Source organism: Barbus barbus, assembly GCF_936440315.1.
Source record: "Barbus barbus genome assembly, chromosome: 8".
Taxonomy (NCBI): domain Eukaryota; kingdom Metazoa; phylum Chordata; class Actinopteri; order Cypriniformes; family Cyprinidae; genus Barbus; species Barbus barbus.
In genome coordinates this window covers 11,192,331-11,251,894 of record NC_136736.1, presented here as the reverse complement: position 1 = coordinate 11,251,894, position 59,564 = coordinate 11,192,331, and the positions used below count along the sequence as shown (strand labels likewise).

At 37.2% G+C, this 59,564-nt stretch overlaps 3 protein-coding genes across 6 annotated transcripts; 2 read left to right on the top strand and 1 right to left on the bottom strand.

Annotated features, from left to right (window-relative positions):
• Window positions 1-6,882: 6,882 nt before the first annotated feature.
• On the top strand, window positions 6,883-27,109 carry LOC306874223 (WD repeat-containing protein 17-like; the record flags this gene model as incomplete). Its single annotated transcript, XM_079424107.1, has 29 exons — window positions 6,883-7,005; window positions 7,372-7,555; window positions 7,734-7,964; window positions 8,591-8,842; window positions 9,059-9,181; window positions 9,748-9,935; window positions 12,654-12,822; window positions 12,941-13,032; window positions 13,242-13,324; window positions 13,433-13,519; window positions 13,643-13,807; window positions 14,704-14,906; window positions 15,572-15,721; window positions 15,805-15,935; window positions 16,014-16,139; window positions 16,284-16,439; window positions 19,013-19,077; window positions 19,153-19,285; window positions 19,406-19,497; window positions 19,576-19,675; window positions 20,325-20,464; window positions 20,679-20,699; window positions 21,713-21,824; window positions 22,007-22,148; window positions 24,171-24,273; window positions 24,380-24,481; window positions 24,586-24,681; window positions 25,029-25,212; window positions 25,292-27,109. 29 exons carry the CDS (start codon window positions 6,883-6,885, stop codon window positions 25,409-25,411), a joined length of 3,873 nt encoding a protein of 1,290 aa, XP_079280233.1. The 3' UTR covers window positions 25,412-27,109.
• Window positions 27,110-27,248: 139 nt separating this feature from the next.
• LOC306874222 (ankyrin repeat and SOCS box protein 5-like) lies at window positions 27,249-40,045 on the bottom strand. Of its 4 annotated transcripts, none has more exons than XM_079424105.1 (8): window positions 36,360-36,565; window positions 33,641-33,720; window positions 33,412-33,519; window positions 31,627-31,777; window positions 28,791-28,925; window positions 28,411-28,602; window positions 27,872-27,989; window positions 27,249-27,416 (listed from the first exon to the last, which is right to left on the bottom strand). In XM_079424105.1, exons 1-8 carry the CDS (start codon window positions 36,481-36,483, stop codon window positions 27,404-27,406), a joined length of 921 nt encoding a protein of 306 aa, XP_079280231.1. In that variant the 5' UTR covers window positions 36,484-36,565; the 3' UTR covers window positions 27,249-27,403. The 4 variants fall into 4 exon arrangements, with proteins under 4 accessions (XP_079280231.1, XP_079280229.1, XP_079280230.1 ...); XM_079424103.1 differs by lacking the exon at window positions 36,360-36,565 and adding an exon at window positions 39,798-40,027 and having other exon boundaries at window positions 27,257-27,416; XM_079424104.1 differs by lacking the exons at window positions 27,249-27,416; window positions 36,360-36,565 and adding an exon at window positions 39,798-40,045 and having other exon boundaries at window positions 27,446-27,989.
• Window positions 40,046-41,416: 1,371 nt separating this feature from the next.
• Window positions 41,417-48,796, top strand: LOC306874221 (signal peptidase complex subunit 3). Its single transcript, XM_079424102.1, has 5 exons — window positions 41,417-41,666; window positions 42,115-42,190; window positions 42,594-42,668; window positions 42,851-42,966; window positions 48,588-48,796. The coding sequence occupies exons 1-5, from the start codon at window positions 41,524-41,526 to the stop codon at window positions 48,718-48,720; spliced, it is 543 nt and encodes a 180-aa protein (XP_079280228.1). The 5' UTR covers window positions 41,417-41,523; the 3' UTR covers window positions 48,721-48,796.
• Window positions 48,797-59,564: the final 10,768 nt, after the last annotated feature.

Here is a 59,564-nt window from a genome sequence, read left to right as displayed (position 1 = left end):
TTTTGAGCATCTGAGCAGACAGTGCTGGGCAGATTAGACACAGTGAGAAATGTCTGATACATAATCAGCTTTCTCTTGCCAAGATGAATAAGCAGAACTAATGGCCAACGCTTCTTGAGACAGGTCAAATTGGACAGGCAGCCATGCAGATCATCACAGATATCCACTTGACATGTTGGCTTGTGGAACAAGTTATGAGACCTCATGCACGATTCATGTTAGAATAGTTAGCATGTCTATTTACGTTTTTTTTTTTTTTTGGCATTGGCTTTGTAAATGGGTAGTTCTGTTGAGTCACTTTATTTTAAGGTAGGAAAGTGTGCCATCTTTTTATATCATAGGAGAACTGCTTGATGCAATCACAGTCAGATTCAGCAGAGTGTTTATACTGTCCCTGGGGAATCTTATATCCTAGTCTGGATAGGGTGTTTAGCGGAAAAGATTTACAGATTAAGTAATTGAAGACATGGCACATGTAGTTAAATGAGTATTAGAGATGCAGAATGCCCAATGTTTCTTTCGTTGTCAATCTTTTTTATCCTCTTTAGGCCCCATGTAGAGAGACTATGATTGTGTGCCAGTTCTTAATGTAGTAAGTTTCTCATAGCAATAGCATGACACTGGTTCAGTTTTGCTTTGTTAAATCCAGTAAAACAGAAATTATGATATAATATTGTGAGTACTGTAAAATGGTTAGGGTCAATACAGTACATAATTTTTATAAATAAAATCTCTTTTAATGCCATGTTTTTGTAGTTATAAAAAAAGAAAAAGTAAATCAATTGTAATAATGGTCAGTATACAGCTGCAAAACAGTAACATTTGCATAATCATTTTTTTTTGCAAATAAAACAAAGATTATTGGAGTGTTTTACAAGGAAATGCTTTTTAGTCTTTGTATTTTGAAAATTTCACATTAAATTTAATGTTACCTAGCATTTCTTTGTAATTATTTGCAAAATTTACTTTCTGAGAGGAGTTTCTGAGTGAAGATTGTTTCACTACCAAAATGTGCATTCATTTAAACAAAACGTAATGTAATGTGATCACTTTCTTCATGCAGTATGCATTTATTGATTTATTTACCTTCTAAATGTAAGCATTTTCCTTTCTATAAAGTTTACTCAAGTCAGAAATGAGCTTCAGCTGTATTCATCACTGTTTTATGAAAAGCTTTGGTGCTTTTGTTTTGGTGCTGCAGACAATGAGAGACGTGGCTGCTATTCTCTTCTATCTTTTTCATGATAGGGTAGCAGGGCTATAGGGCCTTTTGATGTCATTTTCTGCTAAAACACTCAATAGCAAAAAAACCCACCTGTTTGGTGCTATGTCTGATCTATGAGAACATTGCTGGTAAGGTAACGTTTTAAAGATAGTAGTAAATAAATATGCAATTAATCGCCTTAAAGTGAAAATCTCAAGTCTCCAAATATATGCAACAATTTCAGGGACTTATTAGCTACATAAATCTGCAACCTTTTGAATGCTTTTTGAACTACTAGAACATACACTGATAATTAAAAAAAAAAAAGTTTTATGTAGGCTAGCTAATGCACTTGAAGCTATGACAGCTATGAAATTTTCACTTTGTTAAAGGTGATTGTTGCACATTTATTTTAGTAACAGACAAATACTTCCAAGAACAATATTTGAGGTAAAATAAAAAAAAAACATATTGTTGGAGCCCCAAGATGTAGCCAAGATATAACAAATATTTTATGCTAAATATTTTAAATAATTTGTTCAATCTATTAAATACATTTTGGGACCTTTTTGTATATTTTTTTCATCATATCATATACTTTATAACTTAGTATGCATCATTAAATTTCCATGTATGAAGTATTTTGTCATATGTAGAAAGCTAAATAAAAATATTTGAAACCTTTCATTCTAACAAATGGATCTGTAGCTGGGGCGATAGTGACAATCTCTAACCTGCAGTCATGGTTTTTGAGTTCTTTGTTTTACTATCACACAATAATAGCTTTGACATTGTGGTCTATTCATAGATTTATATGGAGGGTAGGATAATGGATGTATCTGTGTCAGACTTGCATTGAATTAACGGCCATTTGTGGCATGCAATGTGATATCTGTGGTCACAGTATTGTCCCAATATCAAAGAAAGCTAATTCTTCAGAGAATAGGCTCCAGTGCTTTATTTAAGAAAACAAAAAAAAACAATGTTTGCTTCATTTATGCAGTAGTCTGTTTGTTCAGTTCCAGTTCTTGCATGTGCCCTGATCTCTTTGGATTTGTGCTCAGGTAGAAGTAAGCAAAGATAAGCATGTAGGTATTCCTACGTTCGTGATGAAAGAGATGAAAGGGTACTTACTGAGCGATCTAAATTATGCAAATGTTATTACAGATCTCATTTCAGTGCTATTTGTATGGAAATACACTGTCTGGGAAAGAAATTGCCATGAGGCAATTTTCTCAAGTACTTTACTTTTGTGTGATATGATGTCAGAAATTTAATCTAGAAGATTCTTTTTTGTATTTTTTTAAAATGCTTGTAATGTTTTAAATGTTTTTCAGTGTAGATGAATGGGCCATGTGTGACTCACAAAAGTTACTCACGGAAGCGTGCGAGTCGACGCGACAAGCTTATGTAGGTGGTGTGGGAACAAACGTAGGGGTGCATGTGTTGCCCAGGTGTAGGATGTTTGATTCTGGCCGGCACTCTCGCCCTCTCCAGCAGAGCTCCTGCCACTTCATCTCAACCGCCTCTTGGAGTTAAAGTCTTCATCACCAAGGAAACGTATTCATGATTGGCCTATCTCTAGCTCTCCCTCTGTGTTTTGCTCTGTCTGAATTTCACTCACGCTCTCCCCCGCAGCCCAGCCGAAGGGGTAGGAGGTGTTGAGGGGTTGACATCACTAACAGAACTTAACTTCTGCTGATCACGATCTCTGTGGCATTTAGAGGCCTGAGGTCAGAGTCATAGATGAACACACAAACACATTTCTCAAAGATCACCCATTATTTAATCTCCCGTCTCTCAGACATCTCATCATTGCTGCCTTAACATGCTATCTGAATTATCATAGTTTCCGAGTCAGAAATTGGACATGAATGGCCTCTAAAGTCATATTTATGACTGGGAAACTTGGAGAACTTTGGCAGTCTATAAACTTGGCAGAGTGAAGAACGATTGCTGTTGTGACTGGTATTTGTAATTATTTTTTACCACAACAGCTACGTTTCCTTGTCTTGACCTTAAAGTGATAGTTCACCCAAAAATGAAAATTACCCACTGATCTATTTTTATACACCCCTGAACAAAATCTTAAGACCGGGGGAAATATTACAAGTATTCACATTTCGCGCTGGTGGATCGTAACCAGGTTGTAAGTACTGCTTCAAAATGCCAAAAGAAGAAACAGGAGCAAGAGACAAAAAATAGAGAATAGGCAATTTATTGAAACCTGCATTTAAACTCAAACAGGCTGTTCATCAGCTGATCAATAGTCTAAGACCATAGCCTTAAAAAGTTAAAATCTGCACAAAAATATGGCATTCATGTCATTGTCCTTCATGCAGTCACACTGTCATGACCTCCTGATGTCAAAGGCAAAAGGGCTTTCTGTCTTTGAACGTGGCAGGATTGTTGAGCTGCACAAGCAAGAATGAGCATAACGTGCCATCGCTGACGAGGTTGGAAGCAGCAAGACCGCCATTTTACATTTCTTAAAAGATCCTGAGAGTTATGGGACAAAAAATAATGTCAAGTGGTTGACCCAAAAAAATGCTCCTGAACTGAGCTGGAGCATCTGACGTGCTGTCTGTGAGGACATGATGAGGACTGATGCTGACTGCAGCCCAATAACCATAAGACGGCATCTGCGAGACAAGGGCTTAAAGAAAAAAAGCCGTATTCAAAGGCCATGTCTCCTCCCACACCACAAACTTGCCTGTTTGGGATTTGCAAGGGAGCACCAAACATGGGACATTGAAAGGTGGAAGAAAGTTTTATTCTCTGATGAGAAAAAATTTACCTGGACGGTGCTGATGGCTTCCAATGTTACTGGCATGACAAGGTGATTGCCTATGCTCTATTTTTTGTCTCTTGCTCCTGTTTCTTCCTTTTGGCATTTTGAAGCAGTACTTACAACCTGGTTACGATCCACCAGCGCGAAAAGTGAATACTTGTAATGTTTCCCCCGGTCTTAAGATTTTGTTCAGGGGTGTATATATATCTATTATAGATCAGTGAAATTACCCCATGATTTACTCATCTTCAGTCCATCCTAGGTGTATATGACTTTGTTCTTTCAGATGAAAACAATCGGAGTTATATTAATACATTTTCCAAGCTTTATAATGGCAGTTAATGGTGGTAGAGATTTTGAAGCCCAAAAAAAGGCATCCATCCATCATAAAAAGTGCTCCACACAGTTCCTAGGGGTTAATAAATGCCTTCTGATGCATTTGTGTAAGAAAAATATCCATATGTACAACTTTATAAACCGTAATCTCTAGCTTCCGCTAGCTGTCGTACACGTGTTCACAAAAGAATGACATTCCAGTGGATGACGAAGGATGTAGACATAGCGTAAGCTCCGCTGAAAATATTCTAGTTTCGTGAGAACCAAGTTTTGTGTACAGCAAAGGAAAACCAGTCTCCTCATGGCTTATATCGAAATCCTCCAACATTTTTTTACAAATCCTGGATTTGTACTACTAATTCGTGACCGGTGTTTTGTTTTGCTCTCTCCCCTGCACTTCCGCATTCGTCACTTTTTTAATATACTTTTTTAACATAACTCTAATTGTATTTGTCTAAAAGAAGAAAGCCATATACACCTAGGATAGCTTAATGGGGAAAGTAATTAATGGTGTTATTTTCAGTTTTGGGTTAGGAATATGGTTAGGGTTAGGGTTGAACTATCCCTTTAAAGGCTTGCATATTTACACATAAAAAATAACCAATACATACATATTGTTTTAAACACAGCATAAATAACATGTATTTGATTCCAGAATCAACAGCAAGCTGCCTATCTAGATAGCTCAGTGAAAGTATAGAGCGGCTTATGTATGTTTGACCACAGACAGGAAGCTATTCATTTATGACAAAGCACTTGAGCTTGTAATTACGACTTCAGAAGTGGGAAGCAGGAAATTTCCTATAACACATGAAGGCAAAATATGTCTGCCTGTTAAAACAAGCCACTTAGGAGATGCCATTTTGACATTTGCATTTTGGTGTAAATGGAAGCCTGTTAAAATAGTTTAAATTGGGCTTATTTTTTATGTCATTTGGAACAAAATGCCCTGCTGTGTGTGCAGTGTGGGTTGTGTAAGTTTGTGCATGTGTTACATTTACGTGTCATGCTGGACAGTTTAGAGGAGCGTGTTAATCATGATGAGCAAAAGAATAAACACCTTCAAGAAGGCTGCGCAGGGGTGAGATGAGGTTCGTGGCTGCGCGTATGTTGGGGAGGGGGTAAGTGAGGGAGTTTAAATGAAGGGATCTTGCTGTTGCCTGGCTACCGTCACTCTCGTCTCCAGCCACCTCTCTCACACGAGCAGCCTGCACCAGTCAATGAGCATGTTCTCTTTCTCTCTTCCTCTTCCCCCATTTCTCCTCACACATGCACTCACGCAGTGGGCAACAGTCGCACACAGACTCTTTTTCTTGTAGTCGCTAACGCAGAGTCCCATTCAGCTTTGCTTCTGTGAAGGCGAGAGGATAGCAGACATGGAAAACCTGTGCTGGTTCAGCAGATATCACAATGAACCAAAGGTAGGAGCTGTGTGACGGTCTATTAGCCATCTGGCATAGCTTTATCCCTTCAAATGTAAAGAAGAGCGAGGAAGATGACACAGAGACAGTGATGAGGGTTTTTTTCACCAGTGTCACCCTAAGCGGCCGCTCTCACAAGATGTGCACTTGTGTACAAAAACAGCTAGACGCAGCTCAAGAGGAATGGAACAGAATGCAGGTGTCTTGAGACATGCATGTGAAAGTTGAACAAGAATGGGCCCAAATTGAGCTCAGGAGCAACAGAGTGAGGTCTGGTATTATTAGGTCTGTTGATTTCACACAATTACAAATCATTTTGTTGTTGTTGTTTTTTTCAGTCTCAAAATGTAGCTTACTGTGAGCTGCTATTTAAATAAAACAGTCAGATTCATGTTAAAGTTGCTATAATGGTAGTAGTTACAGATCTTTTCCTCCTGCTTATGATACAATCTGAGTGAAATGGATTATCCAAACAGAAAAGAAAATGTAGGGTGGGGACTTGGTTCTATTGATTGGTTGTTGATTGATTGGATGGAGGTTGTAGTCAATTGGTTGTAATCGAAGGCCTAAATGACTGTAGAAGTCCAGCATGCATCACCAGAAGATCGAGTTATTTGACCATAGGGATGTATTCTTTGCTAAATTAATCTCATTATAACGGCCAGGTGATGGTGTTAAATGCCCAGATTAATTGCTTTAATATATAACATCAGTGAAACTATAAAGCTTGCACAGAGGCGTACATAATTACAATGCAAAGTAGGATAAAAGTATGTGAGAATGTTGTTGCTACAGCTCCAGCTCCGGCTCTCTAATACCTCAGTGTGGAAATTCCTCGCTTCATTTTGTTCACTCTTTGCTGATGTGCACTCAATTGTCATACACTGAGTGATTTCAGACAGAGCAACAGAGTCAAAAACAAGGGTTGATTCCTGTGCTGGAGTCGACCCTGACCCTGACTCTAGGGCTATTCAGAATCGGGGAATCGACTATTTTGGAGTCACTAACTTTAAGTTAAAAGTTGTCTGTTTTCGCAACCCTCCACTTGTGTTTTTTATTTGATTGCTGAGACCAATGGACATGTCACAGATCTTCATTGTTGTTACTGGCATCCCTTCATCCAGGTAAAGATGTCTCAGGTGAAGCAGGTTGGCTTGTTGGCCGCTGGATGCCAGCCCTGGAACAAAGACGTGTGTGCTGCCAGTGGGGACAGGTTTGCGTATTGTGCCACACTTGCCATATATGTGTACCAAGTAAGTGCAAATGAATGTGAACTGAGGTAAACCATAGACTGTTAATGAAGAAAATTGCTCTTTCTTCACCCAAAAATTTTAATTCTGTCTTCATTTACTCACCCTCATGTCGTTCCAAACCCATAAGACTTTTATTCATCATCAAAACTAAGCTAAGGCTTTAAGAACATTTCAATTTCTTTGTTGAATGGATTTTTAATGGAGGGACAGAAATCTTTAGTTTCATTAAAAATATTCATATTTGAATTTTCCTTTTTGGGTGAACCCTTTAACAACCTAGAAATGTAGTCTAATGTGACTTAAATTTTGAATTCAGGTTAAATTTTTTTTTTCTTTTTTTGCACTGATTGGAGTTTGTCTTTCTAGCTTGATCACAGATATAATGAGTTTAAGCTGCGAGCAATCATGTCTGAACACAAGAAGACAATCACAGCTATATCGTGGTGTCCACGCAACCCTGAGGTGTTTGCTAGTGCTAGCATGGATAACCTGCTCATCATCTGGAACGTAGCTGAGCAAAAGGCAGTTACACGGCTTGATAACACCAAAGGTACCCGTTCCAACACACCCATTACCCGTTACAGTAGTATCTAAAGAAATGCACACCACCTCAAGACACATATTCCACCTGACAGCATGTGTCCTCCAAGACATCGCTTGAAATGACTGTTTCTGTTTGTGATTGATTTATGTGAGGTCTTAAACTTGCGTAAACGGGTGATTTTCAGATATTCCAGCTTCTCTAAGCTGGTGCTGGAATGCAGGTGACAGCGTTGCGTTTGTATCCCACCGGGGTCCTTTGTATATATGGACCATCTCTGGGCCAGACTCAGGAGTCACAGTGCACAAGGAGGCTCACAGCTTCCTCTCGGATATCTGCCTATTCCGCTGGCATCCACTGAAGAAGGGAAAAGTAGTATTTGGACACACTGATGGCAGTCTGTCCATCTTTCAGCCAGGTAACATGACTACTCATGTTGGTTAATTGTTTTTGTTAATACTTAAAACCTTTAATCTATTTATCCCTTTATCCATTTCTTTCTTCTACGGAACACAAACAAAGATATTTAGAGGAATGTTAGCCAAACAATTTTGACAAAACACTGACCCTGTGTCTGAACATGCCTGCTTCAGCTATATAGAATAGACAATGAAAAATAGTATATGAGGAAAATAGTATGTTTCGAATTCATAGAGATTCAAAAATGTGCATCCACTGGACACTTTACTATACCACGAGGACACGACAGAGGATTTGTGAATGGCAGTGAAATGACACGCCGTAGGTCACATGACAGTGACAGCACATTATATATAGTATTACATTTATTTTATATAGGACATACTTTTTTTTGTAGTCAAAAAGTAAGTTTTAAACTATGCAATTTCGGAGGGAGCCACAGTGATTGAAAGAAAGTCATACAAGTTTGGACTAACATGAGGATGAGTAAATGGACAGAATTTTAATTTTTGGCTGAATCTGTCTAAAACAAAATACTAAAATCTAACATGACATCAACATACTGCAGAATGCCCAAGACTAACATGCAAAATAACTTGCAATTCTTTAATTATAATACTTTAGGCTCAAAGAATCAGAAGCATGTACTGCGTCCCGAGTCGTTAGAAGGCACAGATGAAGAGGACCCTGTCACAGCTGTAGAGTGGGACCCTCTCAGCACAGACTACCTGCTGGTGGCCAACATGCACAATGGCATCAGACTGCTGGACTCTGAATCTCTATCCTGCATCACAACCTTTAGTTTCCCCAGTGCCGCTGCCTCTGTGCAATGCCTGGCCTGGGTGCCCAGTGCCCCTGGCATGTTTATCACAGGGGGTAAGATAAATATGCACAGAAGGGCCATTGGGAAATAGTAGTTTTAGCTTAATAAGCCAGCTTTGATCTGATTTTAGAACTCTCGTTTAATTATTTATTACATTTACATTTTAACATAAAACAGAAGGGGAGTAGTTTGAAATTAAACACTTAATACTATATTTGCATAGTTGTATCACTACAAAAATTGTTATTTTATTATATTGAATTCTCAAGATTCTCAAGTTGGCGTACTGAGAGTATGGAATGTATCAAGAGCGACACCTCTGGATAACTTCAAACTGAAGAAAACCGGCTTCCATGCACTTCATGTTTTAAATTCCCCACCAGCGAAGAAATGTACGTGTTTTCATGTTTACCATTTATCACTTCTGTATACTGTGTTTGCGTACCTTATCACAATATCTATGTTTACATGCACCTTCTTAATGAATTATAATGAGATTAAAAACAATACTTCGATCAAATTTATGCAAGTACGCTCATAATCACAGTAACCATAATCATAGTAACATAATCTGTGGTTCATACAGATTTAAATCCACTTTGACCAAAGAGCACGTTCTTGTACACGGATGGTGTGTGTTGTTCACACAACTCCATAAATGAAGTTTGAGAAGTTTACACTGGTATTGCCATTGCTATCAAATTTAATATTCATCACGATGCCAAATAACCATTCAATACATCCATATACATTTACATTTGACTTATCAAAATATCAAAATAACCACAGTTCTTAGCAAATAATCAGAATAATGAAAATTGCATGTAAACGGGAGTGAAGAGGTTTGCTTATGTCATTTAAAGTCCTTAATACGATTAAGTCCTTACTCTGATTATTTGAAATAAGAAGATTATTGGTGCACATGTAAACATAGTCAGTGTTGTCATCTCTCTTTTAGCCTTTTGCACGAATTCCCCTTCCAAGAATCACTACACCTCCTCCACTAGTGAGGCTGTGCCTCCACCTACTCTTTCACAGAACCAGGCCTTCTCCCTCCCACCCGGCCATGCTGTCTGCTGTTTCATGGATGGGGGGGTTGGATTGTATGATATGGGCACCAAAAAGTGGGACTTCCTGCGGGATCTGGTAGGAAAAGTGACATGTTTTTACCTGTCGGTTAACATACAGTGCTGCCTGAAAGTTTGTGAACCCTTTAGAATTTTATATATTTCTGCAGAAATATGACCCAAAACATCATCAGATTGTCATATAATTCCTGAAAGTAGACAAAGACAACCGAATCAAACAAGTGAGATAAAAATATTTTCTCTGTCATTTATTTATTGAGAAGAATTATCCAGTGTTACATATCTGTGCATTGCAAAAGTATGTGAATCTTTGCTTTCAGTATCTGGTGTGACCCCATTTTGCTGCAGTAACTGAAGATAAAGTTTCTTGTAAATGCTGATCAGTCCTGCACAATAACATGTAGGAGTTTTAGCCCATTCCTTTAGCCCAACTCTGTGATGTTGGTGGGTTTCCTCCTATGAACTGCTTGCTTGGGTCCTTCCACAACATTTTAATTGAATTAAGGTCTGGACTTTGACTCAGCCATTCCAAGACATTAACTTTGTTCTTCTTTAATCATTCTTTGGTAGAATGACTTGTGTGCTTGGGGTTGTTGTCTTGCTGCATGACCCATGTTCTCTTGAGACTCTGTTCTTAAACAGATGTCCGGACGTTTTCCTTTAGAATTTGCTGATATAATTCAGAATTCATTGTTCCATCAATGATGGCAGGCTGTCTTGGCCAAGATGCAGCAAAACAGGCCCAAGCCATGATACTACCACCATCATGTTTCACAGATGGGATAAGATTCTTAAGCTGGAATGCAGTGTGTTCTTTTCTCCGAACATAATAGCTTCTCATTTTAACCGATAAGTTCTATTTGGGTTTCATCCATCCATTAAACCTTTCTCCAATAGTCCTCTGGCTTGTCCACATGATCTTTAGCAAGCAATTTTCTTTTTGGAGAACAGTGGCTTTCTCCTTGCAACTCTGCCACGCACACCATGGTTGCTCAGTGTTCTCCTGATGGTGGGCTCATGAACATTAACATTAGCCAATGTGAGAAAGGCCTTTAATTTCTTAGAAGTTATCCTGGGAACTTTGGAGTGATCTTTGTTGGTCGACCACTTCTCGGGAAGGTAACAGTGCTCTTTAATTTCCTCCATTTGCACACAATCTGTCTGACTGTGGATTTGTGGAGTCCAAACTCTTTAGAGATGGTTTTGTAACCTTTTCTAGCATGATGAGCAACATCAACTCTTTTTCAGAGGTCCTCAGTGATCTCCTTTGTTCATGACATTATTCACTTCCACAAACACGATCAGACTTTGATAGATCCCTGTTCTTTGAATAAAACTGGTCAGATACTGACATTTGATAGTCACTGCACTGACTGAAAACACCTCTGCACAGATGAACTCTAATTTCACCTTTAAATGAACTGCTTATCCAAGAGATTCACATACTTTTGCCACTCACAGATATTGGATCATTTCCCTGAATAAATAAATGACAAATCTAATATTTTTGTCTCATTTGTTTGATTGGGTTCTCTTTGTCTACTTTCAGGACTTGTGCGAAAATCTGATTATGTTTTGGATCATATTTATGCAGAAATACAGAAAATTATAAAGGGCTCACAAGCTTTCAAGCAGCACTGTATATTGAAAAACTTTGAAATTACTATTACAATTTTTACATTTAATATCATGAAACTACCCCACACCTAAAAAACTGGGATTTTTTTGTTACAATGTAATTAAACACTGAATGCATTGATGCAAGCACCTAAAGCTTAAAATTATGTTTTTATATTAGTCATCTTGCTGTTGAAGAGGTATCCTTCAGTCCTAGTGATTTTAAAGGCCACCTGATCAATTCAGCAAGTATACATGTTATTTTCTCAACAAACAGCTCTTTTAGTTGCCTTGATTGATAATAATGACAAAGAAAATGCAACAAAACCTTTTCACCCCATGATTAAGTAAGGAATAATTCACCACTGAATTGTCATAAATTAATGCACACCTGAGGTGATAATGCGCCCACAACACAAAGCAAAATGTGAGCATTAATTTTCTGAAGTGGTCCTGCATTCATTTTCAAATAGTCATCAGTCTGAACTCAATTGTTTTGTTTATAGCACTAATACCACATTTACTGATGGATATTTCAGGACATGTGCAGAACTACTTCCTTGCACCACTGATTAAGCATCCTGTGTCTGATTACATTTTAACAGTCACATACATGACCACATATTTTTACTGTATTTCAATTCAGTTTCAAGTTTGTCAGTGAATCAGAGTAATAATCAGAATCAGAAGTGTTAATTTAGCATTATTTATATCCTATTATATTCTATTTTTTGTTTTATTTGATCAATTAGCTTTTATTTTTATATTTTCAGCTTTGATTTTAATTTTAGTTTAAATTTTTGGTAATTTTGTTATTTTGTGTTTTTGTGATTTTATATATATTTTTTTTTTTTGTTATATTTCCATTTAGCTTTCATTTATTGTTATTTCAGTTTTAGTTTTAGAAATTTTACTTCAACTTAAATTAATTTTATTTCAGTTAGTTTCCAATGCAACATTTCTAATTTTCAACATTTCAAGTTTTTCATGTTATATTTATATTTTATTTCAGCTTTATTTCAGGTAATGGACACAATTTCTAAAGAGTTTAGTTTTAGCTAACAAAAATAACACTGTCAAGAATTCCATCATAATGATTATACAATTATAATACAAACATGTAAGGTTTTATGATTAAATTACATTCTTTTTCTCACAGGGTCATGTTGAAACTATCTTCGACTGCAAATTCAAGCCAGATGATCCAAACCTTCTAGCTACAGCTTCATTTGATGGAACGATAAAAGTCTGGGATATAAACACATTAACTGCCGTGTACACGTCTCCGGGCAATGAGGGAGTGGTTTATTCTCTATCATGGGCCCCTGGTAAGAATGATACACAATATTACTGACCATGTTATCACTGAAGTTTCAGACAGGTTTTGTTTTTGTGGTTATTCATGCAACATTTTTCTTCATTTCTGATTTTCACTGTAACCTGAAGGAGATTTGAACTGCATAGCAGGAGCCACATCAAGGAATGGTGCCTTCATTTGGGATGTGAAAAAGGGAAAAATGATTACAAGATTTAATGAGGCAAGCACTGAAAATTTTTATTGATTTTGATTTATCCAGAATTCTCACAGTTACTAATTATTCAGAATGGGTAACTCTAAATGAGATGTTATGAGATTTTAAATAAATTTAGATTTTATTTAAATTTCTATTGTTTTAATTTTGATTGCACAATGCCTAAATCTTAAAAGTTAGCATGGGTCTTTATTTTGACTGCAATTGTGTTGCAGCATGGGAAGAATGGTATTTTTTGTGTTGCTTGGAGCCATAAAGATTCCAAAAGGATAGCCACATGCAGTGGAGATGGATTTTGGTGAATCTGTTTTTCTGTAATTTTCACAAATTTCCACTTAGTCAATAAATGCTATGAAGTCATATAATCCTCACTGACATGATATTCTGAATTTTTATTTGATTTCAGCATAATTCGAACCCTTGATGGCAAAGTGTTGCACAAATATAAACATCCAGCAGCAGTGTTTGGCTGTGACTGGAGTCAAAATAACAAGTATGTGTATTAACCAGACATATAAACAGATGTCACTTTTTACCAGAATTCTTTTCTTTTGTTATCACAATTATAATAAACTGTGTGTTTGTCTCTCTCTCACTCCCTCTCACAATCACACAGAGATATGATTGCCACTGGCTGTGAAGACAAGAATGTCCGAGTCTATTACTTGGCCACCAGTTCAGACCAGCCACTAAAAGTCTTTACAGGCCACACGGCCAAAGTATTCCATGTGCGTTGGTCACCTCTCAGAGAGGGCATACTGTGCAGCGGCTCAGATGATGGGTAATCATTCAATTGAATCTTCATTTGCACTAATATAGACTACACTACACACAGTGTCAGTACTTTATTTATTTTTTTTAAAGAAAATAATTATTTTATTTTGCAAGGACAAATAAAATTGATCAAACGTGACAGTAAGCACTTTACAAAAACAATCTTTTTTAAATAAATTCTATTATTTTGACATTTTCCACAAAAATATTAAGCACAACCATTTTCAACTTTTTGAGCAGCAAATCAGCCTATTACAATGATTTCTGAAGGATCATAATAAATTACATTGCAATGTATTAAAAAATAGAAAATAATTATTTTTAATGGCAATATTTACAATCTTTCTGTTTATATTTTTGATCTAATAAATGCAGCATTGCTGAAGATTAGAGACTTATTTCAAAAATGGTTGTGTGCATGGTTTCAATAGCATTAAAAATTATAATTCTCAAATTTTATTTGTATTTCATTTCATAGACATTTGCCAAATTAATAAAACTTGTTCTAAAAAATAAGTTTAATTAAAAATAGTAAAACAAAATAAATAATAAAACTAAAACTAAATGAATAATTTATCACATTTGATTGTTAAATGAAATAGTTGTGATTTACAGTTTTTGCTGTATTTCACTATTTAATTTAGGGGTGCATTTGGCCTATGAAGCCTGAAATGAGCTGACATGCAAATCATCCTATTTATATCATCCAGCTATTAGAAACTTGAAATAAATTAATCATGGCTGACTGTGAATAGGGCATTTCTACAATGCCACTAGTAACTGAGAATTTGTATGTGATGTTACATTCACATTACTGTCATTGTTCAAAACAACATAAACCGAAAACTCCTGAGAGCACCTTAAACTTCCTAAACGATGCATTTCTGTGTGCATGTCGACTAGGACTGTTCGTATCTGGGATTACACCCAAGATGCCTGCATTAACGTGCTGAGTGGCCATACCGCTCCAGTGCGGGGTCTCATGTGGAACACAGAGGTGCCGTACCTTTTGACTTCAGGGAGCTGGGACTACACCATCCGTGTCTGGGACACCAGAGACGGCACCTGTCTAGACACTGTATATGACCATGGAGCTGATGTCTATGGTAGGGTATTAAATATGCTGCAGACAAAATTATGATTTTATGCATTGTGGATGAATTTGGCATATAGACTATTTACTTCTTGTTTTCAAAAACAGGGTACAACGTCTTTGGTTTCTATGCAATTTGCCAAAAATCAGCACTATAAAAAAATACAAAAAAATTAATGTAAAAACAGAAAATATCTATTGTTGCCTTTTAGTGTTGAAGTGTTGATTTTTGGAATATTGGGGGGGGGTCAGTTAGGGGTTAATTGTTGTAGCAATTTTTATACAGCCTTTTCAAATCTATTTATCTATGTGTGAAAGCTTGACATGCACGTTCCAGACCCTAATTGAGAAATAGTCACACAATTTCAAAAAGAAATCAATAGTTTAGCCACGATTTCCAGCAAGTTGAAAATCAAGTGTGGGTTAAAATTGACCCACACACAACATTGTGATAGCTAGACACAGTTGACTGATTTAACTTCTTTTAATGGAGGCAGGAAAAGCAGAGCATTGAATAATTAAGAGACCTAAATATGTAACAGGAACACTTTTAGCAGAGGGACTGTCTTTTAGTAGAATTAATCATACAGTATAGAAACACTCATACATCCTTTTGTGTCATTCTGAGGTAATAATACATTATTTATACAGCCTTGTCAACCATATGAAATCCCCCAGGTCTGACATGTCACCCTAGCCGTCCGTTCACCATGGCTTCCTGCTCCAGAGACTCTACGGTCAGGCTTTGGTCACTCACTCCTCTAATTGCTCCCTTAGTGGTCAACATCCTTACTGACCACAGCTGGGATGACATCATTGGCAACACAGGTTAAAAACATGCACATATTATATACTGTCTGTATGCATTGGTTATGTAAAAACATTGAAACATAGTTATTTATTGAGTGTAGATCGTGCTATGGTCCCTGGAGCTCCTCCTCTCTTGTGCGGAAAGATTTCCAAAGATATCAAACAGGAGCTGGATAAACTCTCTAGTGACGTGCGGATGAAGAAGCTCCGATGGTTCTCTGAGTGTTTCGCAGTGAGTGAATCTTAGCACAGAACTCTCATGGGCATTTTTAGGAGTCTAAGTAATAGGTTATTTGTTCTGTCTTTTTAGCCACCAGGTGGGAGTCATAACCTCTGGGATCTGGTTGCTGTAATCAATGGACAGGATGATAGTCTTCTTCCACAGAACTATGGACAAAGCATCATGCACATGAAACATCTGGTCCGCTTCAAAACTGTGAGTGTATAGATAGTGATGTAACGTTCTATTAGTGTCACAACTGAAATGTAAAATGAAGTCCTGCAAGCGTCTGGTGAGTATTATGTTGTCAATGCTTCTATTTAGTTTTTGTCAATTTCACTGTATGTGTCTTTCCTGTAGTCTGAAGCACAAGAGCTGACTATAGTAAAGATGTCAAAGTTTGGGGGTGGTATTGGAGCACCTAGTAAAGAGGAAAGGCTCAGGAATGCAGCAGAAATCCATATCAGACTGGGTCAAATCCAGAGATACTGTGAGCTTATGGTGGAACTGGGAGAGGTAAAGATTTAAAAACCATTTCATGTTTTTTTTTTTTTTTTTTTTTTTTACATCAATATGCTGCTTAAGTAATCTATTTAATAACATATCAATATTTGTTGATGAGTCGGGATTTAATTATGGATTCATTATGTTTAATGTGTTATTTCAGTGTTTTTTTATTTTTATGATTAATCAGTAACATGGTAAATTGACAGCCCTAATAGATTCATATTCTTACACTACCATTCAAAAGTTTGGGGTCGGTAAGATTTGTTCATTTTGATTTTTTTTTTATCTTTCAAGGCTGTCTCCCTCACAGCTGCATTATTTGATCAAAAAAATACAATAAAAACTGTAATACTGTGAATTATTTTAAAATGTATTTTATTCCTGTGATGGCAAAGCTTGTCATGGTCAGTTACAGCAAGGATAAGAAGAGCAGGATCTACAGGTGCATCTCAAAAAATTTGAATATCATGAAAAAGTTTATTTTCTTTCGTAAGTCATTTCAAAAATTTTAAATTTCATATATTCTAGATTCATTACATGTAAAGTAAAACATTTCAAAAGTTTTTTTGTTTTGTTTTAATTTTGATGATTAGAGTTTACAGCTCATGAAAGTCAAAAATCTAGTATCTCAAAATATTAGAATATTTACATTTTGTGTTTCATTAAAAGGCCATCCCTACAGTATATATTCCGGGTATCTTTTGTTCTTTGAAACCACAATAATGGAGAAGACTGCTGACTTGGCAATGGTCCAGAAGACAATGATTCACACCCTCCACAAAGGTAAGTCACAGAAGGTCATTACTGAAAGGTGTGGCTGTTCACAGAGTGCTGTATCAAAGCATATTAAATGCAAAGTTGACTGGAAGGAAGAAAATGGGTAGGAAAAGTTGCACAAGCAACAGGGATGACCGCAAGCTTGAGAATACTGTCAAGCAAAGCCGATTCAGACACTTGGGAGAGCTTCACAAGGAGTGGACTGAAGCTGGATTCAGTGCATTAAGAGTCTCCACGCTCAGGCGTCTTCAGGAAAAGGGCTACCAAGCCACTTCTGAAACAGAAACATCGTCAGAAGCATCTTACCTGGGCTAAGGAGAAAAAGAACTGGACTGTTGCTCAGTGGTCCAACGTCCTCTTTTCAGATAAAAGTTAATTTTGCATTTCATTTGGAAATCAAGGTCTGGAGTCTGGAGGAAGACTGGAGAGGCACAGAATCCAAGCTGCTTGAAGTCCAGTGTGAAGTTTCTGAAGTCAGTGATGATTTGGGGTGCCGTGACGTCTGCTGGTGTTGGTCCATTGTGTTTTATCAAGTCCAAAGTCAATGCAGCCGTCTACCAGGAGTTTTTGGAGCAATTTATGCTTCTATCTGCTGACAAGCTTTATGGAGATGCTGATTTCCTTTTCCAGGAGGACTTTAGCACCTGCCCACAGAGCCAAAACAACTTCCAAGTGATTTGCTGACCATGTGCTTGATTGGCCAGCCAACATGCCTGACCTGAACCCCAGATGGAATCTATGGGATATTTTCAAGAGAAAGATGAGAAACAGTCGATCCAACAATACAGACGAGCTGAAGGCTCAATAGTGCCTCAGCAGAGCCACAGGCTGATCGCTTCCATGCCATTCGTCACTGATCCTGGAGTTTGTGCTAAAGGAGCCCTAACCAAGTATTGAGTACATAAATGAACATACTTTAAAGAACTGGAACTTTTCTTTTTTGCTAATCATTTTTGATTGATCTTAGGAAGTATTCTAATATTTTGAGATACTGGATTTTTGACTTTCATGAGCTGTAAGCTCAAATCATCAAAATTAAAACAAAAAACATTTGAAATGTTTTACTTTACATGTAATGAATCTAGAATATATGAAAGTTTCACTTTTTGAAATGAGTTCAATTTTTTTTAGATGCACCTGTATGTGCAGCAGTTATTTTATTAAAAGCAAACTCAAAGCAAAACACTCAGGCATCAGGCATACTCAGGCATCAGTAGACACAAACAGAGTAACCGGTATACACAGATAAGATCAGACCATGAACAGAACAAACATACATGTACACAATAGCAAACTAATCAATGTACATGAAATCAATCACACACTGAATTACCAAGGTAACAAAATCAAACACAGGAAACAGAAACAAGAAACATGCCAAACCCAACTCAAAATATAGACAAACACAGATCAAAGTGACAAATCTGAATTTTCAGCAGTAAATACTTCAGTCTTCAATTTCATATGAAACTGCAGAGATCGTTTCAATATTATTATTTGCGGTTTAAAAAACATTTCTTATTATCATTGTTAAAAACACTAGTTATGCTGCTTAATATTTTTGTGTACATTGTGGTACTTTTTTCTCAGAATTCTTTGATAAATAGAAAAACATGAAAAATTTACCTTTTGTAAGATAAAAAATTTAGTGCATATAAAAGCATTAATTTATTTAAAAAAAAAAGAAGAAAAATCTTACTGGTCCCATTTTCTCATATGAGAATGGATGGTCCAACACTTTTCTTTCAAATCTAAAATCTATTTTTTTGATAATTTTGGATATGTATGATGTTTTATGTGTTTAGTGGGAGAAGGCTCTTTCCGTTGCCCCTGGTGTCTCCATGAAATACTGGAAAAAGCTCATGCAAAGGTATCTCATGTACTCCTTTGTATTTTTACATCTGTTGTTGTGAGTGAATTACCATTCATTAACGCTTTAATGCAGGAGGGCAGATCAGCTTATACAAGAAGGCAATGATGATGTCATCCCGTATTGCATCGCCACTGGTGAGGTGAAAAAGTTGGTGAATTTCTTCACCTCTAGAGGTCAGCTGAAAGAAGCTGTGCTGGTGGCTCAGGTACAGGGCACTGTTATCTTTTTACCCATTTTACAGTTGTTGTAAGACTATGCACCTCTGTGTTGAGTGTCATGACAAATGTGTTTATGCTGTAAATGAGAACATGCTTTGTTTCATCAGGGTGCTTGTGAAGGCAATATCCATGGTCCTCAGATCACATCAATAAACCATGCTGCAAATTCAGACAATGACAACATAGAAAAATACTGTGGGTAAGTTATACTTAATTTAAGCCACAATCAAGTATTTCACCTCTTATTTTCTTACCCGCTCTCACCTTCTTTGTCCAGGATGTTGCACAGAGTGTGTAAAGAGCTGGCAGAGTGGTATTTCCAAGATGGCCGTGCTGTGTTGGCAGCTTGCTGTCATCTAGCTGTAGACAACGCAGAAGTAAGCTCATAATACTGACAGATAGTATTGACCGCCTGTAGCAATATTTAAAATCAGATAACTTCTAATAATATCATGTCAGTGTTAAGACAACTAAACATCTAAAGAATATGATAAAGCCTACTGAGACAATTTAAGATTATTTTAAAGACACTTACACTACATTTCAAAGGTTAGGGTCATTAATGATGTAAAATAAATGTACTAAATGTTCTCTGTTTTAATGTTCCTGCAATGAAAAATGCTGAATTTTCAACAGCCATTACTCCTGTCTCCGAATTGCTGTTTTGCTGCTCAAGAAACATTCCTTATTATTATCAATGTTGCAAGCAGTTGTGTTGCTGTTCAGAAGAACTGCATTTATTTGAAGTAGAATTTCATATTATGAAAGTAAAATTTGTTATTACCTTTGATCACTTTAAAGCCTACTGGTTAAATAAAATAAAACTAAAATATTACTGACCCCAAACCTTTGAACAGTAAATTTTAAATTGATGACAGGTTTTGTGAAATTTGCGCTTAAACTGACAAATATTTCTGTTTATATGAAACAGGAACCTTTGTCTGACTGGCTGACAGTAAATGTTAGGTCAGTGTTATATGAGTGTTTAGGTAAAGATAAAATTGTGTTTTTATCTCCTTGTGTCAGCTGGCTATGGCATCTCTGATCAGAGGCAATGAGCTGGAGCTGGCAGTGTGTGTGGGCACAGTCCTGGGAGAATCAGCCAGTAAAGCCACCCACTACATTCTGGAGCTCTTGGCCAGGAAATATATGACCACTGCCACCTGGTAAGAATAAAACTGATCTTTTCTTAAAGTCGAGTCTGAAAAAGGGCACCAGGTTTTTGTCACATTAATTCATATTTCCTCTGAAATAGTTTGCACCCTTTCCTCTAAATGCAACCCATCTCTTATCATCAGTCATGTTCAGACGTGTTAACATGATTCTGACAATCATCTTTACTGCACACCTGTTACATTTGTCATTTCCATCTCTCTCTAGCTTTCCATCTGTGGCATACAGGTATTATCACTGCCCCCTTGTGTTGCGATTTTGTTACATGTACATTAGGTTCATATGCTTAAATGCTTATTCATAATAGATTATCTTTCTTAATACTATAAATAATAATTGTCACAATGCCCCCTGAAGTTTTCTTTCAACTTTAACTACACATTTTTAATTTAACAAATTGTTGACATACTTTATACCTAGGTAGCACTTTAAAAGGAATAGTTCTCCCTCCTGTCATGATTTACTTACAAGCATGTTGTTCCTAACCTCTCTGACTTTTTTTTCTTTTATGGAACGCAACAACAGTATTTTATTGACATTTTTCAATTTAAAATAAAAGCGTAAGAGGACAGGGACTGTTGAGCTTCAGAAGAGATGCAGAATGAAGTATATGTCTTTAATGATTATTAGTGAATAATACCTTAAATTGCTCTTCACATAAACGTATCATACACTACCATTTAAAAGTTTCGGGTTGGTGGATTTTTTTATTTATTATGTCTCTTATGCTGGCAAAGGTTGTATTTATTTAATTCAAATATTAAGTAAAATCAAGTAAAAATCATTAAAAACTAAACATTATTACAATTTTAAATAACTTAAAAATATAAAAACAATTATGTATTTTATTTGATTGTATTCATTAATTATTTATTTATTTTTTGTCATGGCAAAGCTGAATTTTCAGAAGTCTACATTGTCACATAAATCCTTCCAAAATCATTCATCCAACATTTCTTATCAAGTAACATTTTTGTAATGTAAAAGTCTGTACTGTCAATTCTGATTGGTGCGTTTACATCCTTGCCAAAACTTTCAGTGTATTTATATATTCTAGTGTGTGTTCATTTTTATGATGCTTCATTAAACCCTCATTTAGATTATAATATTAAATTTGTTTATAATATAATATAATATATTGAAATATTCAAAAAACAACTTTTTGTGTTCCACAAAATGAATGTCATGTCCACTTTTTCCCTGTGCTTAACTCATGTTGCATTGGGTCTTCTACTCCCCAGGGATCTTGCAGCCAGATTACTCCAGATGATCCCTGATAACGAGATCTTGTTAGCCAAACTGTGTGCCTTCTACCCTGGCAGCTCAGCTGAAATAAATGACCTGCACGAAAAGGTAGCTACTTCGTTCTTACTCTCCAATGTTCACCATTAGCACAATAAAAATAATTCATGCATTGATTGTGAAAAACCAAACAAGAACGCATTATTTTTATTATTTGAAGTGAAAATGATATTTTCTGCAAAGGCAGACATTTAACTATAATGATTTATAATAATTCCTTAATTTTTTTTCAGTGTGGTCTACCAACTTTAGAGGAATGTAAAGAACTTGCTGAAAGTGCACATGCTGAGGGAGAAATCTTCCAAGTAGTAAAGTATTACCTCCTGAACTCAGAACCAGAAAAAGCTCTACCCATTGGGATCACATATGTCAAAGGTGAGTGTCTTAGAGACAAAGAAAATGTATCTGTCTAACTTATTCAACTTCCTTTTACAGATTATGCATAATGTGTGTAGCATACTGCATACTTACATTTGTAAAACTCTATTTTAAAGGTTGACTGAACTATCGAATGTAGAAAAATTAGACATTACTTAAAAAAAAAAAACATTGAAATAAAGGCAATTTCGTATGCAACTTAAAATATTAAACAGCAAGACATTAATGTAACAATTTTAGCTAAATGTTTGATTATGTTTTGTTGCAAAAGTGTTATGGTCAGTCGCGACACCTGACCGTAAATTTAGGTGGGGCAGATTATTTTGTAAACTTTATATTCTAATCTCTGAACACAAAATTATAACACATAAAATGCTGTATAATATTTGATAAAGTATTTATCACCTCCAAATGTTGATTTAGAATGTTACAAGTTACAAGTGGAGCAATTCGGGTGAGGAAAGAAGATCATATGTCTATTCTCAGAATAAACTAAACAAACACAACAGAACCATATAAAGGCTATTCATGTGAGCACATTTAAACTAAAGGATTTAACATATAGCCTACTTCGTTAATTTGATCCACTACTCCACATAGAAAAAAAAACCAGACATGCCAACTACCTGATGCAGAAACATAACTGAAGCGGACTGATATCGTCTTGGTGGAGCGAGGTTCACGTAAGGTAACGTTAACATGAAAATAAGCAGGGCAGTCTCAAATCTGCCCCAATGGCTCTCAATTAGAGCGTGCTGCAGTTCCCCTTTTCACCACAGATTTACTATGGGCGCTGTTGAGCTCGGGAGGTCTCAGGCACCGTCTGCCCCACTTAGTATCATTTATACATGCCTGCTAAAGCCATGCACAGGACTTTAATATATACTGCTTACTTTATGACTTAAAATAGTATAGAAAATCTGAAAAAATATTTGTTGCAGGATGCTGAACACATTTACAATTTATTATTGATTCAGTTTATATAGAGGTCTATGTTTTGGATGAATATGCAAATATGCTCTGCCCCACCTGCCCATATAGACGAGCCGTGCCTGGTTATGGTTCAAGTCACCATTCGAGTAATTAGTGTTCTCTTCAGTGAAGTTTCTTTCGTTTGATGTGTGAGTATATACAACTTGTTTTAGTCTACAGTATATAAGTGACTCTGTATAACTGAATTACACAAACTGAAACACAAGTTAGGCAAACTAAGAAAGTTCTCATAACTATTATGTAATGTTAATCAGCTTAATTTAATCTTAGACCCATAAGTAAATAAACATTATAAGTTTTGAAGACCCATAAGTAAATAAACATTATAAGTTTTGAATTTCTAGAACACATTATACGTCACATTATAAGTCGCTGGGGTATATTTGTAATAATAGCCAAAAATACATTGTATGGGTCAAAATTATGGATTTTTTTTTAATGCCAAAAATCATTGTTTCATGTTCCATGAAGATATTTTGTAAATTTCCTACTTTAAATATATCAAAACTTAATTTTTGATTAGTAATATGCATTGCTAAGAACTTCATTTGGACAACTTTAAAGGTGATTTTCTCAATATTTAGATTTTTTTGCACTCTCAGATTCCAGATTTTCAAATAGTTGTATCTCAGCCAAATATTGTCCTATCCTAACAAACCATACATCAATGGAAAGCTTATTTATTCAGCTGTCAGATACATCTATGTATACATCTACATTTCGAAACATTGACCCTTATGACTTGTTTTGTGGTCCAAGGTCACATATTAGGTTTGCTGAAAGCACAGACCAACTTTAAGTTGATGCAAAATTTTTTCCATAAGTTGAATATACTTCAAAAGTCCTGAAACTGGTTGCGTCAAGGATGCATGGTTGCCTTTTTACAGTGTGCAGACCTTCTACATAAAACAATAAACAATTCATGATGACAACACAAGATGGTGTTATCCGAAGGCACAACTGTTGCCTTGATGAAAAGGTCTTAATACAGCCAACAATAGATTACTGACTCTCTCCCCTCAATAGAGCAGCTGAGCTCTCCTGACTGGACGGTGGACTCTGTGTACCACATCCTAGACTTGCTGAGCTACATCAGAACAGACCGTCTTATTCTTCCAAAGTGTAGTGAGTAAGTCAGTGACCTTCCCTTAAAAACACATGTCGATGATGTCATTTATAGTAGCTTTCATTCTATGGTCATCTCACTGTCTCTCTCCCTCTCTATCTTTGGCTAGAGAACGCAATGAGTTGCTTATTCTCTGTGGGTATATTGGTGCACTATTAGCCATTGGGAGACAGTATTCAAGTATAGTGCCAGCACTGTATGAATACACAAGGTACGTTAACTGTTGTATTGTATTTATATTAAGTTACTCAATTAATGGCGTAATATGATGTAAATATCACAATTAATGTGTTTCTCTCTATCTTTCTCCCTCAGTCAGCTGCTGAAGAGGAGAGAGGTGGCTGTGCCATTGCAGATAGAGCAGCTGTCTGTAGAGTTGGAGGCCTGGAGAGCCTGCACATATTCTCTCAAGTCTGTACCCCAATACATTACTCTAATTCATAATTCACAATGACTTAGTTTCAAAAGTCAGTATTTCAAAGCATTGTACGCTATTCCAAACAGTATGCAGTTATGCTGCCTTAAAAGATACCTTATTTTAGACTATTTCCAAGTGAAGATCATGGAAAATGTACTCCCAGAATCCACTGCAGTTAGGGTACTGCCCTTAACACTTATGCCATGTTGAAAATCTTTTACCTAATTTGGTGTTCTCTGTCAAAAATGGCCTGCTGATTAAATTGCTTGTAAATCTCTCATTATGCTATTGTTTCATGAAATACTGTATTGAATTTTTTTGTCTCTCTACACATACACAGAGTGGCAGATGAGGCATTGTACAATCCACCATCTGAGGCTCAGAAACGGGAGTACAGCCAGCTGTTGAGTCGGATGAGTGAAGAGCCTATCAAGGGCCTAGAGGGTCCCGGATATGTCACTGGCTCCAACTTGCCCAGCCACTCTGATGTCCAGATTTCCTGCTTCACTGGCCTCAGGATACAGGTGGGTTTCTTGTGGATAGTCTTGTATTAGCACTATACCAATTTCACTGAAATTAAATATGCCTTTTTTCCCCTGGCAGGGCCCAGCATTCTTCCTGGAAGATGGCAAATCAGCCATTTCACTAAATGATGCCCTGATGTGGGCGAAAGTAAACCCTTTCTCTCCATTGGGGACGGGTATACGCCTCAACCCCTTCTGAGCACAAATACAACAAATGTGAGCAGTATTCTTGCTGTTCTGGCTCTGGAAAGGTGACAAGGCATCCATTTTCTCTCCGAAAGCTTGATGTATGTCATAAAACAAAAGAAAGTCAAATTGTGTTCAAATCAACATTATTTGAGGCTTTGCCGTTCCATGCTGTGCTTACTTCATTCAGGATTGCAGCTCATATGCAAAGAATCAGCAAAAGCAAGAGTGCTGCTGTAGTGAACATACGGTACATACGACCAACAGTACAAATGCGATGATATTTCTTTTATACAGCAGTTCAGTAAACAAGAAATCAATATAAAGTAATGCAAGTTCTTTTGTTTCAAAAGAAGGCAAATGCATTTTGACAAGCAACAAGAGACTGATGCACTAACATAGGCAAGCAGAAGGACATGAACAGTAAAAATCTTCTCTTCATGCACAAGAACATGTTAATTTGATGCAGGCCAATCAAATTAGAGCACCACAACTAACTGTTGTATAAAGAGAGATTTACGCTGGATACAGTAATGAATGTTACATATGAAGCAGGATATTTAATGCCTTTCTTCCTCATCTTAAAACATAAGCGGGTTCAGAGATTCGGGTTTAGGTGTCACGTTCAGGTCTTAGGGTTGAGATCTGTAGCCCAAAGATTGTAATTCTAGATGGTACTGTCACTGATATTATGGAGTATTAGCATTTTCATCAAGCAGCCTGAATGTTTAGAAGATCTACACATCTTTTAATTCAAGACTTACAGGGTATTCATCTGTACATTTTTGTTAGTGAATTTGATTTAATGAGACATGTTAGTTTTGCTGCTTTAACATTGAAATTGTTCATCATGTCTGTTGTCTGTTTAATATGAACTGAATATATTTACTGACTAGTGTATATACACCTTATTTTAGTAGAACCAAATACTAAAAATGAAACCTCATATTGTAATCACTATTTAATGTTACTTCATTTCATTCGGGAACTAATATGAATGGGTATACAGAGCAGGTCTGGGGCCAGTTGTGTAATTTTTATATTCATAAAGTATGGCAACACTATTTACAAACAGTTAATAGGACATTAAGTCTTGCTGTTACATTCAAAATATGTCTAGATGAACTTAGGCAATAAGTTTGAGAAACTGCACATATAGAGTGAGGAAGCAAGATATTTCTGCTTATACATAGTCATGTTTGGAGTGCATTTATGAAGTCAGGAAATAAAACACAAAACATGTCATCTGTATTGGTAAAATCATCAGTTGCAATGGCTGTCATACATAGCCGAGTATATAAAATGGTTTGGAGGTATTATTTTATGAAATTTTGGATTTATGTTAGAAAATAGATACAGAGGCTATTTTCATCAAATTGCACTGTGAAATGTATTTATTTGTATATAGTTCTAGAATTTAGAATGTCTGAACTCTAAGCTCTAATGGGTGTACATAGCATATTCATATGATAATTGTTAATACACAAAGAGGACAGTTACATGTCATATTTTGATCCTGAAGTAGAGTCAGGCATTGGATTAAGCCAGGACCGGTCCAAATTCTGCATGCTTCAAGCGTCTCATCTGTTTATTCTGACTGATCATAAACGTGCAAGGCGAGATAGAAGAACAGGCAAGACTGTGTCAATGATAATTACCTTCTTTTTTGTGACTATGATTTGATAATTACTATTAAAAAGATGAAGTGTACAAGAAATCTCATGATTTTATTTTTGCTTATGAGTAGTGCACTACACTGAACATGACTGAAATAATTAGTTCATTGATTAGGATTGAAATAATACATTTACAGTACCAACTGCAAAGATAAAGAAAAGGGAGACCAATTAGATCATCAAATTTTACATATCATTCTTTATTTGTATGCAAGTTACTGTGTGTATCATGCTTTGTTTTGGCAACAAAATGTTTAGCCAAAGTTCAGTATTAGGTTGAATCTTTCCAGTGGTTTTCTGTTTTATTTTCAAAACAGTTCAGGATGCAATTAACTTGGGAACCTGTGAAAATAATGACAGCATTAGATTTTGTGAAAACTATAGAGTTGTGCTTTTGGGAATTATAATTTTTTTTTAGATTACTTTGATAAAAAATATAAAATTCACTATACTGGCATGCACTTCAATAATTTTATCCTGACGTGATAAATATGGATCATATTAGGCATGCAGCTTATATTGATAAGAATGTGCAGGTTAAAACTGATTAATTTACATTACTCTTGTGAAGATATTATTTACAAAAATATAACTGATGTTCATTGGTTGCACAAAATATATCAGTTAAAAAAACATTTGAACTTAGAAGTAAAATGAATGGCTGAAGTGATTTAGTTTTTTGTGTTTTGGTGGTCACAAACAAGACTGGGTGACCTTTTTTTTGTATTACTGCACTTAATATAAGAAAATAAAAGCAGGAGGGGCTTTATGGTTGGAGGTAGAGAATCTATCTGTACTGGAGGAAACTCTTGAGCAGAGTAGGCAGTTTGAGGTGAGGAATCAGATGCAGTCTGGATCGGCCCATGTAGTTTCGGATACTCAGTCTACACAGCTGACAGAGAGACTGCGGCGTGGCTATCAAGGAAGAGAAAAAAAAATATATATATATATATTTTTTTTAAATAATCTTTTTAACACTAAGTACATACACAAACTGACCCTTGTTCAAATCCTAGCCTACACTGATTAAATGTTTTCATTATTATGTCCCCATCCATTTAACTTTATCACAAAATAATTTATGTAATTTTGTCTTAAACATTACAGTTTTAATTTAATTATAGTAGTTTTTACTAATTTCAACAGTAATATATAATGCACGGAAGGTGCAAATTTGGAATGACTGATTTAGCATGTAAATGGATGATTTCTGCACCAGACAATCTTTTAGCCTAAAATAATTAATCAAAGATGAAGTTGCATTAAAAATGTACAGAAGACCCTGGCTCATTTCCTGGCTCACTCTTTCCTGTCAAAATGAACTGAGCAACATTACCCTCATAAAGAAGAAGCACCGCCTCTGCCACGCTGCTGGGTGGCGCCATTTCCACCGGCCTCTGTAGCTCCAGGTTGCGAGTGTTGATGTTAGCGCCAAAGTCAAGTAGCACTCTGATGATTTCTGGACAGTCCTTCTGTGCTGCAGCATGCAGTGGTGTGTCTAGAAAACGGCCCTTCTGCACATTTGCTCCTAAGAAAAATAAATTCATTTATGATAGGGTAAAATAAAAACTAAATAACTGAGGTGAGATGACCGGACCACACATAAAAATACACTTAATATAAAAATACCATTGTTACCAAATACAGAGTAACTGAATTTCTTATTTTCGCTTAGTTTGAACAGTAAAAGTTTACACAGAGCCACATCAAACTCACCTCCATCCAGAAGTTTCTGTGTACACTGGAGCTGCTGGGAGATACAGGCAATGTAGAGAGGTGTTCCTAGATGAGGGATGTCATAATCTACATCTGCTCCCCACGAGATGAGAGACTCTATACATGCTGCCTGGCCTGAGACAACAAACACATGTATGTTTACACTTTTGTAACCTCTGCTGTAAATGTGTTGTGATTTTGCTTTCGCCAACCAGGGAGGCGAAATAGTGTAGTGATGGGTACTCACATCACCAATGACGTTATGATTTTTGGATCACGTGTCACTTAAGGTGGTTATGAGTACATCGGATAAGAAAGATTGGTGGGATATCTAACTTGTAGAACCTCTTTCTGTATTATCAACACAAGGAAGACACAAGTGTAATAAAATAAAGTTTATTAACAAACGATAGATAAGACTTATCAACAACTACTAAATTAATACCATAAATGAAAAAGGAATAAAGTGCATAATATGCATAAAATGCAAGTGATTAAGTTGGATGTTGCAATAGCAGAGTTACGATATCTTATGAAAAGATAAACTGAGACTGCCTTGTTGAAAAAACAACATATGCTGGTTAGGTATGTTCTGAAGCATGGCAGCTGGTTTGAGATGGTTTAAGCTGGTCTTCAGCTGATTTCAGCTGGTTATGTGCTGGTCCTAACTAAGCAACTAGCTCCTGCTAAACACCAGCTCATGACCAGCTCAGGACCAACTAAGGACTAGCTTAAACCAGCTGCCATGCTTCAAATCATAACTTTCCAGCATATGCTGTTTTTTTTTTCAAAAGGGTAATGAGGTGAAGAACACTATTATGTACCAAACAAATAAATGAATCATTTGTTATCAGCTGACATCAGCTATATAACATCTAATGTAAATTAGAAAATAATATACTGATAATATAAAATAATGCCACAGTGTCTGGAAGAGGTTTGGATAAGTGATATTTACATTCTCTCGGTCAAGTGAGCAGTCCGGTGGCAGTGACTTCTTCCACTGGTTGTGCTGGTAACAATGCAGTGGGGAAAGAAGCAGGAATCCATTTCAACAGCCTTGAACATGAAGTGCTGTAGGACGCTGATTTCCTGGAGCACCAAAAAGTCCTAAAAGATGGAACGCAGATGTGGCCCTGGAGTAGGTGCAGAAGGTCATTTGCCTGGAATACGCAGACAAAAGTACCTTGAAGTGAAGATTTGCTCGCTAGAGCTTCACCTTGTTGCAAATATCTGTATGTCTTCTGCCTCTCTGGACTAGAGAGTCAGATCTTGGTCAATCCAGTGTCTCTCTTGGATGGAGACCCAGGACGTGCTGCATCTGTTGACGTCTTGCTGGGCAAAGACTCTAAATGTAGAGTTATCTCTTTCCTTGCAGGCTGGTGGCTCAGAATATGGTCATATCTGTTGCTGCCTCAAAAGCTGGAGACTCAGGACGAATGGGTCTGTTGCTGCCTTCCCTGTAGTAGGCTGCAGGCTCAGAACTGTAGCCAGGACACCTAGATGAGCCCCAGAGACTGATCCCCAGCGAAGACCCTGTCTCCAAGACAGCCATCGGGACAAGACCACGGGAACCAGATGAGTCCTTTGCACGATCTGATTCTGCTTTAGCCTAGATTTAAACTGCTGATTTTTTCTGGCCAGAGGAGAATGACACTATTTCAACAAACTATTTCCCTGTCTAAATACTGTAAAGCTGATATAAAGCCACCCAGCTTTATATGAAGACGATGTAAAGCTGCTTTGACACAATTTGCATTGTTAAAAGCGCTATACAAATAAGATTGACTTGACTTGACTTGTAGAGTCATTGTTAATAGCTGTTATTGCCACTTCCCTAATGGAAATAGACTAAGAACAAGTGTATCTGTTTCTATCTCCTACCACGCAGGCTGAGGATTCAGAACCAGTATCTGCTATTGTCTCTCTGGATGGGGGACTCAGAACGGGTGTGTCTGTTAGTGTCTCACTGGACATACAAAAGACTCAGAATAAGGTGTGTCTTTATCCCTTTCAGATGAGGAGATAACAATTTTGTGCTTCTCCATTTCCACACTGTGATTGGCTGTTTCCATCAGAGCGGGGGAACACAGTGGGGCCTAGCTTTCTTTCCTCCTGTGGAACTTATTTGCATAGTCCATACACAAGATTAGAAAAATGAAAAATGTCACTAAAGTTTTACCTGTGCATTTCTCACTTTCCAAACCACAACCAGAATGCTTTTGGCAATGTTACGAACACAAGTCCAAACCTAATTGAAAAAGACTGAACTGTCATGCATGCATTCATTCGTCCATTAACATCTGAGTTTGTGTTAGATGTTGCACTACACATTGCTGTCACTAAGAATACTTATTTCTCTGAATAAGTATACGATGGGTGTGTTGCAGTTTGCAGTGTAAGGTTTGAAAACATAGTTATGAATGGATTCGGATGGATCTTTGTGGTCTCTCTCTTTGTTTCACCCACTGCTACGCTTCTGGAGGTCCTAAGGTATTATTATGGCGGTCACAGGCCAAAACCTTAGGAATCAGTCTCTAGGTGGGTGAAGGGCAGAAACTGCATTTTGACCCATAAGAATTCCTGTCGTTCCTGGGCTTGGTCCCAGAGATCTTATTCTTGCCCTCTTAGACGTGTCTGGCTGTTGTCCTAGCATCTTTATCTGATGGTGATGGACAGTTTGCTTATATTAGTCCACCAATATCCAATCAAAATGTAGAAAACCTTTGTTCACTAAAAAATGGGCCGTGGAATGTGCTGTTCACTACAAAGGCATTCAAATCAATGGATTTTTTGTGGTTAGATTAGCGGTTACCTGGCAAGCAGAATTACTTACCTTTGCTGGAGGCTTCATGAATGGGTGAAGGCTGGCACGCTTCTGCCTGTGGTTTTGCTCCATGTTCCAAAAGCACCTCTGTGCAGGTGACACTTCCTGCTGAGCAGGCGTTAAACAGTGGGGTCACACCATCAATGGTCGTGGCATTCACCTGCCATGTACAAGAGCATTTTAACAGCACAATCCACACAAACAGATCAAGCTGTGCATAGTCTTCTACTATACAAAGAACAAATCTTTCCTGAAACAATTAAGGAAAACCGGGGTTAGTTGTCACAAATGTAAGTTATCAGAAGGGGCTATATTTCAGTAACTATGTGGTATTTAGATAAAATTCCAATTTATTTAGCTCTGTAGTTTAGTTGGTTCAAAATTTCTATTTCAAAACTATAAGTTGAATTATTTTTGTGAATTTTACCTTCCAAATTAAAATTCCATTATCATTATATTCTTGCTATAGATGTAAACACATGAAAAATATAAAACCACATTGGAAAATGTTTAAGCAAGGATTTATTATATATTATATATATATATATATATATATATATATATATATATATATATATATATATATATATATATATATATATATATATATATACACACACACACACACACACAATATATATAGAAGATTAAGCAAAAGACTGAACCGTGTACTAAAAGTGTTGTTTCAGGGTAAGCGGTGGTTTTTATTGGGGCTAGTTGTCACAGTTTTTAATCTTTTAAATGTATGCAATTTATTAAATTAAATGTAAAATATTATGTATAATATTAGTCCACCAATATCCAATCAAAGTGTAGCAAACCTTTGTTCACTAAAAAATGGGCCCTGGAATGTGCTATTCACTACAAAGGCATTCAAATCAATGGATTTTTTGTGGTATACGATGAGTATACGATGGGTGTGTTGCAGTTTGCAGTGTAAGGTTTGAAAACATTAAGTATTATGTTGAAAACATATGTAATTCAAGAGCTTTAAATACACCCACTCAGCCACAGCCAGATTTCATATAATTTCTAGTACATTGTAAAGTGAGAGTGGTGTAAGCACTGGTGATTTTGACACTGCCCATTGACAGCTGTTGAGCAGAGAGCCTGTGAGTGGAATTGCTGAAAATGGCAAAGCATTATCAACTAACATGAAAAAAGATCAGCTCTCTTGATACAATAAAGGTCGACTCATTTCAACTGTTGAGCCATTTGAACAGATTCCCGTGTTGCTTCAATACAAAATGTAAATGAAATTATTTCACCACAGTTGTAGCCTAGTGGACAGAGAGTTGTACTTGTAACCCGAAGGTTGTGGTTTGAGTCTCAGGTCCAGCAGGGATTGTAGGTGAATAACCAACACTCTCTCCACCCTCAATACCACGACTGAGGTGAGACCCTTGAGCAAGGCACCGAACCCCCAACTGATCCCCGGGCGCCACAGCATTGGCTGCCCACTGCTCCGGGTGTATGTTAACTACTGTGTGTACACTTGGATGGGTTAAATGCAGAGCACAAATTCCGAGTGTGGGTACTTGCCCACATACTTGGTTATGTTATCAGTGTGTTGGAATAAAAGCAATATTATTCTCATTTTTTGCATATTAGTCTCATATTTTATTCTCATATTTTACATATTAGTATAATATAAAATTAATTACTAAAAATAAAATATTTGATGGGTAAAACAATGGTATTTTTATATAGCTTAATTTTCTTTTTTCAATAATTACTCATTTTTTATTTAATGTTGCTGAAAATCCTTTAATATGTTTGATAACTGTAACTTACATTGGCACCGGCTTCTATGAGAGCCCTGGCACATGCTACGTGATCTCCCAGACAAGCTTCATGCAGTGGAGTCACATGATCAATGGTGATGATATTTGCACTGTAACCCTGGTAATATGGAAAAAAACAAACAGAAAAACAATGTGTTTTCTTTTAAAAATGCTAGCATATTAATTTGACCTCTTCAACTATTTCTGCTCCATCTCTGTATGTGCATATGTTTGTGAACCTGTGAGAGAAGAGTCTTAAGTGCCAGAAGTCGACCTTGACACGCAGCTTCATGGAGTGGAGAACGATCAGCCCATGAACCTGTGAACACACATCAAATTATTCTTAATAACAAACATATGTACTGACATCCAACTGTTTCCCATTACTAATAAATGCCCTTTCATCTCAGAAAAACAAACTACAAAAAAAACTAAAAAAGGAACATTAAAATTTTTTACAGCAACCATTATTTGCTGTATTTAAAAGCCAACCAAAAGCACTACCATGTAATTCAAGAGCTTTAAATACACCCACTCAGCCACAGCCAGATTTCATATAATTTCTAGTACATTGTAAAGTGAGAGTGGTGTAAGCACTGGTGATTTTGACACTGCCCATTGACAGCTGTTGAGCAGAGAGCCTGTGAGTGGAATTGCTGAAAATGGCAAAGCATTATCAACTAACATGAAAGAAGATCAGCTCTCTAGATACAATATAGATCGACTCATTTCAACTGTTGAGCTATTTGAACAGATTCCCGTGTTGCTTCCAATACAAAATGTAAATGAAATTATTTCACCACAGTTGTAGCCTAGTGGACAGAGAGTTGGACTTGTAACCCGAAGTTCGTGGGGTCGTCTGGCAGGGATTGTAGGTGGGGGTAATGAATAACCAACACTCTCTCCACCCTCAATACCACGACTGAGGTGAGACCCTTGAGCAAGGCACCGAACCCCTAACTGCTCCCCGGGCACCGCAGCATTGGCTGCCCACTGCTCCGGGTGTATGTTCACTACTGTGTGTACACTTGGATGGGTTAAATGCAGAGCACAAATTCCGAGTGTGGATCACCATACTTGGCCACATACTTTGTTATGTTATCAGTGTGTTGGAATAAAAGCAATATTATTCTCATATAAAGGCAGCTATACTATTTCATGTATAAAGTTAATAATTCCTGGGCAGCAAATTTTGAAGATTCCTCAATTAAACAACTGCATCAACCTACAGACCACATAAGCAACAACACAGCTACCAACAACACTGTCTTCAGACATTTAATATTTAGTCAGAATCAGAATCTTATGTGTAACAGAATAGTTGTGAGGGTGTTACATATGCCTTAATTCACAGTATTAGCAGCTCATACCATAGGTATCTATTCACAGTGGACTGAGGAGATCTATAATTAGCAAGAGCTCAATCTAGCCACAACAACATACGACAACTGCCTTCTGCTACTGCCATTCCTGGCACAGAACGAGGCCTAAGAGCGCTAGGTTTTGTTACGTACCCAGGTCTCCGTCGCCCCACGGCACATCTAGCCATTGATACGAATATGCCATAGCCTGTAAATGAAAGGACGGCTGTCATCTTAAGGCGCAAAAAAGCAGCCGTCTTCTCTTTTTAGCTTAGCTGAGCGAAGGAGATGAGTTACTGCCACTGGGATTCCACACTGACATGTGGAACTTTAGGTCACAGCTGTGCTTCAGTCAATTACAATGATACTAACTAGATTACTAAGATGCTAGTATCATTTAATGGTGCAATTTGTGTGATTTTTGTTTTTTTTTCAATAGTGATAATTTAGGTCAGAGAAACCGGCACTGCTCGGTATGAATGCTGGCTGTTTAACAGCAAATAGTCTTTATTGAGACTCTGTGAATGCTTTCATGAATATTTCATGAACATACCCTGTTCTGTTCATGTGACTACAGCTGGGTTCCATGGAGACTAGGACCACTTGTAACTTCCTTGCTCAGCCTAAGCAAGGAAGTTACAAGTCAAAGACAGTACTGTGCAACTATTCTATGGCACATTGCAATGATGTGCCATAGATGTGCCCCCCCCCCCCCCACACACACTAATTATAGGTTAAAAGACCAAATCTAAAGAATAATGCAGAAGCAGTCCAAACACATAATAGCCTATACTGTGTTTCTTATGGCCTTGCTAAGAAGGTTCAAATGTAGCCAACTAGAAATAACTAAAACTAGCTATGTGCAGCAATAAAAACAATAAAATCAGATCATTTTTTTTTTTTTTTTTTACCTTAAGACAGACCATCACACACCCAAGACAGATTTAATAACTACTAGGCCATGTGCACAACATGGTAAACATATTACATAGTGTATGCTACCATTTTTATGTTCCTATACTTACTGCTACTGTTGCATAGTCTGCAAATAGCTGGCCAGTTTTGTATTTGGGTTGTGGGGAATATAGGAAACACTAACCAGGCTTTGGAACAAAATGTTCTCTTTTTTCATCCACCACTGCAAAATATAAATGGCCAATGACACTACAACAATTTTAGGCGCAGATCAGCTTTACATGACTAGCCGCAGTACTGTTTCATTCATTCATCATTCATCGTTCTGCTCTATTGAGAATGATGCTTGCAGGTGTGCGTGCTTCTGACTGACACTGTGGAAATTATGTAGTTAATATCCATCCATTACATTCTTTATTTTTTTTTTCATTCCATTTTCTTATTTTTAATCATGAAAACATTGTTTACGGGCTAAATATAAAACGATATTGATGATATAAACAATAATTATTATTGATAAGAATGTCATATTAATATTATTTTTATATTATTTATCTAATATTACTTAAAATATTATTTCTCATTTTAAGTAAAAGGTCCGCCCTTATACAAATGCATTACTGCAAGGTGACAGCAGGGCGCAATATAAAGGCACATTTATTTACACGTGTCGATAACTCACCTTGACTAATCAAAATACCCCAGCGCGATTTCTTTTTCTCAGAAAAATCGTCGACGTCCTCTCGCTTTCTTTTCTTGGGAGTATTATCTGAGTACTCGGGTTCTCTGCAGGGAACTTCAGGCATGTTTGCATCAGCTCTGTGTCCTGTCCTCCTCTTTACACGGGGTAGAGCGACTTTGACTAGCGACCCTTTTTGATTGGCTGCTCGGCTTGTTGTTGTTTCAGATCTCAGTAGAGTCGTGTTGGCTAACTTATGAATATTAATTAGGTCACATTGACGTTGCTTGCTACATTTTTGAGGCGCTTCTGGTCACGTAACGTAATTAATATTCATAAGCCGAGCCTTTGCCATAGTAGAAAGATAAACGCCCACCAACTACGATTACGCCTACTGGGCGCACATCGCACAACGTACTTTATATTCATGAGATAAATATTCACCATAGCACCAAGCCCGTGTCAGTAAAGCTATTTATATCTCAGGTTAAGATTAGAATGCTGCCACTATTATTCCGACGCAAGTAGCTAGTTATAGAATCAGGATTCTAAATGGATTTTTCGTAACATTGGTCAAAAATAGATGTATTATAGATGTAGATGTATTTTTTTGAATAGAGATACTACCTAGTCAATATGTGACTATGGGGAAACTTTCCAATTATCATCAGCAAATGCTTTTGGCTTGGAAGCTTATTTATAAGCATAATTTCTCGCCACACAACTTTTTTATTTGGAACAACTGTAATATTTTACATAAGAGGAAATCCTTGTTTTTAGAAAATTGGTTCAGTAATGGAGTGCTGTTAGTGAACCAGTTGTTTGACAATGATGGCAATTTGTTTAATTACTCTGATTTTATTTTAAGATATCATTTTCCTGTTTCTAGAAAATAATTTAATACTGTTTTAAAGGCCATCTCTTTGGAAATTTGTATGCTTTTTAGAAATAATAACAGTGGCTCATTGATTTCTGTTTGTCCTCCCACTCCCGAATCCACTGTGGTTGGTTCTGTTTGTTTCTCTGTTAAAAAATCCAATCACAAAATTAGGTCTTTATTTTTGGACCTTGTTACTTCTATTTCTTCCTCCATTTCTTATTGGAACAACCTTTTTGATGATATTAAGTGGGCATATGTTTGGTCACTTCCTCAGAATTTTTTTTTAACAAATAAAGTTAAAGAAATATCTTATAAAATAATTCACAGGTTTTAACCTGTCAAGCAGTTTTTACAGAAATTTAAAAGTGACATTGACATATCTTGTTCTTTCTGTGAATTTTCTTCTGAAACTGTAGCTCATTTGTTTTGGGAATGTCCTTGTGTTCAGTCTTTTTGGAATAATCTTAATGCTTTGATTGTCCAAAATGTTTTTTATGATTTCTCTTTGTGCTATAAACACATTCTTTTTGGGTTTTATGTTAAAGATAAGAATCTATTTAATGCAAGTTTTTGTATAAACCTTCTGTTATTTATTGGAAAGTTTTATGTCCATAAATGTAAATATACTAAATGTAAACCCCACTTTAATGTCTTTAAACAAGAACTGAAACTGTATTTAAATACAATATCAATGTCTGTTAACAAGAAAGCTTTAACAACTTCAAGAATTTGTGCTAAATTTAACATTTTCCCTTAATATATTTGTATCTTTATTTGTATGCCCTCTATCTCTCTTTTTTTTCTGCCAAATTTAAAGTACTTACATTTATTTTTCTATCTATTAATCCGTTTTTTTTGTTTGTTTTTTTTTTAAAGGTACTGTGTTCTTTTGTACATACTGTTCTTCTCTGTTTGTTTTCCATTATACTGTATTCTTTATTATTTTTGCAATAAAAAAAAAATAAAAAAAAATATGTGACTATGGGGCCAATGTTGGTGCTTCAGTGATGTGCAGGTTTTTGTTGACGCCATATTAAGGGGTGCTGGCAGATCAAGGTTTGTTCTTGGTTTGATCTGCCATAGTTCATGGGAATGTATTTATATATTTTTTGAATAGTGATGGGAAGGGTGGGGGGGTGGTTTAATGGTAGACTCAACTGGTTTTATTCTCAAACTTGTATTTTGTCTTATGCAGTAATTATGTTCGATACCTATGACTGACCTTTAATATTCTGAGTTGTAATAGGCCTAAATAGCCCTCACAAACATACAGGTTTTCTGGATCTTTTGCGAAGAAGAAAGACTGATATAGTGTTAGTTCAAGAATCTAATCCTTGTACTCCTGACCTTACTTTTTCTCGGTTTTGTCAACCTATCTCTTGAAATTTTCAGATTTTGAAATTGTATTGGGTGCAGATACGAATTCTGTAATGTCGCATATCCTAGATATATCTGGACCAAAGGAATCACACTCTCAAAGTATTTTTTTTTTCTGAATATGAATCTGTCATGTAATCTCTGTTCGCAAGGATCTTTAGGGCACGTTTTCGCATTATTTTTAGGGGGGAGCACCCTTCTCTCTCATCCTTTTGGTCTCCGCTCTCACAGGACCTGTTATATTTGTTGGGTACTGAGAACCTGGACTGTGTGTTTGTTGGACATTGTTTCGATGGAACTCTCAACTTCCCGTGTGCATGGATCTAGTATGGAAACTGTAAGTTTGTGTCATCAGCGTTTGATGTTGTGTCATCTTTTCTGGAATCCATGTGAAAATTATTTTATAGTGGGTTCTGAATTTGCACAGTTGTTTTTTGTTTGTTACTGCTGTTTTAGGAAGAAAATTCAATAAAAAGTTGTTAAAAAAATAGATGTATTGTAGAATTTGTGACAGTTTTAAATTATTTTAATGTAACGTCACACATCCTTTTGCGTCATATAGTCAAACATTTCAGTTTGTCTGTTGCTTTGTCTGTGTTGTTATCAGAAGCAAGCAGGTTGCGGATAATAACTGATAATACAAGCATTCATCTAACTTGTATTATCTGTTAACGTTAACTTGTTTAGCATTTGACATCACGTAATTTGCATGTTATTAAGGTAATGAATAATATAGTGCAAAAAGACAGAAAGGAGTGAGAATCATACAGAGAGAGGATAATTTCCACAGACAAAATCACTAAATTTTTCTTTAGACTTCAGACAGTCAAATTATACAGATTAATTAATAAACATGAAGGATGCATTATTATATAGCCTAGTGCATTGCACCAAACATTTTAATTTCAAAACGTTTAAATGGCTATGTTTTTTCATCATTGTATCCAGTCAACGCAGTCATTTGAAAATATGTGAGAAAATAATTTTCCTTAACGAAGTGTTAGATAAGAACACGCTGACCCAATTTTCTCAGTGTTACAAACTGGGCCATGCCGCAGAAGCTTTATCTTTCACACCCTATACAACCAGTTAAAGTTTTACGTACCTTACAAAAAGACATAATAGTGTCTCAGAACGCACTCCAAAATATATAGCCTCAATATGTCCCATTCTTGCGTACTTACCGTGCCCTTGGCCAAAATCATAGAACTCAGCTGCGATCCGGGCTGCTTCCTTACGGTTTCCTTTAACCACATAGAAATGGGTCAGTATGTTTAAACTGATCTTGACAAATAATTTGAAGCAAAAAAGGACAAAAATCGAGAGATAGACATTGGTATACTGCGAGCCCAAAGGGCGCTCCTCCAAAATCTCAGTCATTGCTGCTGCTCAGTGACAGTGAATGTTTTGGAATGGTATCCAGGGTTGTGTTGTTGGGGATCATATGCCAGGCCGGCCCAGTTATTCCCCAAAGCAGCTGGGCCCAGAGTAGAGATGAGATAAGGCAGCTGTACTTATAGCTAGTGGAAAATGGGCCACTTGACTGAGGCATAACAATAGTTGTTGTCATTTGTTGGGATGTTTGTCTCATGATACATAGTGACAGTTTTGTTTTCATTACGCTATTTGTATTGTAAAATACTGTTACTGTATAGAGCAATGTCCAATAATAGAAGAGTCACCAGGATAAAGCTGGTAACATTTGGTTGATCATCTGAGCTTTATCATATTTTGACGGGTATTTATCATATTGTGTTGAGTATTAATACAGTGATTTACAAAAAAAAATGATTTTACAAACATTTAATTTTGCTTTTATATTTTTTACGAACTTGTAAGTGGTTCTGTAACATGCTCATAGGAGATATTAATATTTCTAAACACAACTGTGTTAATAAACATTATAGTAGGTGATTCAGCTTCTCATAAAAGCTTATTATGGAAATACTTTGATTCATCTTGTACACATTTTTATTATTTTGGGGAAATTCCACATACACAAATAGTCAGGGTCATTTCCTGCAGGAGACTTTTTTTTAAGTAATATAGAGTTTTTGATTACTCAGTGGTTATCAGGTACACTCTGGTGTATATTTTTGTATTGCATATATATATTTTTGTATACCGTTGTACACTTTTTTTCTCTTCCTTTCAATTGCAAATTGTACATAAGACAGGGAACATCCAACAACATAAGGCACATCCACTATAAATAATGCAAATCATCAACATAAATAATAATTATTATACTCACAACAATAACAGGGAGCAGGAATCGATATAAGATTCATACTTTCTATAAGTGCTTAAAGCTCTGAAGCATTTTCACAAACTCACAAAGAAATATACGACGGCTTACATTTGTCCATTTGCATGTATGAATATGATTATTTACCTAACAATAAAACAAAGTTGACAACATCTGAAAAAAGAGAATTTAAAAAAGAAGATATCTTGCAAGACAACCGAAGGAATTGTTTTCATTTTTACCAGTAACCAACTATGAATATCAAACCAGAATTTAGAAGCAAGAATAGATGATCAAGTGTTTCAGGAAAAGAAGAACAAAAACCACACAGGTCCACCTCAAAATTAAATATTTTCTGGAAAGTATCGCTAACAGGGTAAATCTTAAACATAATTCTGTAATGTGTCTCCTTAACCTTTGGAGCAACTGGGTGTGTAAGATTAAAGGCTACTTTACCCAAATGAAAAATAAGTCGCTCTTTGACTGTTGATGCAATTCCACTTCCTGACCACTGGATGTCAGTATGTATTTTGAAAAATTAAACCGGAAGTCGGTCTTGCTTCCGAATCATCTTTTAAACGCCTCTCTTCCTGCTCTGAGCGTTTCAGTATATCTTTGTTTTGCATTACGCTGTTGTAGTTTGATCAGAACTAGATTGAATCATGAATACGGTATTATCGAGGGCGAATTCGCTCTTCGCCTTCTCTCTCAGTGTGATGGCAGCTCTCACTTTCGGATGCTTTGTTACCACAGCCTTCAAAGACAGAAGCGTACCGGTGGATATACATGTAGCCAAAGTCATGATGTAAGTTCCCTGCACCGTTTCTGAGTCTGCGTCCACAGCATCGATATGAAATCAGTGTTAAAAGATGTTTGATATACACGAGGCAGCACCGTCCGTTCAGAATCATTTGTTTTTGCAGCATATGGCACTTGTAGATGCTGCTGACCTGGCAGCCAATAGCAGTGCAGCACATCAGCTATGCAAATTAAATGAATATATAGAGTTTTATGGTTTTATTCAACAATGTGAAATGCTGTCTGTATCTGAAACTGTAAAATAGAGTGAGTACTAGGCCTATATTGTTTAAGATTCCCTGTTGTCGCTTATTTTATCCGTGCTATTACTTAATTTGCGTTTGTACATTTTATGTGTAACTGTTATGTAGGTTCATCTTGTCACACGCATCTAAACTGAGGCACTTTTCTCACCCTCCCATTTTTCTCATCCTTCCGTTTTCTTCCTTTTCCAGTAAAAATGTAGACGACTTCACAGGACCACGAGAGAGGAGTGACTTGGGCTTTGTGACATTTGACATTTCTGCTAATATCCTTTTGATGGAAAAGATTGCTGCTGTGCCACAAAATTACCACCATGTAGATGCAAAAAATAAATAAAATGATCATTTAAAAACACTACTATGCTATAGTTTCTATGGAAGCCTGTTTCTGTCTGTTATATCTCAGAAATGTGAGGGAAAAGTTAGAATTGTTAGATAGAAACATGTATTTTGCATCCCTTGGTGGAAAAAAGTTTCAGATTTGTTATAATGTAAAAATTTCCTTTATTTTTGTTTTTCTATTCACTGTTTTGTTTAGCATTATTTCTGCATATATAATTCCTGTGTAAATGCACCTTTTTGTGGTATGTGCCACTTCAGATGTCAGTTTTGCAGTGCAGTTTACCTCAAGAACTAGATTTACATTATTTGTCTTAACCACTTTTTAACATCTGCAGCCAATATTTGACTGGAATGTAAAGGAGCTCTTTCTTTACCTAACTGCTGAATATTCAACCAAAAGCAATGTAAGTCTTGACCACTTCAGTCTATCCATAGATTAGTGGGCCTGACAAATATAATTAACTGTTTTGTTGAGGAAAATCTGTTGAGAGAGGAGTATTTGTTGTGTTGTAGATATAATATTTCTGACCGGTTTGTGATTTTCATATCAGTAAAGAGTTTTTTTTTTTTTTTTATCCCATATTAGGCACTGAACCAGGTGGTGCTATGGGACAAGATTGTCTTGAGAGGTGACAACACCAAACTAAACCTGAGGGATGTTAAATCCAAATACTTCTTCTTTGATGATGGGAATGGTCTAAGGTTAGTTCCTTTTTCTTTGTTTATAAAAAGTGGTGGAAACTTTTTTTTTTTTTTTTTTGACAGCCATGTGCACTTACTAGACCAGGGTTCCTCAAATCTTTCCCTGGAGGGCCAATCTGCTGCAGAGTTTAGCTCCAACCCTGATCAAACTCACCTACCTGTGAGTTTGACTCTAGCCTAGAAGGAATGGACTAGGAAGGACGCATCCTCAACAGTTTGAAAAACACCCTAACAACAGTCACTTGCTTTGTTTCTGAGTGAATCAACTGTTTGTTTGTATGAATGAATGACTCACTCACTAATAAAGCCCCACTTGCTGCCACCTTTTTGATTTGATTTTGATTGTAGTTTCATATTGAGAGTTTTAATTTAATTTTCTTTTTTTAATAATTTCAACCATATTTCAATAGTCATGTTTTTATCAATTTATTATCATTTATGCAATGTTGAGTCAAAATATTTCCTAAACGAGTTTAATGTATATTTAATGTTTGTTTTTTTCCCAACTAACACAATAATGACTTTAAATGTAAACTTTTTCATTAACTGTTCCTACCTGGTGGAATGACCTGCCAAACTCAATCCGAGCAGTTGAGTCTGAAATGGCTAAAAACACATCTCTTCCATCTTTATTTGACCCTTCTACTCTAGCACTTCCTATTCTAAATCTTATTTTATCTATTCGTTTTCTGTTTTTTTAAAAAAAGAGAAACACTTGACTTGACTCTCTATCACTTGCATTCTCTGTTTTCTAACTGCTTGTTTTTCTTTAAAAAAACTCTAACACTAGCTTTCAATAGCCCCTTTCACACAGTAATACCAGTAAATTGCCGTAAAATTACCGGAACGACTTTACCGGTAAATTCAAAAATGCGCTGTTCAGACAGGCAACGACATTCCGTCTTTTTTCCGGAAAAGCACCATTCACACATCCATTCCAAAATACTGGTAAATTCCGTGACATCATTAACCTCCAATGACTGCGCTTGTATTTGTAAACATGGAGGGTATGCAGTCAGTCTTTTTGTTGACGGTTTCATTTTTGTTTCAAACTTTTGCATTCATGCAGCTGCTTTTGTCCCAGAGACATCGTAATAGATGACTACAAACCAGTGTTTAATTTGAACATTTCGAGGTCCCGGAACAAAGCGGGGTGATGGATACGGCATGATTAGAGCAGGGAAAGGTAACGGAGCATTCAGTCGATTACATTGGTGGCCAGCTTAAGTGATTAACAGCGTGCATCAGTTGCTTTTATTAAATTTTGAAAACAGCCATTTCCAGGCCTGGGGGAAACTGAAAAATAATGACATTTTATTTCTAATTTTAGTTATGATTAATCATGTCCAGAATTTCGTGGGGGATTGTGTGTATATTAGCTACATAGTTGTACTCATCCTCGCAGATGTCAAGTTTATAATGAGGGAAATTCCTGCAAACATTTATTCAAGATAGCAAGTGGGTTATACGAGTAAATAAATCCACACAAACTAGCAGATTAAATCAGTCATTTGAAAACAGTGTGAGTGATTCAGCTGGTCCGGGTCTTCTCTCTTTCTCTCTCTCAAAGCGGCTTCACATCAGCTGCACACCGATCCAAGACTTTCGCTCGCATTTCGGGACAGTTGACAAAATTGTCCCTTGCTTAATCGGGTCATTGTTGCATCGTCACAAAAACGTATAATTTGCACGTCTTTTAAAGCCAATAGGTACTCGTGCTCTCCAGAGGCTGAGCGCTCAGTCACATCCAAAGCCGCCTAGCGAGTATCATATTGAGTTATTTCATGTAGTTTATCTGTTGTACTTAAGTGGCCTAATACACACAAAATTTCGCAAAAATGGCTGTCCTGGCGAGTATCCAGGTTTTTTCTGAAGTAAATGTGAACAGTTAAAAACCAAACAAACAAAAAAGTCTTACGTCAGCGCGTTCTGAACTTGTACGTGCTCATACCGGTAATTTTCCTTCTGCGTTCACACACAGCAGAATTCCGGCAATTTACCGGTAATGTTACAACTTCTCATACCGGTAAATTGCCAGAACGAGTTTACCGGTATTTTTGAAAAGGTCCTGTTCACACATGATCTCTTTACGGCAATTTACCGGTAATTTTCCAGAAAACTCTGTATGTGTGAAAGGGCTATATATTGATTTTCTATCTACTTGTTTTCTTTGTGTGTATATAGAGGTGCATTTACAAAAAATTGAATATCGTGATTTTTCTTTTATTTTATTTATTTAAAAATTTTTAACTTTCATATATTCTAGATTCATTACATGGAAAGTAAAACATTTCAAAAGTTTATTTGTTTTAATTCTGATTATTAGAGCTTACAGCTCATGAAAGTCAAAAATCCAGTATCTCAGAATATTAGAATACTTCCTAAGATCAATCAAAAAAATGGATTTGCAAAACATAAAAGTTCAAGTTCTTTAAAGTATGTTCATTTATGCCCTCGATACTTGGTCGGGGCTTCTTTAGCACAAACTCCAGCATCAGTGAGGAATGGCATGGAAGTGATCAGCCTGTGGCTCTGCTGAGGCACTATTGAGCCTTCAGCTCGTCTGGATTGTTGGATCGACTGCTTCTCATCTTTCTCTTGAAAATATCCCATAGATTCCATATGGGGTTCAGGTCAGGCATGTTGGCTGGCCAATCAAGCACAGTAATATCATGGTCAGCAAACCACTTGGAAGTTGTTTTGGCTCTGTGGGTAGGTGCTAAAGTCCTGCTGGAAAAGGAAATCAGCATCTCCATAAAGCTTGTCAGCAGATGGAAGCATAAAGTCCTCCAAAATCTTCCTGGTAGACTGCTGCATTGACTTTGGACTTGATAAAACACAATGGACCAACACCAGCAGACGTAACGGCAGCCCAAATCATCACTGACTTCAGAAACTTCACACTGGACTTCAAGCAGCTTGGATTCTGTGCCTCTCCAGTCTTCCTCCAGAATCCAGACCTTGATTTCCAATTGAAATGCAAAATTTACTTTTATCTGAAAAGAGGACGTTGGACCACTGAGCAACAGTCCAGTTCTTTTTCTCCTTAGGCCAGGTAAGATGCTTCTGGCGTTGTTTCTGTTTCAGAAGTGGCTTGGTTGCCCTTTTCCTGAAGACATCTGAGCATGGAAACTCTTGATGCACTGACTCCAGCTTCAGTCCACATCTTGTGACGCTCTCCCAAGTGTTTAAATCAGCTTTGCTTGACCGTGTTCCCAAGCATGCAGTCATTCCTGTTGCTTGTGCACCCTTTCCTACCCAATTTCTTCCTTTCAGTCAACTTTGCATTTAATATGCTTTGATGCAGCACTATGTAAACCGCCACCCCTTTCAGTAATGACCTTCTGTGAATTGCCCTCGTTGTGGAGGGTGTCAATGATTGTCTTCTGGACCATTGCCAAGTCAGCCGTCTTCCCCATTCTTTGAAACCACAATAATAGGAGAGGCCCGGAATTTATACTGTAGGTATGGTCATTTAATGAAACTCAATGTAAATATTCTAATATTTTGAGATACTGGATTTTTGACTTTCATTAGCTGTAAGCTCTAATCATCAAAATAAAAAATAAAATAAAAATTACTTTTGAAATGTTTTACTTTGTGATGAATTGAGAATATATGAAAGTTTCACTTTTTTAAATGTTACCAAAAAAATAACTTTTTCAAGATATAAGTTTTTGAGATGCACCTGTATATACAGTGAGGTCAATAAGTATTTGATCACCCTGTGATTTTGCAAGTTCTCTTACTTAGAAATCATGGAGGGGTCTACAATTTTCAGCATAGGTGCTTTTCCACTGTGAGAGACAGAATCTAAAAATAAAAATCCGGAAATCACATTGTATGATTTTTTTTTTTTAACAATTTATTTGTGAATTACTGTCTCAAATAAGTATTTGATCACTTGAGTCAAAATTTTTTAATATTTGGTACAGAAGCCTTTGTTAACAATTACAGAGGTCAAACGGTTCCTGTAGTTCTTCACCAGGTTTGCACACACTGCAGCAGGGATTTTGGCCCACTCCTCCATACAGATCTTCTCTAGATCTGTCAGGTTTCGGGGCTGTTGCTGAGCAACACGGAGTTTCAGCTCCCTCCAAAGATTTTCTATTGGATTTAGGTCTGGAGACTGGCTAGGCCACTCCAGAACCTTGATATGCTTCTTATGGAGCCACTCCTTGGTTTTCCTGGCTGTGTGCTTTGGGTCATTGTCATGTTGGAAGACCCAGCCATGACCCATCTTTAATGCTCTGACTGAGGGAAGGAGGTTTTTGCCCAATATGTCACAATACATGGCCCCGTTCATCCTCTCCTTAATACAGTGCAGTCGTCCTGTCCCCTGTGCAGAAAAACACCCCCAGAGCATGATGCTTCCAGCCCCATGCTTCACTGTAGGTATGGTATTATTGGGATGATACTCATCATTCTTCTTCCTCCAAACACGGCGAATGGGGTTAAGACCAAAAAGTTCTACTTTGGTCTCATCTGACGACAGGACTTTCTCCCATGACTCCTCTGGATCATCCAGATGGTCCCTGGCAAACTTCAGACGGGCCTGGACATGGGCTGACTTAAGCAGGGGAAACTTCCGTGCGATGCAAGATTTTAAACCATGACGTCTTAGTGTATTACTGATAGTAGCCTTGGAAACGATGGTCCCAGCTCTCTTCACGGCATTGACCAGCTCCTCCCGTGTAGTTCTGGGCTGATTCTTCACCATTCTTAGCATCATTGATACTCCACGAGGAGAGATCTTCCGTGGGGCCCCAGTCCGAGGGACATCGACAGTCATCATTAGCCTCTTCCATTTTCTGACAATTGCTCCAACAGTTGTTCTTTTTTCACCAAGCTGCTTGGCAATTGCCCCGTAGCCCTTTCCAGCTTTGTGAAGGTCTACAATTTTGTCTCTTGTGTCTTTTGACAGCTCTTTGGTTTTGCCCATGTTGCTACTTTGCCTATGTTGTCTTTATGACAGCTAACGACCTCAAACAGTTGCTACTAATTTAGAATCATGAGCAGAGTGTAGCTGGACTATTTAAAAGCAAAATAACAGGTCTTTGAGGGTCAGAAATCTGGCGGATAAGCAAGTGATCAAATACTTATTTGACACAGTAATTCACAAATTGTTAAAAAATCATACATTGATTTTTATTTTTAGATTCTGTCTCTCACAGTGGAAATGCACCTATGCTGAAAATTGTAGACCCCTCCATGATTTCTAAGTAAGAGAACTTGCAAAATCACAGGGTGATCAAATACTTATTGACCTCACTGTATGTATATACAAAGAGAAAACATTGCTACCTGTACTGCGTTGGGCTAACTGAGAATTGTCATAGCACTTTTTGTTGGTTTTGATTGCTTCTATTGTCCTCATTTGTAAGTCGCTTTGGATAAAAGCATCTGCTACATGTAAATGATCTGGGGATGTGCAATTATTTTGTAATTAGATTAATGAATCATATGTATATTTATATTTCAGTTGTAATACTCTGACAAACATCTACACCCTAGTTGAATGAATATTGACAGTGTGTATCAACATTGTTTGGACTATAGATATTTGACATGAAGTATAGACATGAACCTATCTCTCTTATATCTATTTTTCCCTAATACAGGGCAAATAAGAACATCACTCTTACTCTCTCATGGAATGTGGTGCCAAATGCTGGAATCCTGCCATTGGTCATGGGATCAGGACACAAGAGTCTTGCCTTCCCTGAAACATATGAAACCGCAAAGAGTTACTGAACTGTTCCAGTCCATCCCAAACCATATTTGTAAATGTTGAGTTCTCTACGGATTTTAATAAAAGTTGACAAATTGTCTTAAAGAGTGGCTGTTGTTTAAGGGGGTTATGAAAATAATTACAACTAGGGGTGGGCGGTCTGACCAAAATTCTGTTTCATGGTATGACCAATTTTATTTCACAGTAATGATATACAATTATTATAAAATAGTTTGTATAATATACGAACACAATATAGTTATTTAAATATGCAGTTGTATGTACTATTTATGTGCCTAAAACACTCCTGGGTTCGTATAATTTTTTGAAAGTTTCTTTTTTTTTTTTTTTTTTTTTTTTTTTTTCTCGATTATGGCCCTTCATGACATCATGAAGAGTGTAATTCCTTGTATGGGCACATCTCCAGAAGGAGCGTGCACACGTCAACCAGAGTGAGAGCTAGTGAAGTGTTCTGAACCAGCGACGCTTTCAACACAATTGCCCAACCCTCCTTAGTTATTGTTGCTATCCCTGACAAACAACACATCATGTTCTCATGCAGTGAAAAATGCATCGCAGAGCAAAGAGGAAACCGACAGACAATACAGAGCCAGGTTACTTCTGATATGAAACAAGGTCTCAGGACTCTCAGCTTTTAAATTTTGTTTTTAAAGAAATTTAAAGAAATACCTTTTTGTGGCACTTTAATGTGCCATGACAGGTCACTGTATATTGCCTGGCATGATCTTCTAGTCTACTGTTATTTTTTTTTAACCATTTTGCTTTCTGTAAGGTGGTCTTGGGTGTTTAGAAAGTTGCCATTTAAATAAAATGTATTCTTATTATTATTATATACATTACAATATTGGAAAACAAAATGCTAAGCCATTATAATGTAAAGTAAACGGCGCTGAGGTTCGCTTCGTTTGAACCAGATACTGATGCGGTCACGTGGTTTTCAGGTGAATGAAGCATTGGACATCATAGATTACGTGCTTTTGGCAAAACAAATCATGCTCCGATACAGTGCTTTAATGTGAAATGTGATTTTTTTATATATATATATATATATATATATATATATATATATATATATAAAAATTAACTTTGAAGCTTCTGTGTTGAACGTAACATCACTAGTAAAAACACACTCAACTTTTAGGTTAACTGCCCACAATTAAATGCAACTTGTAGGTGCAATTGAACCTTAAGGTGTTTCTGAATTATTTTTTTAAATCTCTTACTGTCACTGTTTTACTTCAATCAGTTTATAAAATCTAAATATTTTATTTCGAAATATTCTATTCATAATCAATTACAATTGCTTCTGGAAATTACTTTGATACGTCCCAGACCACGTACAACCCTTTGTGGCAATGGTGTTCCCGGATAGCAGTGGTCTCTTTCAGCAGGATAATGTACTCTCACACAGTGCAGAAACAGTTCAAGAACAGTTTAAAGAACATTGCAGAGTTCAAGTTGTTGCCTTGGCCTCCAAACTCCCCAGATCTCAATTCAGTTCAGTTCAAGATGCACCAGAACCATGTGGCTGAAGAGTTAGAGAAGAAACACAAATAAGGTAACAGGTTACAGTGAAACTGAAATTTAACTGCCATAAAAATACAAATAAATTCAAACTAAAGAATTGATTTTTCAAAATATAACAAGGTATTTTTCATTTTTTATCATATTTTATCAAATATGATCTTGTTCTATAATTGGTGTTTGACAGAGTGAACATTTCTAGAATAAATGTACAGTTGACTTTGAGCTGAAGCTGTTGATGTGCTTGTGTGGTTTAATGTCACTGTACTTTCATTCTGATATGGTTCTTTCTCACAGCTCAGGCTGAGAGCAGTATTGAAGATCCTGCCTCTGTTAGAGACAAATTAAAACCGATCAAAGGTAAATACTGATCACTGTCTGGTTTTATTCTTATTTTAGTCATATGGACCCCTTGAGTACATGCCAGAGACTACCAGCACGACTATAGTATAAAATGGCACCGGGAGAATGTCATCCTCTTCTTCACCTTCACTGCCATTTGTTTGTGCCCTTATGGTAGAACTGGTGAGATGCCACTCTCTATGAGAGTGAGCTTGAGAACACCTTTTCCCTGAGGTATGAGTGTGATTGTACTCCCTTCATTACTGAAGACCCTATTATTGAGTACTTGCTCTGAGGAGCCCTATCATGTGCATAAATGGCTTTGGGTTCCAAGTTGCAGCCATAACGGGTTGCTTGGACTCGGGCTTGCCTCCCTGGTATACTGCCCTTGTGGTCAAGCTGGCATTGTTCCCCTTAGTCCTAAGGTTGCTTAAAAGCCCGCTGCTCCTATGAGCCCATTCAACAGGCTCCTCCTCAGCTTGATTGAGCTTGGCAGCGCTCCCCTCACTCTAGGGTCGTCTATGATCACGCCGCTCTCGGGAGCTCTATCATGCACATAAGTTGAGTGTGTCAGTTTTCCTCTCATTCTGAGAGCTGAGTACCCTAGAGCTCTATGAAGCAGTCATGCCAGGTTGCTAGGTCTCTTTTTGGACTCCCTGATGGACTGCCTTTATGGTTGAGTTTGACACTGTTCCCCTCACTTTAGAGGGTCTCCTATGAGCACGCTGCTCCCAGAGCCCTATCTTGCGCTATCATGCGGGCTGCCCATATAATGGAGCTTGACAGTACTCACCTCGATTTAGAGAGTCGCCTATGAGCACACTGCTACCAGGAGCAAAGTAAGTTGCATAGGTTGAACATATGAGTTATCCTTTCGATCTGAGAGTTAAGTACTCCACTCCTTTGAGCTCCATGAGGAAGTCATACCAGGTTGATAGTCATTCCTTGGCCTCCCTGATGAGATGCCCTTTTGGTTGAGCTTGGCAGTGCTCCCCTCTCTTCAGAAGGGTTGCCTATGAGCAAGACACTCTCAGATTGAGCATGTAAGTTCTCCTCTCAACCTGAGAGTTGAATACTCTACTCAAAATCTTACCTGTGAGTAGCTTTCTAGTAACCCTTAGACCTTTATTGGCATGTTCAGGTGTGTTTGATTAGGGTTGGAGCTCTCTGGGACCAATGTTGGCCACCCCTTTTCTAGAGGGTCACCTATGAGCATGCCACTCCGAGTCCAAGCATGTAAGTTCTCTTCTTATTATGAGAGTTGAGTACTTCACTCCCTGGAGCTCTGTGATGCAGTCACACCAGGTTGCTAGTCCTCCTTTTGGCCTCTCTGACACTCTAACTTCATGACACTGAGTGCTTTGTGCCCTTTCTAAAATACATGTTTACGGTAAGCATACACACTGAGCATCTAGTGCACTTTCTAAAATCCATATTGTAAGGGTTATGCGCTTCGGGCATCAGACAATGGTTTCTCATCTTGGGTCCCACTCTAGGTGTATATTGTCATTGATGCAAATGACAAACGCTTCCCCCCCTGGGCTGGGGTGCGGCCAGTGACGGCTGACCAGCTCAATGGATATAGGGGGAAGACTCTATGGAAGTCTCCATATCTGGTCCAGTGGAAGGTTTTATTGCCGATTCATTGCAATTCCCTTTGCACTGGACACCCTTTTGTCGTATCTACAAGTCAGAGACTGGTTGTAGGCTATCCTGTAGCCCCCCCTGGGAGAATTAGGGGTAGATGTATGAAGTCACTCTAGGTGACAGTTATGGTAATATGGTGAAACCTAGACGCCCAGCAATATCCCCTTAACGGAATGACATTGTTATCTGATTCCAAGCTTTGCGCTCTGCCCTGGGACCGGGCTTTCTTTGCCCAGCCCTTAACAGGTAAGTAATTTTGAGTATGTAGCTCAGGCCTTTGGCCGAAGGGGATAGTGTCACTGACAGCTCGAAAGGGAATGTTTCAGGTTAAGCATGTAACCATTTGAGTATGTAGCTCAGGCCTTTGGCCGAAGGGGATAGTGTCACTGACAGCTCGAAAGGGAATGTTTCAGGTTAAGCATGTAACCATGGTTCCCTGAGAAGGGAACAAGACACTGCATCCTCTTTTCTTGCCATGCCTCAGGACGCATACTTCGATATTGTAGATGAAGAAACAGATGACGTATTCTCCCAGCACCCTTTTAAACTATGGTCAATATTATTGTCATGTTTAGACATGTACTTCAGACAACGGTCATGCTTAAGGCATTCCCCATAGCGACTACTAGAGGACAGAGCATGTGAGCGAAGTGGAGCGGTGTGACGCTCAGCTTAATATTCCACTTTGTGGGCATGCTCCGCTCAGTCGCTCACGGCCAAAGCAAACGTTCAGCTAGTGCTCCACACACGCTCACCGGTAAACCAAATCCCGCTCAGATCACGCTCTGACATAACATTTCTCCAGTAGGCCTAATTTTTTCCTGTTTATAATGAAATTCTTGAATAAATGTCTCAATTAAAGCAGTAGTTCGATATGTAAAGGTTATATTTCAGGGTGATGTTCAGCTTGTACTTTTAAAATTTATTTTATTAATTTAAATGTATTAAATAAAAAATATTAATTTAAAAATGTTTCTTGTTTTCGAACCCACTTGGCAAACCTTCCTAAAAAAATTCAATAACTGAAAATGTATATTTGATTTTCATTAGGCCTACTTTATTTCCATGAAAACACAGCTCCCGTTATTGTGCAACAGAACATTCAAATCACGCACACAAGATGAAATGCACATAGAATTTCACAAAATACACCTTATCAGGCCCATGATAAGCACCCACAAGATTAAATGCACTTAACAAAGATTTATTTAGTGGCGTTTATAAAAGAAACATTCTAAAATGTAATTAGACCAAAACTGCAGGAAAATGCGGTCAATTAAAACGTCTGTCAATCTTTACAGGATTTTAGAATTTACTTTTAGAAACATTAGCTTAGACAAACTATTACTTAGCCTATTCCACAGATTCTCGTCGCTTACATGCTTTGCTAGAGGACGCAGTGTCTTGTTCCCTTCTCAGGGAACCATGGTTGCATGCTTAACCTGAGACATTTTTATTCTAGTGTCACAGCAATTAAATGTATTATTACTATCAAAACTATAATAATACGTAATCCAATAAATTATGTAAACTTTAAGACTTGAATGCCATACATTAAAAGTTTCTTGTTAACTGTGCTGAGTGGGTGGTCACTCCAGGCTTCTTTTTATTGACTGGGACAAACAGGACCAAAGGCTGGCTAAAGGGGTGGTCAATTGCGATTTCACTTTTTAAACTTTAGATAGTGTGTAATATTGCTGTTTGAGCATCAACAATATCTGTAAAGTTACGGTGCTGAAAGTTCAATGGAAACAGAGATAGTGTCTTTTAAAGAAAAGTCTGTTCAATAACTACAATTACGACGGGTAGGGACTACAATGAGCTACTTCCCGGGTTGGTGACATCACAAACCCAGCAATTAATATAAATTTTGCCCCCCAGGAACACGCAACAAAGGGGCTGAGGTTATGTTGCGCTGATTTCCACTGGAGCACTTTCAACTATTGCCCGTAATGGAAAGGGGCATGGCGCTTCCGGACAATGTGCAATGCGCGGTTAAAGAATCACAACACACGGGGCCAACTAACCAATCTGAGTACATTGTTTATTTAGAAGGGAGTGGGATCATAGAAACAGGAAGTCAACCGGCCATTCAAATGACAATAGAGACAATGGCGTAGAATAAAGGTGGCGTAGCATTTGGATTTACATTCCAAGATGGTGCCGTTGCGTGTGGCGTGCTGTCTGTCATTTGGTGTGGAGTTGAGTTTCTTAATTTTATTTGTAATGCTTTATTCGACAAAATGCACTTTGCTGGTACTGACATATGACCGTTTATCTCTTAAACCTTCAAACCACTTCAAACAAACTGCTCAATCAAGTGCAAAACAGCTCTCATTACGTTCCCCCACCCCTACTAATGTCCATTCCTGATTGTCTTTGTCGTTGACCTTGCTCCCTTCTGGCGAGAAAGCGCAGGAGACAATGCGGTAAACGGGGTGGCCTAGCTGTTAAGCTGAAGCTTTTCTTGGCACACCAGCGGGAGGTTCAATCTTCACTGGACCTCAATGCGGAAAGCTCGTACAGGAATCGTTTCATTCACCGGCGCTCTCTGGAACCAGTACGATAGTGGATTATTCTTTGTTTCCGACAGCAGCAGGTTCATGCGCTGGTCATTGCTCTCCCCGCTTTTGCCGTGGAGGAGTGCACACAGGACAACGCCGCACGCTACCGCTGGCAATGCAGTCAGTGGAGTCCAGTGATAACCCCCTATGGCTAAAGATGGCCTTGATCAACACCAGATCGGTGGTAAACAAGACTTTTATTATTAATGATTTTATCTCTTCCTGCGATTTGGATTTCGTATTTCTTACTGAAACTTGGCTCACGACTGGGGACTTAAGCCCATTGTCTGAACTGCTACCAACAAACTGTTCGTTCTTCAATTCTCCTCGTACTACGGGCCGGGGTGGAGGCTTGGCCTCCATCTATAAAGATACTTTTTCCTGTCACTCTGTCCCTTTTAATGAATACAGCAGTTTTGAATCGCAGTTATTTGCTCTGGAACTTTCTGATCCATTCCTCATAGCAGTGATTTACCGTCCTCCAAAATACAACAAGGACTTTTTAACTGATTTTGCAGATTTACTGGGGGAATTTATACCAAAATATGATAACATTTTAATTCTGGGAGACTTCAATGTTCATGTTTGTTGCACTGATGAGCGTTTAGCTAAGAATTTCATCAATTTATGACATGCTTTTGATATAGTTCTACAGGTCAAGGTCTCTACTCATCAGCATGGACATACACTTGACTTAGTATTATCGCACGGCTTTTCTCTCTGTGACCATGAGGTGTGTGAAAATGGTTTCTCTGACCACAAGACTGTTATGTTTATGGTTCCTTGTGTTTTAAATGTTTCTAATCCTACTTCATCTGCTCGCCAGTCCCGGCTAATTACTTCTACCACCAAAAATGCTTTTTCCCTAGCTTTCTGTGAAGCCACTCTATCTCTGGATGATTCGCAAACAGATTTGAGTGCTGAGGAGCTCCTATCTAGGTTTAATTCTATCTCTGCTAATGTCTTAGACTCTGTGGCACCTTTAAAAACCTTACAACAAAAACCTAGGTCTGAGCCCTGGATAGATGAGACCATACGCTCGCTCGGGAAGTGTTGTAGAAGAGCGTAAATGGAAAAAAGACAAACTCCAGGTCTCTTTTGAAATATTAAGTGATTCGCTATTGCAATACCAGAAAGCAGTCAAAGCAGCAAAATCAAGATATTTTTTAGAAATAATTACTAAAAACTGTCTCAGGCCGAAAACACTTTTCACTATCATCAATATTACTATGAACCCCTCTATGTGTTTGTTTCCTGAAATGTCTTCATCTATCTGTGAAGCTTTTCTTAATTTTTTTTGTCAATAAGATAAGAGATCTTAGACTAGGCATAACTCCCTCTTCCTTCGACTCCTCTCTTCCCCCTGTTTGTAGTGCTGTTTTTAGTCATTTTAAACCTATTTCTGGAACTCATCTTCAAGAAATAGTGGATCAGCTTAAGCCTTCGGACTCTTGTATTGATATTATTCCTCCATACTTTCTTAAACAAGTTTTTGATGTAGTTGGGCCTCATCTCTTGATTATGATTAATCGCTGCTTGGAAACTGGTATTGTACCTAACTTGTTAAAACATGCAACAGTCAACCCCCTGCTTAAAAAACAGAACTTAGACCCCACAGTGTTAGCCAACGTTAGACCTATCTCAAATTTGTCATTTATCGCTAAAATCTTGGAGAAAATTGTCCTACAGCAATTGCAGGGTTTTCCAGATGACAATATGATTTTGTAAATATTTCAATCTGGTTTTAAAAAACATCACTCTACTGAGACTGCATTGTTGAAAGTTTTAAATTATATTTTAATAACCTGCGATTCTGGTAACTATGCTGTGCTTGTGTTCCTAGATTTGACCACTGCATTTGATACGTTTGATAATTGACCACTGCATTTGATAATTGATCACAAATTTCTTATTGCTCGGTTGGAGAAATGCGCAGGTATAAAGGGTACTGCCCTAAATTGGTTTAAATCTTATTTTTCTAATCAAAGGTTTTCAGTAAATTTTGGAGATCTTTTTTCTAGTAATGCTTTTTTATCATGTGATTATTTTTGATCCATTTTGGCTCCCATTCTTTTTTCAATATACATGCTCCCACTTGGCTCTATTTTCTGGAAGTATGGGCTGTCATTCCATTGCTCCGCTGATGACACCTAAGTTTATTTGCCCTTAAAATGTAATTCAGATGGTTTGGACAGTGGACACTCTCATGGCTTGCTTGTCAGATGTAAAGTCCTGGTTGTCTCTAAACTTTCTGAATTTTAATGAAAGTAAAACAGAAATAATAGTTTTTGGTTCTTCAGATTCAATTCATAATCCCAAAACAAATCTTGGTGGGCTGTCTTCTTGTGTGAAGACATTGGTGAAAAACTTGGGTGTTGTCTTTGAGTCTTTGAAATTTGATAAGCAGATAAACTTGGTCGTGAAATCATGTTTTTTCCAGTTGCGAATACTATCAAAAGTAAAGTAATTTCTCTCCTCCAAAAACTTTGAAAAAGTAATCCATGCCTTTATGCCTTCCAGGCTGGATTGCTGTAATTCTCTATTTGTTCGGATTAGCCAATCAGCTCTTTCCCGATTACAGTTAGTTCAAAACGGGACCACATCACTCCAATTTTACGCTGTCTTCACTGGTTGCCTGTGCGCTACAGAATTGATTTTAAAATATTACTCATAGTGTACAAATCTCTAAATGGAATGGCCCCATCTTACCTTTCTGACCTATTGATTGAACATTTTTCCAGTAGATCACTTTGGTCGTCTAACCAGAGACTGTTGTTCATTCCTAGGTCGAAGTATAAGTGTAGAGGTGACCGTGCATTTTCTGTAGTTGCCCCCAGACTCTGGAATGAATTACCTGTCACAATCAGACTTGCTCCCTCTGTATCTGCTTTTAAGTCTACCTTAAAAACGTATCTGTTTGATAAGACTTATAATGTGTATTAATACTTTCCTGCCTTACATTTTATTGTTTTTATTGCACGTTGTGTATGTTTTTGTTTTTATAATTTTTTTTAGTTTTCTATTTTCCTTTGCTGTAAAACACATTGGACAACCATGGGTTTTAATTAATAGTGCTATATAAATAAATTTGCCATTGCCATTTGCCAAAGGTAAAATATATGAAAAATAATGTGATTTTTAAAAAACGAAGCATGAAGACATGCATTGTTAATCCTTTTGGTCTTTTATTTAAAAAATAAAAATCACAAAAATCTAAGCTTTCATTGGAGAATATGAATTTAAAATAGGGGAAAATATCATTATGAAATAAATGTTTTTTTCTCAAATACATGTTGGACACAATTACTGGTACCCCTAGAAATTCTTATGAGTAAAATATCTGATATATATATTCCCATTCATATACACAATTTTGAGCACACCAGCGTGATTATCAACATTGAAATTATCCAGCCATGGCTTCCTGTTTCACAGAAATATAAATAGGAGGGAAAACAAAACAAAGGCCAAATTCCAAATTAATCACCCATCACAATGAGAAAAACCAAAGAATATATTTCTAATGTGTAGCAAAAGATAATTGATCACAGCTGGAGAACTGCAGAAAAATGTTGAGTTTTGCGGTCAGAAAACCTTGGGAGGGCTTCAAGAAAAAAAATCAAGAAAAGAAAATGGTTTCACCAAAAAACAATCTCCAGCATATTCAGTTGTCAGATACGACTGGAACTTCAAATGGGACTGGCTTCTATGGTCAGATGTAACTAAAACAAATTTGCTTTTTAGCAGCAAACACTCAGGATGGGTTTGGTGAACACAGGGATAAAAAGTACCCCATGTGTACAATGAAATATACCCTGTTAACGTCCTTGTGGGGCCCATGCTGGCTTTTTGCGGGCACAGTGGGCTAGGGCTAGCCCAAACCAAACCTAAACAGGCCCAGTGTGGGATTGCCCAGACGAGGCCCACAGCTTTAGGCACACTAGCGGACTGCCCACATGAATCCAATTATGGCACAGTGTGGGCCAGCCTGTTCGGGCCCAGAGCAACTTTTGTATCCTTTGGGCTCATGCAGGTTTTGTGTAGGCAGCCCTGTAATGCAACTAGGAGAATACAAACAACATTGACTGGCCATTCTTTAGTTGAACTGAAGTTGAACTGGAATGGCTCAAACCAAAAGAGACCTTTTCAGAACCTATAGTTTCATATAGGCCAGGGATCCTCAAATCTGGGTCACAAGATCCATTTTCTAGTAGAGTTTAGTTCTAACCTAGACATGAGCCTGTTAATAAGAATTTTGTGGGCAGTTTTCTTCCTTACCACTACGGATGCTAGGGTGTTTTAGGTTTCCTTAAATAAAGCCATGTGGTAGAGGGGGCTAGCAAAATTAAGCAGCAGACAGCATGGCTCACCTGCTGCTGGTTGGGAAATGTCATTTCAAGCCCAGTCTAAAGTATTATTATTTATTATTTTCCATTTAAAAGTGTACATTGCTGATTTTTTTTTTGCAGAGATGGTACATGTATGTATGTCTTATGTTTGGATTGATGCTAAGAGATTAAGACTAAGACTAAGATTAAATATTTGTATGCATTTTAGAATGACTCTTTATTGGTGAGGTAACCACATCATGGTCCAGTTTGAATATGGATTTAAAGTTCTTTCCGACGTGAGACCATAGTCTGGACTATTTTTGATTGTTCCTGGTTAGGAAGAGTTTGGTGTTTGGAGTTTTTTCATTACAAGAGGTTGTATTTTTCATCTGCTGTAAGTCAACATCAGCTATGGACAGTGTTTGGAAATTGGTGTAC

What these genes read in the sequence shown, in the direction of transcription:
- LOC306874221 (XM_079424102.1), top strand. Translation starts at nt 41,524, where the DNA reads ATGAATACGGTATTATCGAGGGCGAATTCGCTCTTCGCCTTCTCTCTC. An exon ending in CATGTAGCCAAAGTCATGAT is followed by an intron (nt 41,667 to 42,114) that starts GTAAGTTCCCTG and finishes TTCCTTTTCCAG; the next exon opens with TAAAAATGTAGACGACTTCA. An exon ending in GATGATGGGAATGGTCTAAG is followed by an intron (nt 42,967 to 48,587) that starts GTTAGTTCCTTT and finishes TCCCTAATACAG; the next exon opens with GGCAAATAAGAACATCACTC.
- LOC306874222 (XM_079424103.1), bottom strand. Translation starts at nt 39,993, where the DNA reads ATGACTGAGATTTTGGAGGAGCGCCCTTTGGGCTCGCAGTATACCAAT. An exon ending in TCATGAAGCCTCCAGCAAAG is followed by an intron (nt 28,926 to 31,626) that starts GTAAGTAATTCT and finishes TTGTTGTCTCAG; the next exon opens with GCCAGGCAGCATGTATAGAG. An exon ending in GGTGCTTCTTCTTTATGAGG is followed by an intron (nt 27,990 to 28,410) that starts GTAATGTTGCTC and finishes CTTCCTTGATAG; the next exon opens with CCACGCCGCAGTCTCTCTGT.